This window comes from Triticum urartu, chromosome 6 (genome assembly GCF_003073215.2).
Source record: "Triticum urartu cultivar G1812 chromosome 6, Tu2.1, whole genome shotgun sequence".
NCBI classification, from domain to species: domain Eukaryota; kingdom Viridiplantae; phylum Streptophyta; class Magnoliopsida; order Poales; family Poaceae; genus Triticum; species Triticum urartu.
Genome location: NC_053027.1, coordinates 161,352,770 through 161,424,858, shown reverse-complemented (window position 1 = coordinate 161,424,858; position 72,089 = coordinate 161,352,770). Strand labels below are relative to the sequence as shown.

The window sequence follows — 72,089 nt, the reverse complement described above, 5'->3', positions numbered from 1 at the left end:
TACCCTACTCCAGTGTGTGGTGTGGTGGATTGCCTCTTGGGCTGATGATGATGATGGACAATACAAGGAAGAACAGCCTCGCGAGGGTCTGCTCTTGGCTAGGGCGATGAACTGCTGGGAGGAGTTCAATCACCCTTCTCTCTTTCTCTCTCTCTGCCCTTGTTCTCTTTTCTCGATCCACTATATCCTCTATCCCTTTGGGGGTGGCTAGTCCTATTTATAGAGGCCCTGGTCCTCTTCCCAAATATCGAGCGGGAAGGGAGCCAACAATGGCGGGCTAATTTGAAGGGGGACAGCTAGTACCAGCTATCCTGACAAAAGTAGTCTTCATCTGCACAAAGCTCTGGTGGTGACGCCGTCTTGGGCTCCACGATGACCTCCGTCTTACAGTCCTCCTGGTCTTGGTCTTGTTGCACTGAAATGGCAACCTTTGCCTGATGCCTCGGTACTCCGCGGCTGCGCTTGCTCCCTTTGCACCAAAGAGGAAAGGAGGACGCTGCGCGGGCTGGCACCCGCCTGGCGCCTTTGGTCGTCATGGCTTGCGTCACGGGCACCTCGTGAGGTACCCCGCCTTGATCTCTCCGCCTCCTCACGAGCCAGCCTGATGAGGCCGTGCCTGAGGAAGCTCCGTGTCGTCCGCCCCGCGAGGCTTGGCCCCTCGCGAGGGTCTTAGGTCTGTGTTGGTGAAGATGGGCCGTGCTGGGCCCCCCTTTGAGCCACGCCGCAGGCCACAGGTAGGCAAGTCTGGGGACCCCAGTTCCCAGAACGCCGACAACCACCACCGCTCGAACCACAGTTGCACACCAGTTTCTCGTGGCACCAAGCAAAATGTTTTTGCCACCGCGAAAATATCTATCTCCCTGCCCCCTCCCTCCTACCAAAAGCCACATTTCCACTGTTCCTCTTTGCTTTCCAAGTTTAAACCTTCACTGCTGCTTACTGGCAGCTCAGCCTCCTCGCCGGCGACCCTTCTTCTTGCAGCGCCGCCTCCTCATCGGCGACCCTTCTTCTTGCAGCGCCACCTCCTCGCCGCCGACCCTTCTTCTTGCTGCGCGGCCTCCTCGCCGCCAACCATTCTTCTTGCTACGCGGCCTCGTCGATATGGTCAGGTGATCCACACCCCACCCACACCATCCTCCTCCTTTCCCGTCCCACATGCCCCGACTGACGGAGCGACACCTTCCACCAAAATAGTGCCTTCTAGTGATTTGTCCTCTGTAATGTTAATATGCAATCTGATGTTCAGTTAACAGTTTGGTCCTCTGAAATGTAATGTTCAGTTAACACTTTGGTCCAACAATTGCTACATTTCGTAGTACTGTTCTCAAGCATTCTTTGTTTTGTTAACTGTCTTATCTTCTAGTACATGTTTCTATTCTGCAATGTCATGCTCAGTTAACTATTTTGGTTCATTTCGTCTGCTGTCCATTTAACTGTTTGGTTCAGTTTTGCAATTTGATTTTCATTTGCTATGGGTACAATTTTGTATTGTTATGCATGTGACACCAATCAAATTTGGTTGTACTCAATACATATTCTACTGATAGTATGGCAACTCTCAGTTAACCTGATCAAGATCTTCCTTATGTGTGTTCAAGGTAAACAATGGGAGACACTGCGGTTTACCATCGAAGTTTGTTCAAGCAGGGTCCTTTGGCTAATAGCACATTATTGTACAGTTGCAGGAATCATTCTAATATTTAGGTTTCTTACAATTTGGTCTTGCACATGTAGGTCCTGCTGTCAGAGGCTTAGACCCATTGTTCGACCCATTTTGCATATGGGGAAATGAGATGTCCATGAATATCAGTCAACTCAAGAAACTCGGAAAGATTGTTAGGATGAAGAAACTTGTGATGAATAACAGCAAGATCTTTGTTTGCACAAGAAGACATCAGTCAACTATAGGATGGTACCAACTCTTTTACCTTCTTTTTACCCCTTGCGCCATTTCAAAATTTACAACAGCGTTTTATGCATAGCTTTGTTTACAGTACTTTTCAAAGCAGTTCACCGATGATTACCTCTCAAACCACCTGCATGGTCAAGAGGCGAGGAAGGTATTCATTCAACACCCACGGTACAATATTGAAGTCTTGCTGAAGAGGACGAAGGTTGGGCGGGCAATTATCCATAGCCACCGGCCTAAAGTTGCAAGGACATTCAGCATCACTGAAGGCTCAATATTTGCCTTCCGCTTCTGCAGTTTCCCAGATGAGACTCATCTGTCTATTTACCGTGTATGGTGCTACTTTCCAAAGGTTTTTTATGCTGCATGTGAAACTTGGTGATGTTGTGTAATGGCGTAACTGAGTGCCGAAGCTATATGATGTAATTCAATTATGAAATCCTGGTTGCTTTTATACGGATATGAAATATCTGGCGTGTTTTATAAGAAATATCAGTTTGATTAGTACATGGATTATCAATAATAGGCTAATTACCCTGCTTATTGGGGTTTTCTATTGCAAATGGTTACTCAGACATCACCGTGGGCGATGAACTCAAACAACCCACACTGTTTCTAGAAAGTAGGCGTGTTCGATGAACTAACAATCACACACGGCTTCCGGCAGCGAACTGTTTGCGTTAGGCCACCTTGCACAAATGTTTCCACACAAAGAACTGTGTGGGATGTACATACCTACGGAAATGATTTTCTGGGATTCACCGTGTGGGATGTACATACCTATGGAAATGATTTCTAGGATTCACCATGTGGGATGTACATACCTACGGAAATGATTTTTGGGATTCACCGTGTGGGATGTACATACCTACAAAAATGAATTCTGGGATTCACCGTGTGGGATGTACATACCTACGGAAATGATTTTTGGGATTCACCGTGTGGGATGTACATACCTACAGAAATGATTGGGTTTCGCTGCCTCGCCCAATTGCACACGGCCCCAGCCTGGGTCCCAGGAGGGCCTATCCCCGACGATTTCTGCGTCATGTGGGAAGGACACCCTATCGCACACACTCATTTGGCGACGGTTCCAAATGTCGTCGCAGAAAGGGGTTTTAAACCATTTTTTAGGACGTCATTGTACCAGTGCATGTGTTTATGTTTTTATAACATTTCTCCGTCCAGCTCAACATGATATTTTCACCTAGCCCAGCAAGTCTGCGAATTTCGAGAAAAATGCAAATGGGCTTTAGGTTCTACCATAATATATAAACGGGCTACATAGATGCTACATCATTGTTTCACCCAGCCCACCAAATGGACTAAAAAACAAATGGCCTGGCTGACATGTGGGCCAGTAGGTCGAAGCCTAAGCACTTCCAAAAAATAAAAATACAAAGGTCGAAGCCTAAGCAAGGCATTGGATTTACATCCAACAGCCGGCATTCTTCTTCAATCTCTCGTCTTCTTCCCCCAGCGCTGTCGGGACCGCCTGCTCCAGCCTCCGGCGTCCAGCGGTGCTATTTTGCACCCCTCGCAGTGAAACGCTACCCCGCCGACGGCCAGGCCATCCCTCCACTCCTCCGCACCTCCTGTTGTTCTCTGTCGAGTGTAGGCCCACCCTGCACCCGAACCAGTCAAGTTTCCCACTCCTCTCCGTCTGTGACTCCACTGCCACGTCTTCCCCATCTCCGAGGCATTCCAGTCTGGGGCCTCGCCATCGTCCACCGGCCTGGTGTGGCGTGTGGTCAACGTGGTCAACAAAAGAGAGTCATCGGAAGATGATTGTACATGGAGAGGCTGACAGTGAGGACGCACCACGCCCATGGACGCATGCATGCAACTACATCATTTTTACACTAAAAATAATGTTTTCTCCCCTGCTAGCTGGGACTGACCAGCTACATCTTCACATGCAAGGAAGTGCGTCTTTATTACGGGCAAAAAAATGATTCTTCCCCCTGACAGCTGGGAACCACCAGCTATATCTTCGCACGCAAGGAAGTGCCTCCTTATTACGCACAAAAAATGAATACTCCCGCTGCTAGCTGGGACCCACCATAGTGGGAGGCTGACTTGTGGGCCTACTAAGTTGACGCGGACGGAGGGCTTTGTCAACTTAGTCAATATGAACGATTCTAGCTCCAGGGACCATACGATGTCCATCCAACGGCTGTAGTGCTTCTTCAACCTCTGGTCTTCTTGCTCCAGCTGCCCAAACCAGCGTCGGTCGTGTCGCTTGCTCCTGCCTCCCGTGGCCGGCTGTGCTGCCACAGAGGTCTCACCGCCCCTACTACTCCCACCACTGGCCAGGCCATCCCTCTACTCACCCACACCCCCTGTTATTCTGCGGCGATGGCAGCCTCACACCGAAGCCGAACCAGTGAACCCTCATACTCCTCTCCACATGGGCATCCATTGTCGTGTCTTCCCTGGCTCCGCGTCGTCCCCTTCCTAGGCCTCGCCGTCGTCCACCACCTTGGTGCTCTCGGCGTGGCGTGGTCAATGTGGTCAATGAATGACTTCCATCGGAAGAGTACTATACGTGGAGAGGCTAACAGTTGGCTCCACGGCCGCAGCAAGGAAGTGCCTCCTTATTATGGGGAAAATAATGATTCCTCCACCTGATAGCAGGGACCCACCGGACGGGCCACCATATTTTGCGAAAATAGTGCTTCCCCCTGACTGTTGGGACCCACCAGCTACATCTTCGCACGCAAGGAAGTGCGTCCATATTACGAGCAAAAAAATGATTCACCCCCTGACTACTAGGACCCACCAGCTACATCTTCGCATGCAAGGAAGTGCCTCCTTATCCTCCCTGATAGTCGGGACCCACCTGGTCGAAGCGTATGTAGCATTGTCATTCTGGTCGCCAACGTGTATGTACATACTGGTCGATCGGTCTGTCTGTAGGCTGCAGCGATGAACCGTGGCCAAGTAAGTAGCGGCACATGTCATAGTAGAGCCCCCCTCCCACGTAGCAGTTCAGGCTGTCCCGTTTATATCATGTACACGTACATACAGCCACACGCCAAAAAATATGGCCATGTACGTACATACGGGCGGGGTCTCGAACGCCTACTCGCGCATACGTACGGCTAGGGCTCGTGTACATGGCTGGGTTGGAACGCAGAAACTACGTCGTCATGTTCATCGAGAGCCAACCGGCTTGGACGGAACAGACGATCAAAACGAGGCCTGGCGTACCGCAGAACGGAGGAAACGGCCTTGTGTTCAACTGGCCATGGTCGAAATGGGATCTTGTTCATCGGGAGGGGTATGGCGTACTGCAAAACAGGGGAAACAGACTTCTGTTGGACGTCCTACAGTAGAAACGGGGTCCTATTGATCGGGAGGGGTGTCGCGTCCGCAAAACGGAGGAAACAGACTTATGTTGGAGCGCTATGGTCGAAACGGGGGTCCTGCTCATCGGGAGCGGTGTGGCTTACCGCAAAACGGGACTCCATGGGATATGTTCATATCCACCATCGACTGCCTCCATGGGCTACTGTTCATCCATCGTCGACCTCCTTCAGCCTCCACCTGCACTATTCATCCATGGGCTCCTGTTCATCCAACCTCCACCGCTCCTCCACCGGCTACTGTTCAACCACCCCTCTCCATGGGCTACTGTTCATCCAGCCCTCCACCGGTTACTGTTCAACCATCCCTCCACGGGGTCCTGTTCATCCAGCCCTCCATGGGGTAATGTTCATCCACCCCCAACCGGCTCGATCAGGGTCTTGTTCATCCAGCGGCAACGACCTCCACTACCACGGGGTCCTGTTCATCCAACCCCCCAACAACGTTCACTGTTCATCAAGAGGCAGCATGTTTGATCGGCTTCAATTAGCAGCAGTAGCAAAGGAATCGCTCGATCAGGTTCAGTTAGCAGCCAGGTCGATCGATCGCTCGGGTTCAGTAACGCATAGCCTGCAGTGCAATCGCTCGGGTTCAGTAGGCGAACGCCTTGCTCGGGTTCAGTTAGAGCCCAACGCCTCGCACCCACGCGCATACGTGTATGAGAGAAACGCGCATCGCTTGGCCCTCATCCACCCACCATAACCGGTAACTCCCCGATATTTTCCTCGCCCTCGCTTCTACCGCGGTTTTTACTATCACGGACGGCCCAAAGAATGTCATGCAGCTGCGTCTCCGGCCCGCCTAGGACGAAAAGCCCATTTTCTGTCATGATTTTTTTATCATAGAAGTAGGAGCCCACCACATCTATGATGATACCGGGTTTTGTCTAAGGATGGTAATTTTATCCATGGACATGGATACCCGTGGATACCCGACCCGAATGGGCAGGGTTTGGATACATTTTTGTGTCCATGGGCAGTGCCCGAATCCGACCTGATTAGTCATGGATAGGGCATGGACATATTTTTGTACCCGCAGGCATACCTGAACCCGGCCCGATATTCTTGCTTATGGGGCAATATTGTGCCTACCCCGACTTACCCTTCACTATCGTAGTTTCTTTAATTGATGAATATAAAAAAGCAAAGAAAAACCATAATTTACTCGACAATCAGTGTGCACCCCTTCTCATTCTCCTCATTAAAAGATTAGTTGACTCATCCGCCCCTTCACATTCTCCTCATTAAAAGTTTCACCATCTCGTCTCCTTGGATTGCTCGCGTCCTGCAGAACATGGGTGCGGTGCCGGGGCGGTACAAGGCTGTGTCCTGGGAGGCGGAGCAGTTCGACGTTCAGCTCCGGGGCACGCAAGAGCGTTGCAGACGAGGATGCGGACCAAGGCGAGGAGCGGGACCGCACTGACGAGACGACGGCCATGTCAAACATGCGGCGTTCGGGTAATCTTCTTCTTCCTGCTTCTCATGTATGTCTAGTACTATAGTGTTCTTGTACATGGAAATTCTTTTGTTCAAAGTATTCCTGGGATTTGCGGAGCACATGTTTGCAGCAGCAGGTCAGCAGTGCAGCTCTTTGTTGTTTCTCTCTCTTTGTTGTTCCTCTATGAGCCTGTGCAAATCCCCAGTTGACTATGTCTATTTGTGCAAGAGTTGATGCATTATACATGTTCGATGTTATGATAATAAAAACTAAAATATATGATTGTTTGTGGCTTTGTGCAAAATATTTCATGGAATCCATTATTGGTATATTTGAATTTCATAAATTATTTGATATATCTAATTTTTCCAGTTAGCATTATACTATTGCATGTTTGGCCAAACTGTGGTCAATTAGTTGCTAGTTCCTGTACATTGGTTCAAATGAACCGAAATTGAAGAATTTTTTTGGTCAGTGCAGTGGTAACATATCTCACTCCTTGTAGTCAATGTACATATTGCAATGTCTCGTCCTTTTATTTCCATGAATTTAATTATTGTGCTTTTGATCTGTTCACTTCAAGGATGAGTCTGAATCTATCATGACTGGAGCATAGTCTACCAAGAGCTGAAGAATGAAAGATGATGCCTAGAAGTCTACCTTATATTTAAATAAATTTGAATGTGATGGACTTATCTCCCACAGATGTACTTGGCTTATTTGATGTTGTGCTATCTCGTTTTGTAAGAAAGTAAGACCGGAATATGATGTTGTGCTACCGTTTTGTCATTGGGATTGAAAGTTATGTACTTGTGATTATGTGATTTTGTGGTATGCTATTATGAGAATTTTGGGGGTTTTTGATGTAGCTATGCCATTTTGTGAGAACTTAGATAGATAATAAATGTATTATGCACTTGTTCTTATCTGAAGTGCTAATCTTATAATTAGTATGCTTTTTTATTTTCTTTTATAAGATATTATATACATTGTTGAGAGTACCCAACGGATATCCATCGGTTTTGGACATGGATACAATTTTCTACCCATGGATTTTTTCGTGGATGGGCAAAGAACACCTTCATGGATCTAGATATGGATTTGGTATTATTCAACCCGAGCTGAACCCGATCCATTGCCATCCTTAGTTTTGTCACAATTATCGTCATAGAAATGTCATAAGCAAGACAAAAAGAAAATTCGTTCGTCCCAAAATGTCATGGATGTGTCTTTTTTTGTAGTGTACCCGGGTAAATCATGACGCGGTGACGTTTTTCCCCGCTATAATGCGGCTATCGTAGTTGGTGCCTAGCTAGCGAGCTCGGGCAAGTGCCCAGGCTCGCCGGGCGCTGGCTCCACCCTTGACTACGAATACCTTTAATATCTTTAGGACATGGCATTTTCTCAATTGCATCAACTTTAGCTTTATCCACCTCAATACCTCGTTCAGAAATTTTATGTTCCAAGACAATACCTTCATTAACCATAAAGTGGCACTTCTCCCAATTCAAGACAAGATTAGTTTGCTCACATCTCTACAGAACTCGATCAAGGTTGCTTAAGCAATCATCAAAAGAAGTTCTGTAAACAAAAAAAGTCATCCATGAAAACCTCAATAATATTTTCACAAAAATCACAGAATATAGCAGTAATACATCTTTGAAAGGTAGCAGGTGCATTGCATAAACCAAAAGGCATATGTCTATAAGCATAAGTTCCAAAAAGACAAGTAAAGGTGGTTTTCTCTTGATCAGGTTGTGAAACAAGTATTTGAGAAAAACCAAAATATCCATCAAGAAAACAAAAGTGTGTGTGCTTAGATAGTCTTTCTAGCATTTGATCAATAAGAGGCAGAGGGTAATGATATTTTCTAGTAGCTTTACTTAACTTTCTGAAATCAATTACCATTCTATAGCTAGTAATAATTCTTTGTGGGATAAGTTCATTTTTATCATTAGGAACAACAGTAATACCTCCCTTCTTAGGGACACAATGAACAGGACTTACCCATGTACTATCAGCTATGAGATAGATTATACATGCTTCCAGAAACTTTAATGTTTCAGTTCTTACCACCTCTTTCATTTTAGGATTCAAACGTCATTGGTGATCAACAATGGGTTTAGCATCAGGTCCCATATTAATCTTGTGGTGACAGAGAGTGGGACTAATGCCCTTAAGATCATCAACAATATATCCAATAGCAGCTCAGTGCTTCTTCAGAATTTTCAATAATCTTTCTTCTTCATGTTCTGAAAGGTTAACACTAATAATAAGAGGATATATATTTTTCTCGTCGAGATAAGCATATTTCAGAGTGTTAGGCAATTGTTTGAATTCAAACACAAGATCACCTTTAGGTGGAGGGGGACCTCCTAGAGTTTTAATAGGCAAATTGTGTTTAAGCAGAGGCTGTTGTTCAAAGAATATTTTATCTATTTCAATTCTTTCATGTAAGTGCATATCATTTTCATGGTTGAGCAAATATTGTTCTAAAAGATCAGTAGGAGGCATAGAAATATAAACAAGACCACTTTTCATCCTTGCTAGGTAATTATTTATCATGAGGTTGTCTACTAAACTTACAGAAATTAAATTCATGAGACTCATCACCAAACCTAACAATGACAGTTTGTTTATGCCAATCTATAGTAGCATTGACAGTGTTCAAGAAAGGTCTACCAAAGATAATGGGACAAAAGTCATCTTGTGGGGAACCAAGAAGTAGAAAATCAATAGGATATTTTATTTTCCCACACAAGACTTCAACATCTCTAACAATCCCAAGTGGTGTGATGGTGTCTCTATTAACAGGTTTAATAGTAACATCTATGTCTTCTATTTCAACGGGTGCTATATCATTCATAACTTGGTACAATGTAAAAGGAATAGCACTCACACTAGCACCTAAGTCACATAAACCATGATAACAATGATCTCCTATTTTAATTGAGACAACAGGTGAGGGAGTCCTGGATTAGGGGGTCTCCGGATAGCCGGACTATATCCTTTGGCCGGACTATTGGACTATGAAGATACAAGATTGAAGACTTCGTCTCGTGTCCGGATAGGACTCTACTTGGTGTGGAAGGCAAGCTAGGCAATACGGATATGTATATCTCCACCTTTGTAACCGACCTTGTGTAACCCTAGCCCCCTCCGGTGTCTATATAAACCGGAGGGTTTTAGTCCGTAGGACAACATACAATCATACCATAGGCTAGCTTCTAGGGTTTAGCCTCTCCGATCTCGTGGTAGATCAACTCTTGTAATACTCATATCATCAAGAATAAATCAAGCAGGACGTAGGGTTTTGCCTCCATCAAGAGGGCCCGGACCTGGGTAAAACATCATGTTCCCTGCCTCCTGTTACCATCCGCCTTAGACGCACAGTTCGGGACCCCCTACCCGAGATCCGCCGGTTTTGACACCGACATTGGTGCTTTCATTGAGAGTTCCTCTGTGACGTCGCCGTTAGGCTTGATGGCTCATACGATCATCGATAGCGATGTAGTCCAGGGTGAGACTTTTCTCCCCGGACAGATCTTTGTGTTCGGCGGCTTCACACTGCGGGCCAACTCGCTTGGCCATCTAGAGTAGATCGAAAGTTACGCCCCTGGTCACCAGGTCAGGTTTGGAAGTTTAAACTACATGGCCGATATCCGCGGAGACTTAATCTTCGACGGATTCGAGCCCCTGCCTTGTGCGCCACGCGGTCATGATGAATACGATTTAGCTCTACCATCGAACCATATTCAGGAGATCGCACCGGTAGCCGCTCCGAGCCTCAATTCGGAGCCAGTTGCGCCATCCATGGACGGATGGATAGACCCCATCACGTAGGTCGTATCCTCAGCGGCGATCGAGCCGAATATCGACCTTACCCTTCACGAGAGCCGCGTTGCCAAACTGTCGGATCCTTCTCTAGCCACGGGCTCCGAACCGCCTACGCCCATCGAATCCGATTGGGCGCCGATCATGGAGTTTACCTCCGTGAATATTTTTCAGCACTCGCCCTTTGGCGACATACTGAACTCATTAAGGTCTCTCTCCTTGTCAGGAGAGTCCTGGCAGAACTACGTCCGGAAGGATTGGGATGCGGATGACAAAGAAATTCGCCGCCCACCCACCACCCACTTAGTAGCCACTATCGATGACTTAACCGACATGCTCGACTTCGACTCCGAAGACATCGACGGTATGGACGACGATGCGGGAGGCGAAGAGGAACCACTGCCCACAGGGCACTGGACGCCCACTTCATCACATGACGTATACATGGTGGACACACCCAAAGAAAATAACGACGAGGAACGAAAGGATGTAGCGAAGGGTGGTTCCCTCGAGCAGTAGTCAAAGCGGCGGCGTAAAAGCCACTCCAAATCCCGCCTCGGCAGAAATAACAATCACATAGACCCAGTGTTAGAGCAGGGTGAACCATTGCCCGACCACGGCAACACGGAAAATCAAGTCGAACAACCCAACCCCGTCGAAGATAACGGTCCAGACGACATCACACCGGACAGGCGCCAGGAGCAACATAATGCCCACCAAAGGCTTGTTGCCATGGCGAGGAGTCTGAAAAAACAGAAGCAAAGGCTCAAGGCTGCACAAGACACACTCAAAATCAAATGGAGTGAAGTACTCAACATGGCAGCAAAATACGGCAGTAATCACCACACCAAGAGCTATCCGAAGAGAAAGTTGCTACCTGAATTTGATGAGGAGGCCTTAGATCCCCCACAAATAAAAAATAAAACGGCCATCCGATCGGATAGACGACCTCATAGCCAACATAAAGCGGCAATCGACGCCGCACATAAACCAGTATGCGATCCGCGTAAGGGCTCGCATCAAAAGGACGGCGCAACCAGATCCATCTATGGACCACGCAGGCGCGCTGCAACATACAATGCAACACAACAAACATCCGAATACTATGGTACACCCAAATACAGGGGTGCCGCACACCCTCAATGTTTCACCGACGAGGTGCTGGATCATGAATTTCCAGAGGGATTCAAACCCGTAAACATAGAGGCGTACGACGGAACAACAGACCCTGGGGTCTGGATTGAGGACTACATCCTCCATATCCATATGGCTCGAGGAGATGATCTCCACGCCATCAAGTACTTACCCCTCAAGCTCAAAGGGCCAGCTCGGCACTGGCTTAAAAGCCTCCCCGAAAGCTTCATTGGAAGCTGGGAAGAGCTCGAAGACGCTTTTCGGGAAAATTTTCAAGGGACTTATGTCCGACCTCCGGATGCGGACGATTTGAGTCATATAACTCAACAGCCTGGAGAGTCAGCCCGAAAGCTTTGGAACAGGTTTCTTACTAAAAAGAACCAAATAGTCGACTGTCCGGACGCCGAAGCCTTGGCAGCTTTTAAGCACAGCGTCCGAGACGAATGGCTTGCTAGACACCTCGACCAAGAAAAGCCGAGAACAATGGCAGCATTAACAAGCCTCATGACCCGCTTTTGCGTGGGCGAGGACAGCTGGCTAGTCCGATGCAGCACCAGCGACCCAAGTACATCCGAAGTTAGAGATGGAAACGGGAAATCATGACGTAGCAAAAATAGTAAGCGCCGGAATAAAGAAGACAGCCCGAAGAGCACGGCGGTAAACGCCGGATTTACAAGCTCTCGGCCAGGGCAGCAGAAGCCTCCCTCCAAAGGCAACAGAGACGAGTTGTCCAGCCTAAACAAAATTTCGGACCAAATATGTCAGATCCATAGCACCCACGATAAACCTGCAAATCATACCCACAAAGAATGTTGGGTCTTCAAATAGTCCGGCAAGCTCAACACCGAACACAAGGGGCAAGATACACCAAGTGAAGACGAGGACGAACCTCGCAAGCAAAGCATAGGGGAGCAGAAGAAATTCCCACCAGAAGTCAAAACAGTCAACGTGTTACACGTCATAAAAGGGAGAAACAAAGCGGCACCTTTAGAGGAACATGCCCCAGGGCCTATCACCACGGAGCTCCGCCACTGGTCGTCCCAACCGATCACCTTCGACCATCGGGATTACTCGGCAAGTATCCGGCGTGCAGGATGGGCTGCCTTGGTATTAGATCCAATAATTGAAGGATATCACTTCACCCGAGTCCTGATGGACGGCGGCAGCAGTTTAAATCTGATATATCAGGACACAGTCCGCAGAATGAGGATAGACCCAACAAAAATTTGCCGCAGCAATGCTACCTTTAAAGGAGTAACGCCAGGCCCGGAGGCTCACTGCAGGGGCTCCCTGCTACTAGAGGTTATATTCGGCTTCCCCGATAACTTCCGCAGCGAAAATTTAACTTTCCACGTCGCTCCGTTCCAAAGTGGCTATCAAGCACTACTCGGACGCGAAGCTTTCGCTCGCTTTAACGCGATACCACATTACACTTCCCTCAAGATCAAGATGCCCGGTCGACGCAGCATCATTGCAGTAAATGGAAATATTGAGCGCTCTTTGCGCGCCGAAGACGGTGCGGCCGCCTTGGCCGCAGCACACTAAACGGCCTCACCAACTCAAGCATTTGACAGGTCGTTCAGACCACAGACATGGCTAGACGAGTCCGGCTCAGCTATATGTAGTTAATACAGGTTTGATGGCTATACCCCTACTACAATACAAGGGGCTCAACGCACGCGCAAAAGTGGCAATAAGGCTCACCTTTACTCATTTTCAACTATATATTGTTTATTTAGTATAACTTAACTTTTGCACGGCAACTTTTCAATTAAGTTCCTCTCTTTTTCAGATGACCATCGTGCTACACCCGTCCAGGATACGGCACAACGGAGACACAGGCGCAGACGTGCAGCAGGGATCCGTTCCAAGGATTCTTTGTAGATTAAGACCCTGCATAAACCTTTTTTATTGTCTCTTGTTGATTTACATCCCTCGGATTCTCAGTACAACCGAGAAGGATACTGGCGTCTTGGCATGTGGCCACGCCAGAATAGTGCACGTACCTGGACACCAGGGGCTTATTACAAAGGGTACTGTTTACACCCGGTTTACACCATAAAGACCGAATACATCAGGGAGTGTTCGGCGTCGCGAGTTTGGCCTTATATGCATCAGCTCTGAATCATGTCTTTGGTCAAATGTTGGGTTTGCCCGGCTCCTGTGTTTTGCTGCCTTACGTTCCACTCTATCGGCTAAGGCGGCACCAGGAGAACTACTGTGATTGTGCCCTGGTTCATCCGGACGAGCACCTCAGTAGAGAAAGCCGAAAACTGACTGTCATGATATAGCGTGAGACTGGTCAACCACTCGATGACCTATTGGAATCTTCGGGATTCCTCCGCATTAACGAAGGGCCATTTCCCAGCCAGGCATGTACGCACCCCGAATCCGGATGAGTGCGGAGCCACCAGGGGCTATATAGTAGCCCCACTGTCAAACTCCTATGGCTAAGTGAAAGTGTTAAAGCAATAGTCCGGTTGCCTAGTTCGCTGCGCTATCACCTCCTTATTAGGACCAAGAGATTGGATTAAGTATGAATACGCGTCTTCTGCGAACACCCCCGCATTATATGCGTGGGGGCTGAAGCCGACGACTGCAATCTTTCAGGTTATATACATATATACATAAACGGCCGCACAGGAGGCATCACAATACTTTCGGGCAAAAATATAAATACAGCCTTGATAAAATCAATACAACGTTGTTTTTACAATGGGAATACATGTCACTCAAACATAACATTCTTCGAGCACTGGGCCTCTATCGTACGAGCGCCCTCAAGAACTTCTTCAAAATAGTGCTCGGCAGCCACTCGGCCTATGGTCGAACCCTGCGCCGCGACAGTGGTGGCATCCATCTCCGCCCAGTATGTTTTGACACGGGCAAGGGCCATCCGCGAGCCTTCTATGCACGCCGACCTCTTCATCGTATTAATGCGTGGCACCGCACCAAGGAACTGCTGCACCAAGCTAAAATAGTTGTTCGGCTTCAGCCTTTCCGGCCACAGATGATCCACGACAGACCTCATGGCAAGTCCGGACAATCTATTGAGTTCGGCCCATTCGGCAAGCTGATCAGTCAATGGAAGCGGATGCTCTGGAACGTTAAATTGCGACCAGAACATCTTGTCCACTTCACGGTCTGTTTGATCTCGGAAGTATTCGGCTGCATCGACAGCGCTCGTCGCTAAGTCCAGATATGCGTCGGCCGAACTCCACAGCTGATCCAGAGGGGCATACCACGGATCGCCAAACTTCCTCCGCAGCATAAAGGGCTTCCCAGCCACAATGTCCCCGGCTTCACGCAATTCCTCCTTCTTCGCTCTCATTGCAGAGCGGGTGTCCTTGATCGCCATTGTGGCCTTTTCAAGGTCCGTAGCCTTCGCCCGGTTTTCTTCTTCAAGAAACTGGCAGTGGTCGGCAGTGTCTTTTAACTTCTCAGCCAGTTTGGCCATTTTCTCTTTGCTCTCGCTATGAGCGGCCTTCTCGGCTTTCAACTCTTCGGCCGCCTTCAAAGCAGCCGCATTACTACTCCTTGCTTGCTCCTTGGCTCGGGCAAGCTCCGCCCACAGGGCCTCCATGGTGGCAGCTCCATCTGCAGTCACAACATATTAAAGATACTGGCATTACACTGCTCTTACTACGTGACATTCACTATAAATATCACCTACCCTGTGCCTCGTCAAGCCGCTTGTTAACAAGCTCAATGTCGGCATCCGCCGCATCCCGTCGCCGTTCTAGTTCGGCAACCCCATCAGTCCGGCTAGCCACCGGAGCTTCAGACACCTGCACATAACGACTATCTGGTTATTACCTGGGACTACGATCCTCTGTTCGCCGCCGTTCTCTACGACAACCAGAGTCTCAGGGGCTACTATCTACACAGGGCGCACCTAAAAATGTGCGGATGCATATCATTTCACGTACCTCAAAGCCCGTCAGTAGACTCATAAAGGCTTCATGCAACCCGCTTTCGGTGGACGAAATCCTTTCCATCACCGTACCCATCAATGTATGGTGCTCTTCTGAGATAGTGGCTCGCCCTGGCAGATCCCTCAGTGCGTCCGACCAAATACCAGACGGTGCCGGATTCTTTTGGTTGCTCTCTTCAAGAGCCGGATACTGAGGGCTTCGGATGACCATGGGATTACCTTTTGGCCTTGCCGGATCCAGAGAAACTCTCCGTGATGACACTTCAAGGTCGCCCGCTTCTTGAGCCGGGGAGTCCGGGGGAGGCGTTTCGCTCTCCATCATCTCCGGAAGAAGATCCCCCGAAGACGAGCTCTGCTGAGAAGGGCTCAGATCTGAACTGCAACATAGAGGCTTCGGTTATTTTCCTCAGAAGTAAGGTAAAATATCTTCACTATTAAGTACTTTTTGATTACTTACAGCTCATTAGAGGGCTGATCCCCGCACGGACTTTGTGCGGCAAGAGCACCCTCCGAGGCGGGACCCTCTGGTGGAGTTTTCTTCTCCCATTTGGAAATCTTGGTTTCCAGATCATCAGAGGTAGTCCTCTTCCTCCCCCGGGGCGAGGGAATGTCAGATTCCTTCCCCTGGCTATCCTCCCTCATGGAGGCGCTCGTTCCCTTGGTTGGAACAGGTAGCGGTGGAGGCCTGCTTTGGCCCTCTCTATTCCCCCTTCATCTTCCTTTGAGGGCACCGGGCAAGGTGCTGTCTCGAGCATCTTTTCAAGCACCGGATTGTCCAAGCCTTCGGGAAGGGGAGTCGAACACTGGATCATCTTCGCCTTTGTTATCCAGTCCTGGTCAAAGAGCGATCCTTCAGAATGATGTCATGATAAAAGAAAGACAGTGTGTTCGGCTAGAGGATTACTTACTTGGGCCGCGGTGCGGTTGCTGCTCAGGCCCACGTCCTCGGAGGTGTCCGGACACTCTATTTGGGGTCCGAAAAACAACTTGTACATCTCCTCGTGCGTCAGGCCGAGGAAATTCTGAATAGTGTGCGGCCCTTCTGGGTTGAATTCCCATAAACGGAGGGGCCGGTGTTTGCAAGGCTGGACTTGACGAACCAGCATGACTTGCACTACCATAACCAAACTAAAATCTCCCTCGAAGAGATCCCGGATGCGGCTCTGCAGTATGGGCACATCCTTGGCTGGACTCCAGCTCAGCCCCTTACTGATCCATGACATCAGTTGTGGTAGAGGGCCCGAGCGAAAGGCGGGGGAAGCTACCCACTTGGCACTTCTGGGAGCGGTGATGTAGAACCACTCCCGTTGCCATAATCCGAACACCTCTGGAAAGGAACCTTTTGGCCACGGAGCTCCAGCAATCTTGCTTATTAATGCACCCCCGCACGCTGCATACTGCCCTTCGACCATCTTCGCCTTCACATCAAAGATCTTGAGCCACATGCCGAAGTGAGGGGTAATGCATAGGAAGGCCTCACATACGACAATAAATGCTGAGATGTGGAGAAAGGAATCCGGGGCTAGGTCGTGGAAATCAAGCCCGTAATAGAACATCAAACCCCTAACGAAGGGATCCAGAGTGAGGCCTAGTCCTCGGAGGAAGTGGGAGACGAACATGATGTCTTCGTTGGGTTCTGGAGTAGGGACGACCTTCCCTCGGGCGGGCAGCCGATGCGAGACTTCGGCGGTCAAGTATCTTGCCTCCTCAACTTCTTGATATCCTCTTCCATGACGGAGGAGGGAGGAGGGCATCCACCGGCCCTGGAGGCTGGATCCGGACATGATTGAAGGTCCGAAGCACCTGACCTGGGCTTTGGGTGTTATAACTCGAGGCGGGGGAGGGATTCGATTGAGCATGGGAGGAAAAAAGTAAAAGCCTTGACCCTTTATAAAGAGGGTGAATATCAAGCGTCCTCCTCATGGCCGTTTGGGACTTGCCTAAAAACTAGGAGTCCTGGGCGTGGTTGGGTTACCCACGACCGTATTGATGAGAATCCCGTAATAAGGGGGACACGATCTCTGCTTTGACAAGACGTGTCAAGAAACTGCCTCGCGTTATGCGCGGGGCTAGTTAAAGGAAACGGTTTGAATAATCACCGGGCCATGGCATAATGTCATGTTGCCAAAATGTGTCAGTAGATTAGATTTGTGGCAATATTATTCTCTCTACGGTGGTATGTGGAACTTATTTTGCAGGGTCGGACACTATCCTTGTATTCAAATTCTTCCGTGGTGTATTTGGAGCAGGAACCCGCCTTGCAATTCCGAATACAACACTGCGCGCCGGACTCATCGTCATTGAAGCCTGGTTCAGGGGCTACTGAGGGAGTCCTAGATTAGGGGGTCTCCGGATAGCCGGACTATATCCTTTGGCCGGACTGTTGGACTATGAAGATACAAGATTGAAGACTTCGTCTCATGTCCGGATAGGACTCTACTTGGCGTGGAAGGCAAGCTAGGCAATACGGATATGTATATCTCCTCCTTTGTAACCGACCTTGTTAACCCTAGCCCCCTCCAGTGTCTATATAAACCGAAGGGTTTTAGTCTGTAGGACAACATACAATCATACCATAGGCTAGCTTCTATGGTTTAGCCTCTCCGATCTCGTGGTAGATCAACTCTTGTAATACTCATATCATCAAGAATAAATCAAGCAGGACGTAAGGTTTTACCTCCATCAAGAGGCCCCGAACCTGGGTAAAACATCATGTTCCCTGCCTCCTGTTACCATCCGCCTTAGACGCACAGTTCGGGACCCCCTACCCAAGATCCGCCGGTTTTGACACCGACAACGGGCATGCCAACAACATGTCTATGTTTATCTTTTTCATTGGATTTGGCAATTCTAGCAGCTTCAACACAGAAGTAAATAACATGCCCATCAATATTTTCCACTAGGAGATCTTTAACCAGGGCAACACTAGGTCCTACATTGATTTGTTCTGTGGGTTTAGGTGCTTTAATATTACTTTTGTGAACCACAGTTGAAACCTTAGCATGTTCCTTTATCCTAACATGGAAAGGTGGTTTTTCAATATAAGCAGTAGGCACAACTGGATCAACATTGTAAATGATAGTTTCATCTTTAGATATTACTGGTTATTTAATTTCTTCTTTAATAGGGGGATGATATTTAAACCACTTCTCCTTAGGGAGATCAACATGATTCGCAAATGATTCGCAAAAAGAGGCTACTATCTCAGAGTCAAGTCCATATTTAGTGCTAAACTTGTGAAAAGCATCGGTAGTCATAAAAGATTTAACACAATCAAACTCAATCTTAATACCTGACTCTTTACCTTTGTCGAGTTCCCAATCTTCAGAGTTGTGTTTAATTCTTTCTAAAATATCCCACATGAATTCAATAGTCTTCTTAATAAAAGAACCAGTACAAGAAGTATCGAGCATGGATTGATCATCACGAGAAAGTTGAGCATAAAAATTTGGAATAATAATTTCTCTCGAGAGCTCATGATTAGGGCATGAATATAACAATGACTTAAGCCTCCCCCAAGCTAGAGTGATGCTTTCTCCTTCATGAGGAAAAAAATTATATATGTAATTCCAATCACGATGAACTAGATGCATAGGACAATTTTTTTGGTGAAATTCCAATTTCAATCGATTCGAGTTCCAAGATCCAATATCATCACATAGCCTATACCATGTCAATGCCTTTCCCTTCAAAGATAAATGGAAAACCTTCTTGTTAGTTTCATCTTCGGATAAACCTGCAAGCTTAAATAATCCACAAATTTCATCCACATAGATCAAGTGCATATCAGGATGTAATTCGGTTCCATCCTGCATAAGGATTAGCTAGCAGTTGTTCTATCATACCCAAAGGAATTTCATAACCAATATTTTCAGTAGGTGCAGTAGGTTGAGGGGCAACTAATTGTGGTTTTTGTCGAGGTGAAGATACCCCGAACAAACCCCTCAAAGGATGGTTCTCCATAGTAACAAGTGACAATAAATTTCAGCACATAGTCATAATTTTTCCTTACCAAGAGCGCTTCACTCCCTGGCAATGGCGCCAGAAAAGAGTCTTGATGACCCACAAGTATAGGGGATCAATCGTAGTCCTTTAAATAAGTAAGAGTGTCGAACCCAATGAGGAGCAAAAGGAAATGACACGTGGTTTTCAGCAAGGTAATCTCTGCAAGCACTGAAATTGTCGGTAACGAGTAGTTTGATAACAAGGTAATTTGTAACGAGCAAGTAAAGGTAATGGTAAATAAAGTGCAGCAAGGTAGCCCAATCCTTTTGTGGCAAAGGACAGGTCAAAATGGTCTCTTATAATAAGCAAAGCATTCTTGAGGGTACACGGGAATTTCATCTAGTCACTTTCATCATGTTGGTTTGATTTGTGTTCGCTACTTTGATAATTTGATATGTGGGTGGACCGGTGCTTCGGTGTTGTTCTTACTTGAAGAAACCTCCCACTTATGATTAACCCCCTCGCAAGCATCCGCAACTATGAGAAAAGTATTATGATAAAATCTAACCATAGCATTAAACATTTGGATCCAAATCGGTCCCCTACAACGTAGCACATAAACTAGGGTTTAAGCTTCTGTCACTCTAGCAACCCATCATCTAATAACTACTCCACAATGCATTCCCTTAGGCCCAAATATGGTGAAGTGCCATGTAGTTGACGTTCATATGACACCACTAAGGGAATTACAACATACATATCATCAAAATATCGAACAAATATCAAGTTCACATGATTACTTGCAACATGACTTCTCCCGTCACCTCAAGAACAAAAGTAACTACTCACAAATGATGATCATGCTCAAGATCAGAGTGGTATTAAATAACACAATGGATCTGAATATATAATCTTCCACCAAATAAACCATATAGTAATCAACTACAAGATGTAATCAACACTACTAGTCACCCACAGGTACCAATTTGAGGTTCCGGTACAAAGATTGAACACAAGAGATGAACTAGGGTGTGAGAAGAGACGGTGTTGTTGAATATGTTGATGGGGATTGGCCTCCCAAAGATGAGAGGGTTGTTAGTGATGACGATGGCTTCAATTTCCCCCTCTGGGAGGGAAGTTCCCCCAGCAGAATCGCTCCGCCAGAGGGCAAAAGTGCCCCTGCCCAAGTTCTGCCTCAAGATGGTGGTGCTCCATCCCGAAAGTCCTCTCCTAATTTTTTCTAGGTCAAAATGACCTATATACCAGAAGATGGGCACCGGAGGTGGGCTGGGCTGAGCACAACCCACCAGGGCGTGCTTGGGGGGCCTGGCGCACCCTGGTGTCTTGTGCTCACCAGGTGGCCCCCCTCCAGTAGTTATTTGCTCCAGTGTTTTTTATATATTCCAAAACAATTCTCCGTAAATTTTCAGTTCATTTGGAAATGTGCATAATAGGTAACTCTAACGTAGCTTTTTCAGGTCCAGAATTCCAGTTGTCGGCATTCTCCCTCTTTGTGTAAACCTTGCATATTATGAGAGAAAGGGCATTAGAATTACTCTATAAAGCATTATTATGCATAAAAACATTGTAAATAATAGTAGGAAAACATGATGCAAAATGGACGTATCAGCCGCTGCCACGGGAGGGTAGGACAAAAGATGTCATGCAAGTTCTTTTCCATAAGCACGTATGACTATATACAGAATACATGCCTACATTATATTGATGAATTGGAGCTAGTTTTGTGTCACCCTAGGTTATAACCTCTACATGATGAATATCATCCAACACAATTATCATTGTCGATCCAATGCCTACGAGCTTTTCACATATTGATCTTTGCTTAGTTACTTTCGTTGCTACTGTTGTTACAATCACTACAAATTGCTACCATTACTTTTGCCACTGTTACGTTACTTCCATACTACTTTGCTACTAAATACTTTGCTGCAGATATTAAGTCTTCCAGGTGTGGTTGAATTGACAACTCAACTGCTAATACTCGTGAATATTCTTTGGCTCCTCTTGTGTCTAATCAATAAATTTGGGTTGAATACTCTACCCTCGAAAACTGTTGTGATCCCCTATACTTGTGGGTTATCACACATCACAGAAAGCAGTTCCCGTGATGCCTACACCAACCAGAGAGGAAGCTAATGATGATGATCATGAAACTTCAGATAAAGTTACTACCGAACTTCGTAGGTCGACCAGGACACGTTCTGCACCAGAGTGGTACGGTAATCACATCCTGGAAGTCATGTTGTTAGACAACGACGAACCTACAAACTACGAAGAAGCATTGATGAGCCTGGATTCCGACAAATGGCTTGAAGCCATGAAATCTAAGATATGGTCCATGTATGAGAACAAAGTATGGACTTTGGTAGACTTGCCCGATATCGGTAGGCCATTGAGAATAAATGGGTCTTTAAGAAGACAGACGTCGGTGGTAATGTCATCGTCTATAAAGCTCGACTTGTCGCAAAATGTTTTCGAAAAATTCATGGAGTTGACTATGATGAGACTTCCTCACCCGTAGCGATGCCTAAGGCTGTTAGAATTATATTAGCAATTGCCGCATATTATGACTATGAAATCTGGCAGATGGACGTCAAAACAGCGTTCCTTAATGAGTTCCTTAAGGAAGAGTTGTATATGATGCAACCAGAAGGTTTTGTCGATCCTAAGGATGCTAACAAGGTAGCAAGCTCCAGCGATCCATCTATGGACTGGTGCAAGCATCTTAGAGTTGGAATCTACGCTTTGATAAGGTGATCAAGGCTTTTGATTTTATACAAACTTACAGAGAAGCTTGTATTTACAAGAAAATGAGTGGGAGCTCTGTAGAATTTCTAATACTATATGTGGATGACATATTATTGATTGGAAATGATATAGAAATTTTGGAAAGCATAAAGGGTTATTTGAACAAGAGTTTTTCAATGAAAGACCTAGGTGAAGCTGCTTACATATTGGGCATCAAGATCTATAGAGATAGATCGAGACGCTTGATAGGACTTCCATAAAGCACATACCTTGACAAGATTTTGAAGAAGTTCAAAATGAGCCAGTCAAGGAAGGGGTTCTTGCCTGTGTTGCAAGGTGTGCAGTTGAGTCAGACTCAAAGCCCGACCATGACAGAAGAAAGAGAAATGAGGAAGGTCATCCCCTATGCCTGAGCCATAGGCTCTATAATGTATGCCATGCTATCTACCAGACCTGATGTGTGCCTTGCCATAAGTCTGGCAGGGAGGTACCAAAGTAATCCATGAGTGGATCACTAGACAGCGGTCAAAAATATCCTTAAGTACCTAAAGAGGACTAAGGACATGTTTCTCGTTTATGGAGGTGACGAAGAGCTCGTCGTAAAGGGTTACGTCGATGCTAGCTTTGACACTGATCCAGATGACTCAAAGCCACAAACCGGATACATATTTATTTTGAATGGTGGAGCAGCCAGTTGGTGCAGTTCCAAGCAAAGTGTTGTAGCGGGATCTACATGTGACGCGGAGTACATAGTTGCTTCGGAAGCGGCGAATGAAGGAGTTCATATCCGATCTAGGAGTTGTGCCTAGTGCATCGTATCCAATGACTATCTTTTGTGACAACACTGGTGCAATTGCCATTGCCAAGGAGCCAGGTTTCACAAGAAGACCAAGCACATCAAACGCCGCTTCAACTCCATCCGCGATTACACCGAGGAGGGAGAAATAGAACTTTCAAAGTACATATGGATCTGAATGTGGCAGACCTGTCGACTAATTCTCTTCCACGAGCAAAACATGATCAACACCAAGACTCCATGGGTGTTAGATTCATTATAATGTAATCTAGATTATTGACTCTAGTGCAAGTGGGAGACGGTTGGAAATATGCCCTAGAGGCAATAATAAAATGGTTACTATCATATTTCCCATTCATGATAAATTTTTAGTATTCATGCTAGAATTGTATTGACCAGAAACTTAAATACATGTGTGAATACATAAACTACACCGTGTCCCTAGTAAGCCTCTACCAGACTAGCTCGTTGATCAAAGATGGTTATGGTTTCCTAACCATGGACATGAGTTGTCATTTGATAACGGGATCACATCATTAGGAGAATGATGTGATGGACAGACCCAACCGTAAGCTTAGCATCATATTGTTTAGTTATTTGCTATAGCTTTCTTCATGCCAAGTATCAGTTCCTTAGACCATGAGATCATGCACTCCCCGACACCGGAGGAATGCCTTGCATGCTATCAAACGTCACTTCATAAGTGGGTGATTATAAAGGTGCTCTACATGTATCTCCGAAGGTCTTTGTCGGGTTGCATGAATCGAGACTAGGATTTGTCGCTCCATGTGATGGAGAGATATCTTTGGGCCCTCTCGGTAATACAACATCATAAGAGGTTTCATGTGACTAATGAGTTTAGTCACGGGATCTTGTATTATGGAAAGAGTAAAGATACTTGTGGGTAACGAGATTGAACTAGGTATGGAGATACCGACGATCGAATCTTGGGCAAGTAACATATTGTCGAACAAAGGGAATTGCATACGGGATTGACTAATTCCTTGACATCGTGGTTCAACCGATAAACATCTTTGTGGAATATGTAGGAACCAATATGGGCATCTAGGTCCCGCTATTGGTTATTGACCGGAGAGGTGTCTTAGTCATGTCTACATGATTCTCGAACCTATAGGGTCCGCATGCTTAACGTTCCATGACGCTAGAGTAGTATTGGGATATGTGCATTGGTAACCGAATGTTGTTTGGAGTCCCGGATGAGATCCCGGACATCACGAGGAGCCCCAGAATGGTCTGGAGGTAAATATTCATATATAGGAAGTCCTGTTTTGGTCGTGGGAAAGTTTCGGGCATTGCCGGTATTGTACAAGGAGTGCTGAAAGGGGTCTGGTGGTCCATCGGGGGGTACACCTACCCCGGGGGCCCACATGGGCTGTAGGGAGTGCGCCCTGGCCTACATGGGCCAGGGGCACTAGTCTGAAGAGGCCCATGCGCCTAGAACATGAAGAGGTGGAAGAGTCCTAAGGGGGGAAGGCACCCCCTAGGAGCCTTGGGAGGGAGGACTCCTCCCTAGGCCGGCGCCCCCTCCCTTTGTAACGCCCTCGATGCGGCTATATCTCCCACGTGTCGAAGCACGACTTAGAGGCATAACCGCATTCAAAGCAATGTCGCAAGTGAGGTAATCTTCGCAAACAACCCATGTAATACAATAGGGGAAAAGATACATAGTTGGCTTACAATCGCCACTTCACACAATTACATGAATAAAGCATTACATCATCCAAATACACTCAAGGTCCGACTACGGAACCAAAATAAAAGAAGAACCCCAAATGCGACAAAGGTCCCCGATCGACCCCAACTGGGCTCCACTACTGATCAACTAGAACGAAGCAACACAAAGGACAAGATCTTCAACGAGCTCCTCCTTGAGCTTGGTTGCGTCACCTGCTCTGTTCAACGGCACCTGCAAGCTGGTTTTGGAAGTATCTGTGAGCCACAGGGACTCAGCAATCTCGCACCCTCGCGATCAAGACTATTTAAGCTTATGGGTAAGGTAAAGGTATGAGGTGGAGCTGCAGCAAGCGACTAGCATATATGGTGGCTAACATACGCAAAAGGGAGCGAGAAGAGAAGGCAAAGCACGATCGATAAAAGTATGATCAAGAAGTGATCCTAGAACAACCTACGTCGAGCATAACTCCAACACCGTGTTCACTTCCCGGACTCCGCCGAAAAGAGACCATCACGGTTACACACGCTGTTGATATATTTTAAATTAAGGTTAACTTCAGGTTTTCTACAACCAGACGTTAACAAATTCCCATCTGCCCATAACCGTAGGCACGGCTTTCGAAAGTTCAAATCCCTGCAGGGGTGTCCCAACTTAGCCCATGACAAGCTCTCACGGTCAACGAAGGAATAGACCTCCTCCCGAGACATTCCGATCAGACTCGGTATCCCGGTACAACAAGACATCCTCGACAATGGTAAAACAAGACCAGCAAGACCGCCCGATGCGCCGACATCCTGATAGGAGCTGCACATATCTCGTTCTCAGGGCAACACCGGATGAACACTACATACAGCTAAAACCAGCCCTCAAGTTTCCCCGAGGTGGCGCCGCAAGTGGCTCTAGTTTGGACCAACACTTAGACAAGCACTGGCTCGGGGGGGTTAAAATAAAGATGACCCTCGGGATGCATGACTCCCAAGGGAAAAAGGCTAGGTGGCGAATGGTAAAACCAAGGTTGGGCCTTGCTGGAGGAGTTTTATTCAAAGCGAACTGTCAAGGGGTTCCCATTATAACCCAACCGCGTGAGGAACGCAAAATCCGGGAACATAACACCGATATGACGGAAACTAGGGCGGCAAGAGTGGAACAAAACACCAGGCATAAGGCCGAGCCTTCCACCCTTTACCAAGTATATAGATGCATTAATTAAATAAGATATATAGTGATATCCCAACAAGTAAACATGTTCCAACAAGGAACAACATCTCCATGTTCCAACAAGGAACAAACTTCAATCTTCACCTGCAACTAACAACGCTATAAGAGGGGCTGAGCAAAGCGGTAACATAGCCAAACAACGGTTTGCTAGGACAAGGTGGGTTAGAGGCTTGGTTCAACAATATAGGAGGCATGATAAGCAAGTGGTAGGTATCGCAGCATAGGCATAGCAAAAGAGCGAGCAACTAGCAAGCAAAGATAGAAGTGATTTCGAGGGTATGGTCATCTTGCCTGAAATACCGCAAGGAAGAGGAACGAGTCCATGAAGAAGACAAACGGACGTAGTCGAACGGGTCCTCACAAACACGATGTTATCGGAACCAACCCGAAGAAGCAACACCGGAAAGAAGCAAACAACATAGTAAACAACCACCACATAAGCATGGCATGATGCACAACCAAGTATGATGCATGTCCGGTTTAAATATGCATGGCATGGCAAAGTGCACAAGCAACCCTACAAATTAAGTGGAGCTCAATATGCAACGAGTTGCATGTTGACGGAACACCACATCAATTGTTTAGTTCTCTCTCGTTAGGTACTCAACAATATTAAATGTTGTGTAAACATGGCAAGAGGTGAAGCATAACAAAACTATATCATCTAAACAATTTAAATGGGGCCGGACATAACAAACAACAAATCCGGTAAATCCCCATATGCATTAGTAAATTAATGCAAACAACAATTTAAACCATATTAATGTTGTTAACATGATGCGGATGGCATGTTCAAGTTTATGCAATTTTATTAAAAGTTGACAAGAGCATTAAGAAGCATTTGTCATCATGGCGGAAACAAAAGAGGTGCCATGGCAACGATAACGGAAAACGGTGGCACGGCAACGATAACGGAAAACGGTGCCACGACAACATTCCGGTTCCCGGTAACTCGATTGAGATACCGATGCAAAGGAGAAGTGTGCGGATGCGTGCAAAAGATGGTGGGGCACTCCCGGATTCCGGGTGTCCCATGAGTTGGAGACAAGGAAACGAGTGACAATTTGAATAGGGTGCAAAACACGAGCATCTCAAGCATCGCAAACATACGTTCACGGACGTCGCCTCGAGGTTATACCTTTGAAGCGTGCGGTATTGCGGCGGTTCGAGTTCGTAGTGGAAGTAGTGGTACTCGCGGATCGTAGTGGAAGTAGAGGTTCACGAGTCGAAGAGGAAGTAGACGTTCATGAGGTCGTCATGGAAAGTAGCGGTTCACGCGACGGTAGTTGAACTTGACGTTTGCCTGGGTGGGCCGGCTTGGTGGGAGGCCCAAATGGCCAGCAGTGCATGCTCTCTCTCTCCCTCATGTTTCCTTTTGCAGAAAAGAAAAGAGAGAAAAAAAAAGAGGTTAGGAAACGATTTATGCATGGGGTAATTTCTCCCGGTCTCATAAAAATGAGCTTAAACCCAGAAAAATGGAGTGGGCAAGAATGCAAGATCTAAACTCAAAATCATTTGAATTTAATCCAAAAGGTTTGAACAAGGGCTAGGAAATGAAGGTGTCCAAAAATGTTCGGATTTTTGGGAGAGCTCCGAAAATGACGAAAGAATTTATGGACTAAGATCGAGGCCAAGGGTTGTGATAACAAAGCCATTAGGATTTGCAAGTGTGTTATAGTGAATTTAAAATTAAAGAAATATTGAATATATCTCCCTACTATCGGGAGGATATGTTATAAAGAGAATCACCATGTGAATTCCCTCGATTTAAATGGATCAAAGATCCATGCAATTTTATTTAAGTGAGTTTTAAAACGGGTTGCATGATGACATGATGCAATGCACATGATGCAAAGATGAATGCAAAGAACCAAAAAAACACACGACGAAACCCTGGAAACCCTGGAAGGCAACTGAAGCTCCGGTCTTGGGGCGTCACAACACTCCACCACTACGAGAGGATCTCGTCCCGAGATCTAGAATGGCACCGGAGGGAAAATGGAAGAGAACGAGAAGAGGTAAAACTAAGTTGCTTCTTTGACAAACGAGTGAGACCAAAGAACCTTGAAAAGGTTAAGCCATTTCGAGAAAAGAATACAACGGAGATGAACGAAGTTGAAAACACTCCGTTAGAAAAGAGGAACAAGGAAGAACAACTTCGGGCAGCACTTCGACTGAAAAGAAAAGGAATTGAATAAGAACTTGGTAAGATGAGAAGATACTAGATGAAATCACAACACACTGCCTCTGGAACTATTGAATGAATGGAACAAAGGCTAAGAAAAATCTCAGACAGCACTCCGGTTGAAAAGAGATGCAAGGCTTGATAAGACAAAAAGAACTTGAGCAGAATGGCACCACACTCCGGTTAAATGGGTAGGCATGAAAAGAACATGATCTTGACACACCAGATGATGGATTGAAGAGAGCAACATCACCATGCCTCCGGAACAAAAGAATAGACGATAAATAATTGAAATAAAAGAATGGAGAAGCAAATGCCAACTTCTGTCACAAAAAGAGTTTGAGAAGGCATCCTTAGGAGAAGGGTCGAACGGAGTTATTGGAAAAACCAACAACGAAAAGAACAAGGTTGTAGTGGGCTTATGGAGAACATCTCAAACTATGAGGTGAAATTGTGCCACTAACGGAAACGATATATTAGATTGATAACAACAAGGAGATGAGAAGCTTATTTCACCGGGGGGGTAGATGAAGAACTTGGGTCAATTATAAGCACCATAAAACAACAATCCTTAGGGAAGGCTTTTGGTGAAGTATAACCCAAGATAACTCCAAGGAAGAAGGTGATGGGTTTAAAATATCTCATACTTGATAACTTGTGAATCATGAAAACAAGAACTCAAATTATCGATAATGACATAATACCACCTCTATTGATACGAACGGAAGAATTACACTCCGGATTGCAAGATGAAGAATGCTTGAACTCATCTGAAAAGAATCTCGATGAACACTTCGAAAAGGAAATAAATCCTCTATGAACCAACAAGTAGAACCTCCATGAAGAACTCCGGTAACCAAAGGATAACGAGAAGAAAGGGAAGTTGAAAACACAAGGTAAAACCTTGTAATGATTTAGATGGATCTCCGTGAAGATATAATTGAGAGAACTTGGAACTCCGGGAAAAAGATAAAATGAAACAAATGAAACCGAGAATTTGAAGGGCCTCTAGAATAAAGAATTAATCATTAGGATGAAACAAGAATAAGAATTATGTTATGCGTATCCTTCAACAATTTAATTGCTGACAAGCAACGGATTTGGCATACTACTTATCCTCGTAGAAAGATTAAGATAGATGTAGCGCAAACTTGAGAAAGTCTTCAACGATCCACCGGTAGAATTTGAAAAGCACGAATGCATAGATATGATACACGAAGGAAGAAAACTCTTGAACGAACCACCGTAAGAATTGAAAAGAACGATTAAAACATGAAGACACACCGGGAAGAATTATCAATTAAACGAAGATGCTTGAGAGAATTTAGATACAAGAGGACGAATAGGTCACGAGCTTAATAAAGAATATTTGGATGATGTACAGGTAAGATTTGGGGAACGAGAGCTGAAAGCTGAGAATGAATAATCCCGAAATGATGGCCTTCGGAGAATCAAACTTAGCAGAATCTCGAATTGTTCCGGATAGGTGAGAAGAATTGCCACATTCAAAACAATTATGAGGGGATGACATGTAGCTAGAACCATGAATCTCTGAGAGAGTGGATAGAATATGGAGGAAAAATTCTTCTTCGGTCTTCAAATGTTGAGAATGATGACGAGAAGCACCACCAAGAATTATTTAGACACTCCGGAAGAATCAAAACGAAGAGGTTGAGCCAACAATGAAAAAAAAATTGACAGATCTTGGAGAAATACATATGACTGATGATAACTCATTCTTACGTCAAACTTCAAAAGAATTTAGGATAGCTCCGGGAAAATAAGAAGAGTCAGGTAAGATCCTGGAAAAGACCTGTGGGTTAGGGCCCACTGAAAAGAAACACCGTTGAACGATTCAAAAGAGAGAAAGCACCGGTTGAATTAAATGACTTGAATGAGGGAACATCCTCAAAAGAGTTTGAACGAAAACAGAATGTAAGCACGAATCTTCGAGATATCTTGAGCACTCCGGAATAAATGAATAGCAAGAAATGAATGGTTATGAGGTGCACCGGCAAGAGAAGGCATTTGAAACGAGGAAAACGAATATGATCAACACCAAAAGCTTGATTTGAAACCATCAGAGAAGACAAGAATGAAGAAAGATGAACTTGAAGCTCCCTTAGCATCTTCGTGAGAATCACCGGATAAGAACATTGACGGAAAAGAATGGAAAGACTTCACATCAATAAGATGGATACTTGATTAAGAAAACTGAGTCCTCGAAGAAAAAGGGTGGGTGGGTGGGAAAACAAAGACAACTTGGAGACGGATGAAACAAACACAGTTGAGAAGAACTGATACTTGATCAAGCGGATGTTGAAACGAACGGATTCACTTGAAGAGAAACACATCGGTTGAAAAGGATTGACAAGACAATCTCGATGATCAAGAAGGATTGGTATTCACATCGGAGTATGAGAACACCATTTGGGGAAAGGTATGGAATCAACACTTGACTTTGAAGCAACTCGAATACCACAACTCAAAACAAAAACAAAGGGTTGGCTTGCAGAATAAGCCGGAACAAACATATGATAGAGATTTCGTCCGAAGTTTTCGTGGTGGGGCCTACACGGGCTCGATCGTACAGCACCATCATGTACAAGGCAGTGCACATGACATACGAAGCGTCCCGGAGTCGGCATAGCCAAGGACTCTTTAAGACACAACGAGACCACTGTAAAATCGACCGTGAATAGGTGGACCACTAGACGTCGAACCCCAATTTCATATCATACATCTGTCGGAAAGATATCCTAAGAGCTACTTGAATTCCCACCTATGAAACTCCCGAACCTTTCCGGTTATGCAATCAGGTGTTGGGGATACAGGGGAAGCATAATATCTCACCCAAACTAGCAAATCCTACATCCAGCTGTATCCATCCTTCAACACATAACCAAGAAACCTTCGGAAATCATCTACCTCCACCTTCGAAAAGCATCCGTTATACAAGTTATGGCGATACTCCCGAACTCCCGCCCCAGTACTGGGTGGCGTCGAGGTTATCTCACCAACGAACTGCATAAAAGAGATTTTCGATGTCGGCGTACTAAACTCAGGTATTCCAGAACTGCTTCGATAAAATTATGACGACAACACCTCGGACCTCAACTCCCCGGGACACTTCCACAAAACCCCTGATAGGAGGCACCAAGACAATGTTATCGTCACAAAACCATCAGAACGATTCCAAGATACCCGCGTGATCCTAAATTTTTTTTAGTGAAATTTGAGAAGAGAAGAGTCAAAACTCTACGTCAGGATGCCTTACCAGAGCGATGAGGAGACTGGGAAGTAAAAAGAATTCCTAAACTCTCCGATATATAATTCCTAAATGACTCAAAACATTTTTCTAGACACAACTCGGCCGCTAAAACGATCAAGCAATGGGGCTCCTAAGGTCGGGGAAGGCTCTGATTACCAACTTGTAACGCCCTCGATGCGGCTATATCTCCCACGTGTCGAAGCACGACTTAGAGGCATAACCGCATTGAAAGCAAAGTCACAAGTGAGGTAATCTTCACACAAACCATGTAATACATAAGGGAAAGATACATAGTTGGCTTACAATCACCACTTCACACAATTACATGAATAAAGCATTACATCATCCAAATACAATCAAGGTCCGACTACGGAACCAAAATAAAAGAACAACCCCAAAAGCGACAAAGGTCCCCGATCGACCCCCAACTTGGCTCCACTACTGATCAACTAGAACGGAAGAACACAAAGGACAAGATCTTCATCGAGCTCCTCCTGAGCTTGGTTGCGTCATCTGCACGGACTCATCGGCACCTGCAAGCTGGTTTTGGAAGTATCTGTGAGCCACAGGGACTCAGCAATCTCGCACCCTCGCGATCAAGACTATTTAAGCTTATGGGTAAGGTAAAGGTATGAGGTGGAGCTGCAGCAAGCGACTAGCATATATGGTGGCTAACATACGCAAATGAGAGCGAGAAGAGAAGGCAAAGCACGGTCGATAAAAGTATGATCAAGAAGTGATCCTAGAACAACCTACGTCAAGCATAACTCCAACACCGTGTTCACTTCCCGGACTCCGCCGGAAAGAGACCATCACGGTTACACACGCTGTTGATATATTTTAAATTAAGGTTAACTTCAGGTTTTCTACAACCGGACGTTAACAAATTCCCATCTGCCCATAACCGCGGGCACGGCTTTCGAAAGTTCAAATCCCTGCAGGGGTGTCCCAACTTAGCCCATGACAAGCTCTCACGGTCAACGAAGGAATAGACCTCCTCCCGAGACATTCCGATCAGACTCAGTATCCAGGTACAACAAGACATCCTCGACAATGGTAAAACAAGACCAGCAAGACCGCCCGATGCGCCGACATCCCTGATAGGAGCTGCACATATCTCGTTCTTCAGGGCAACACCGGATGAACACTACGTACAGCTAAAACCAGCCCTCAAGTTTCCCAAGGTGGCGCCGCAAGTGGCTCTAGTTTGGACCAACACTTAGAAAAGCACTGGCCCGAGGGGGGGGGTTAAAATAAAGATGACCCTCGGGATGCGCGACTCCCAAGGGAAAAAGGCTAGGTGGCGAATGGTAAAACCAAGGTTGGGCCTTGCTGGAGGAGTTTTATTCAAAGCGAACTGTCAAGGGGTTCCCATTATAACCCAACCGCGTAGGAACGCAAAATCCGGGAACATAACACCGATATGACGGAAACTAGGGCGGCAAGAGTGGAACAAAACACCAGGCATAAGGCCGAGCCTTCCACCCTTTACCAAGTATATAGATGCATTAATTAAATAAGATATATAGTGATATCCCAACAAGTAAACATGTTCCAACAAGGAACAACATCTCCATGTTCCAACAAGGAACAAACTTCAATCTTCACCTGCAACTAACAACGCTATAAGAGGGGCTGAGCAAAGCGGTAACATAGCCAAACAACGGTTTGCTAGGACAAGGTGGGTTAGAGGCTTGGTTCAACAATATAGGAGGCATGATAAGCAAGTGGTAGGTATCGCAGCATAGGCATAGCAAAAGAGCGAGCAACTAGCAAGCAAAGATAGAAGTGATTTCGAGGGTATGGTCATCTTGCCTGAAATCCCGCAAGGAAAAGAACGAGTCCATGAAGAAGACAAACGGACGTTAGTCGAACGGGTCCTCACAAACACGATGTTATCGGAACCAACCCGAAGAAGCAACACCGGAAAGAAGCAAACAACATAGTAAACAACCACCACATAAGCATGGCATGATGCACAACCAAGTATGATGCATGTCCGGTTTAAATATGCATGGCATGGCAAAGTGCACAAGCAACCCTACAAATTAAGTGGAGCTCAATATGCAACGAGTTGCATGTTGACGGAACACCACATCAATTGTTTAGTTCTCTCTCGTTAGGTACTCAACAATATTAAATGTTGTGTAAACATGGAAAGAGGTGAAGCATAACAAAACTATATCATCTAAACAATTTAAATGGGGCCGGACATAACAAACAACAAATCCGGTAAATCCCCATATGCATTAGTAAATTAATGCAAACAACAATTTAAACCATATTAATGTTGTTAACATGATGCGGATGGCATGTTCAAGTTTATGCAATTTTATTAAAAGTTGACAAGAGCATTAAGAAGCATTTGTCATCGTGGCGGAAACAAAAGAGGTGCCACGGCAACGATAACGGAAAACGGTGCCACGACAACATTCCGGTTCCCGGTAACTCGATTGAGATACCGATGCAAAGGAGAAGTGTGCGGATGCGTGCAAAAGATGGTGGGGCGCTCCCGGATTCCGGGTGTCCCATGAGTTGGAGACAAGGAAACGAGTGACAATTTGAATAGGGTGCAAAACACGAGCATCTCAAGCATCGCAAACATACGTTCACGGACGTCGCCTCGAGGTTATACCTTTGAAGCGTGCGGTATTGCGGCGGTTCGAGTTCGTAGTGGAAGTAGTGGTACTCGCGGATCGTAGTGGAAGTAGAGGTTCACGAGTCGAAGAGGAAGTAGACGTTCATGAGGTCGTCGTGGAAAGTAGCGGTTCACGCGACGGTAGTTGAACTTGACGTTTGCGTTACACGGGTCTTCGGCGACGGTCGTCGTACATGGTTCAGAGTGGTACTTGCATCTTCGGACTTGTCGGTCTCGTCATCTCGAAGGGGTGCTAGACGGTCTTCGCGATTCCGAAGGCGACGGTAGAGGTACAAACATTCTCACGGTACTTGGGTCGTCGTGGAACTTGGCGCTTGCGGTATTGATAGCTCGAAGGGGTACTTGGCGGGTCCGAGGTCTCCGGCCGTAGTGGTTCTTGATGATACAGGTAGTCGAACTTGACGAAAAACGGGTCTCCTCGGGGACTTGATGCATCCGAATTCTTCGAGTTTGTAGTGGTACTTGGCGTTCTGGTTCGGTGGTGAAGCATGTACTTGGCAGCAAAACAGAGACGAGCAAGAGAAGGAGGGACGACGCGGTGGAGGCAAGATCGCTGGACGAGGTCGAGGTACGGAGCAGGGCGCCGAGTGGCACGACACGGTGCAGCTCGAGCACGAGAAGAAGCAGAGGAGGCCCGATGAGGAAGGGGCTTTCTGGCTTGGAGGCTCTGGTGGCCGGCGCCATGACGACTGGGGCCAGCGGCCTACGCCGAGAGCAGCAAGGAGAAGGCCGGGATGGGCAGTGCTTGACATCGGCGGGCGGCGGCCTCACCGGAGTGGGGAAGGCGGCGACACTGGTGGGAGAAGGAGGCGGGGGTGCGGGCTCGCGCATGCTGATGGCCCCGTGGGCGCAACGGCGGCGAGGAGGCCGACGTGGCTCCGACCTGGTTCCCTGGATCGAAGGAGGAGGGAGGATGAGGGGAGCCGGAGGGAGATCGAGAGGGGGTTCGAGCAGCCGGGGATGGGGATCGGACTGCGAGGGAAAGATGGGGTCAGGCACGAGAGAGAGAGATCGAGGGAAGGAGGAGGTCGAGCGAGGGAGATGGCTTCTGGCGGCGGTGAGGGAACGAGGGAACGAGCAATCGAGGGGAGTGGGGTTCAGTCGGGCCTAGGGTTGCAGGCACTAGTGGGAGGCGGCTGGGCCTAGCAGGCCATGAAGCAGGAGGGGCCGGCCTGGCTAATGGGCTTGTGGGGAACGATGGCCTGGGTGGGCCAGCTTGGTGGGAGGCCCAAATGGCCAGCAGTGCATGCTCTCTCTCTCCCTCATGTTTCCTTTTGCAGAAAAGAAAAGAGAGAAAAAAAAGAGGTTAGGAAAAGATTTATGCATGGGGTAATTTCTCCCGGTCTCATAAAAATGAGCTTAAACCCAGAAAAATGGAGTGGGCAAGAATGCAAGATCTAAATTCAAAATCATTTGAATTTAATCCAAAAGGTTTGAACAAGGGCTAGGAAATGAAGATGTCCAAAAATGTTCAGATTTTTGGGAAAGCTCCGAAAATGACAAAAGAATTTACGGACTAAGTTCGAGGCCAAGGGTTGTGATAACAAAGCCATTAGGATTTGCAAGTGTGTTATAGTGAATTTAAAATTAAAGAAATATTGAATATATCTCCCTACTATCGGGAGGATATGTTATAAAGAGAATCACCATGTGAATTCCCTTGATTTAAATGGATCAAATATCCATGCAATTTTATTTAAGTGAGTTTTAAAACGGGTTGCATGATGACATGATGCAATGCACATGATGCAAAGATGAATGCAAAGAACCAAACAAAACACACGACGAAACCCTGGAAACCCTGGAAGGCAACTGAAGCTCCGGTCTTGGGGCGTCACACCCTTGGAGGAGGGGCCAAGTCTACGCCCCAGCCCTCCCCTTGCCTCCTATAAATAGTGGGGGGAGGGAGGGAGGTGCTGGACACACAAAATCCCACGGGCCGGCGTCATCCCTACCTCTCCCAAAACTCTGTTTTCTCCTTAGATTGGTTCCAGCAGCGTTTGGTGAAGCCCTGTTGGGCTTGCACTACCACCATCTCCACCATGCCATCATGCTGGTTGAGATCCCATCTACTTCTCCTCTCTTGCTTGCTGGATCAATAAGGAGGAGACGTCATCGAGCCACACGTGTGCTGAACGCGGGGGTGTTATCCGTTCGACGCTATATTGGATTGGATTGTGATTGGATCTCGAAGATTATGACTACATCAACCGCGTTATATATGCTTCCACTCTCGGTCTATAAGGGTATGTAGACACACTCCCCTCTCGTTGTTATGCATCTTCTAGATTAGATCTTGGGTGTTTCGTAGGAATTTTTTGATTTTCATGCAACACTCCCCATCAAATACGTGTATTCGTCAATATTTTTTGTCATGGAAGGCCACTTCCATGACATCAAATATTTTTTATCGGGACAAAATGTCACATAAGTGTCTTTTCTTGTAGTGTATGTTCGGTATATGTGGACATGACCTGAAACACCTTTCAGACAATAATTAATAGCGGGATATAGCCACCCATGTTAGTTCCCACATAGAGACAAAAATCTTTGTCAAGAAAGCCTATTGTTTCCGTGTACAGTTCCTGATGCTTCATGATACATTTACAAAGCCCGATGCGGAATAGTATTTTCGTGATCAACACATTGGTCACTGTACCTGTTATCCTTGCCATCGATTTTGTTTCTTTTTTCTCCTTTTCATATTCTTGTATCACTGTGATCATTATCACTGTGTCCGGCCATATCTTAATGGATAATACCGAGTGGTCCTAGAGAGTATCTCTCCATCGTTGGAGGAGCAAATCCTAGTTTTGAATCATCGTGAACCTTGACATATTTCTTCTCGCATACCCGTAATTTAACTTTCTGATCTCTGCCCGCTCAACGGCCATCACTTCAACTGTACCCCATTGATTTGTGAAAGATTTGAGGCTACGTTGCATTCTCTGCCCAATATTTAATATGAAATGTTCCTCGATGCACGTCCAATACTTTCTGCCGTTAATCCTTCCCGATGATCACATCAAGAGAGATATCTTGCCATGCCCAGACAACCGCAACGTCCTCATCGAGCTTAAAGCTGCTTCCTTGAATTGTCTTCTTCTTTGACGAGTTGGTGGCGTCGAGTTGACCAAATTTCGTATTGTGGGCCGACTCATGATCCAAAAGTGGCAATGATGCACCCTCAAGATCGTTTGCCACGGAATCACCAATCATATTATTCATAAATGATTCCTCTTATAGGGTCAATCCCCCCAAATTCAGAAAATCATCGCTAAATCACAAACATTACACATTTGCCAACAATTTTGCATAATCACCTCACACTCAATCGAACGAAAACCTAAAAATACAAGGTAAATGATTGCTCTTTTGACCTCATAGTCGTTGCTGATCCGGTGCGCGACTGGGAATCCACCCTTGTTTCGCCAGCTGCAGGGAGGAAGCAAGGAGGGGCAAAGGCACCATTGTTTCCCTTCCCTTTCTTCTTCCGTGGGCCCCTTCGCTGAGACCATTGTGGCCCTGACGAAGGGAGGCTGCTGCCTCCAGGTGGCCACATAGGCACCTCCGGTCCGTACTATTCGTCTACAGGGTCGAGGTCGATCGTGGAAAATGCAGGAGGTGTAGGAGACACGACCGTTGAAGTCTCCGGATCCGACTTCAAAACGATGGGATTAGACACTCAGGTCGAGGAGGCGGCCATGGTGTCATTGGCGGGGACCGGGGACGGCGTGAAGCGTTCAACGATGACGCTACGACGAAGAAGAGGAAGCGGCAATGTGGGTTGGAAAAGCAACATGAAGGGGAAATGTCTTTCGTGCCAATCTGTTTTTCAGATGGAGTGCACTCCAAATACACCCCCACAATTGTCAGATATAGAGTTTCAAGGATGAAATGGCGACTCTACTATGACCTTTTTAATCAATTTTATCGTATTATTGGTTATATGACAATTCTGTTTTTTCTATTTTGAAAAACATATGACGACATTGCTAAAGTTGCTATTATACTGCTTAGGTGAATGCGGAAAGATAGCCACGGTCTTGTGTAGACCGGGACTAGTCCTGGCCATGGGAAGCCCAGCCCGAAAATGCCCGACCCGGCCCGACGTTGCTCCCGGGCTGGGCTCGGGCCTAGATTTTGAGCTCGACGGCCGGGCCCGCGCCTATCGTTTTTGCATTTTTTGAAGGGGCCGGCCCAAGGCCTGGCAGGCTTTTACGTGTTTGGGCCGGACTTGGTCCCAAAAAACAGGTCCGATGGCCGGGTCGGACCCGGGCCTTGGTTTTTTGCCTCGGGCCTGGCTAGGCCCGGCCCGAGGTTTGGCCAGGTATATCTGGGACCCATCATGCTGTTTTCATTTCTCCACCCTTCTCCTTCCCGCCCAATTCCACCGCCTCAAACCCCTCCACGCATCCCACCCCGTAACGGCCTACCACTCACGCGCCCGTCACGTGACCTGACCGCCTCTGTTCTCTTCCTCCTCTCTCTCTCTCTCTCTCTCTCTCTCTCTCTCTCTCTCTCTCTCTTCCTTCCTCTTCCCTCCCGAAGCACAGAAGCCTCCGGTCCATTTCAAAACCCTAAACCCTCGCCACCGAAGCGAGCGAATCCCCGCAGTTTCGCGGGCCTCTGCGGGCGATTCTTACCCGCTCCGGTCGCCCGGATTCTCCGATTCGCGCCCGCATTGCTCGGTCCGGCCGCGATCCCGCGGGAATCGTCGCGGATTTGGGCGAGGAGTTCGATTGAGCGGCGTCGCGCCCGGATCCCCTGAAGCTTCTAGAACATCCTATGCCGTGTGGCTACGGTGCGGTAGGATCCTCTAGCTCCGGCTTCGCTGGAACCTGCGCGGATGCGGGGCGCGCGTGGCGTCGGAGTGGCCGCGGCGCGTCATCTCCTCGCCGCGGTGGTGCTGTGGGCCGTGTTTTCCTCCGCCGCGTCGTTCACTGATCCCTCCGACGGTACGATTTCTCACCCATCACCCGTGGCGATCGACCTCTTACCCCGCGACGCCTCTACTCTGCGCGCGCGTGTGATTGCGGTCGCTGGTTCTCTGTGCCGTGCGCACACCTGTGGTCTGGTTTGTATAGCAGCGCGGGAGCCTTGCGCGCTGGTGGATTGATGCGCGTGTGTGCGTGCAAACTCTGGCTTGCGCGAGCTTCTGCTCGTGCCTGTACGCGCTCGCACAAACATTCAGATCTGGGGTCATTGGATATGGTTGCGTGATGGGCACATGTGTGTGTTAGTGCTTGGAAATAGCTTGTCTTACCGCATCGATGATGTACTTATGCAGTACAAAAAACGAGTGGGCATGTTTTTGTGCTTGTAAGCACTTCCCTTTGTGCAATGGCTGTGTGTGATGCTATCCTGCTGTCTGTCTGTATGTTGCTGCTTTCTAACAGGTTTACTGCTTTGTTACCGTTCTTTGGTTACCGTGCAGCAATCGGGATCTGGGCACTATATCGCGCACTGGAGTCACCATGGCAGCTTTCTGGGTGGACATCCATGGGTGGTGACCCCTGCGGTGGGGACGGGGAACGTGGATCGTGGCATGGGGTCTTTTGCAAGGACTCGTGTGTCGTGGCTATGTAATCCCCGTTCAATTCTTAATTTATCAATCAGTTTTGCCTGTAAATTTATAGGACTGTTTGTTTTATTTTTGCTTTTTTTTATGTTACTTCCATGCAGAAATATTAGTGGGCTTGGGGTTGGTGGCTGGCTTGGCCCAGAGCTGCTCAAACTCCACTCTTTAAAAGAGCTGTAAGCTTCCTTATACAAAATTTGTGCTATCTGTTAACCGATCATGATTCTGCAATTTCTGACACAATTTTTTTGGTTCCTGGTGCTTTGATGCCTCATGTTGGTAGGGATGTGAGCTTCAACAACATCGCTGGTGAAATCCCACCCACTTTGCCTCCAAATGTGGAATACTTGTATATTCTTCTTGTCCTTTTTGCCTACCCTCTTTAAGCTGGGTCGAATACATTTAAATATGGAATGTATATGATCTGACTATGGTATGGTGTTCTATTGCAGAAATTTGGCAGCTAACAAGTTTGAGGGAAATATACCACCATCACTACCATATTTGCACTCCCTGAAATATCTGTGAGTTGATTGTTTGGCAATTGGAGCACTTCCTTCTCAAAATTTGGTTGCAGAATCAACTGATTGATCTGTAATTTCGATTGCAGGAATCTCAGCTATAATAAGCTCTCTGGAATAGTTGGTGATGTTTTTGTTAACATGGAAAGCTTAGTTACAATGTATGGTTCCCATATCTTAATTGATGATTACTTCATCACTTCTGAAACATACATCTCTTGTGAAATAAATGAGCTATTCCGTTGCACTTTGACCTGCAACATGCTGGTTGCAGCCTATTGTGCATAGATTTGTAACCTGGAACATCTCCATTCAGTATACCACTAAATGAATCATCAGATATACTCCCTCCGTCCGAAAATACTTGTCATCAAAATGAATAAAAGGGGATGTATCTAGATGTATTTTAGTTCTAGATACATCTCTTTTTGTCCATTTTGATGACAAGTGTTTTCGGACGGAGGGAGTAGTATGCAACTGTCAGGTGAAATGCTTCGTGCGCATCAAGTTGTTATAAACTTCTTGCAGTTCTTTTTGTCCAAATATCTGTTCTAGAACAATCTTTCAGCTCATTTTTTATGCTAATAAAACCACATATTTTTAATCGCAATGGAACAAACACATGCACACACACATTTTGAAGCTAAAGTACTTTTTTTGCATCTTTCTTGCTCTGATCCACTATTTCTCAAAATTATTTTAGTCACAGATCTTTTAGTATTTTGACCTTTCTGTCACTTAGACTCATATTTGTTCCCTCAACTCTTTCAGGGACTTGTCATTCAACTCTTTCGATGGTGACCTGCCACGATCATTTAGTTCATTGAACAACCTTCACTATCTGTAATAATGATGTCCCTTCTGTGCTATTTCATGCACACACAGCTGTAGGAATTGTCTAATCAAAAGTTTCCTTGCATGGTTTTGCAGTTATTTACAGCATAATGAGTTTACCGGATCTGTGATTTTGTTAGCAGACCTTCCATTGGTAGCACTGTAAGAAATTTGATTGGGCTGCACTTATACTTTATTTGCCATCTTATCAATTAATGCTGATGATCATCAACTTCTTGCAGCAACATTGAGAATAATCACTTCAGCGGTTATGTGCCTGGAACTTTTGAGTTCATTTCTGAGTTGAGGTACTGAACTCTGTTATATATTGCCCACCTTGTCACCCTTGAGGATCTTGTGCGTATCTGTATGTCTGACTTCATATCTAGTACAATATGTGATTAACCTTCTGGTTAATATTCCAGGATTGATGGGAACCATTTTCAACCAGGTTTCAAACCTTCATCGTCCTCATTTTCTAGGACCATTCATTCACCTCCACCCCCACATCATCCTCGACCTCCATCTCCACCTCCACCTCCACCTTCACCAGCAGTCAAGCAGAACTCAAAACGCGGGCCAAAACCTCTGCAACCTTTTGTGAGCTATGCTTCTCTGCACAGTCCTAGCCACCATAGGAAGTCACACTCTCGAGTGACAGCTGCTGCAATAGCTAGCGTTGTTTGCACAATGTTTGCACTCTTCATTGTTGGATTGGTTCTGAAAAGCCGGAAAGGTGGTACATGTGGCCCAAAGAGCACTGCTGACAATATCAAGTCTTTACCAGCCAATTTGGAAGGAGGTAACACTGGCACTTTATTAGTTTCTTCAAACCAATTTATGCAGTGGTAGTTGATTGTCAATTGATCATACAAATATTTTTGTTTGTTTTGGTTATTCTTATCATTAATCTACTGTAAAATATGACAGTAATCATTGATCCTAAACCCTTGTACTTTTGAATGCTTATTCATGAAATGGCATATCAAATTCATCCACATACATATCGTTTTCAACTTCGCATACTGCATTGTAATGTTTTATTAAGCCAGACTTGCATTCTTCCATTTAATTAGAATTCATTTGTCAATTGCAGTCCCTAAAGCAAATGAGGTCCTGAACTCTTGGAGTTCTCTTATGAATGGCCATGATACTTCCTCTAGCAATAATGATAGCATTATACCTGGAAGAGTTCCCAAAAGGAAAAGTTGTGCTAAGACATCTAAAAATCTTGCACCTGCAAAACAGTTTCTGGCAGTTGACATTATGGCGGCTACCCGGAACTTCAATGAAGAATGCCTTATCGGTGAAGGTTTCACTGGCCGAGTTTACAGAGGTGATTTTCCTGATGGCCAGGTATCGTCTCTTATCATAAGAAACGTATCATTATCAACTTTCTACTCCCTCTGTCCCAAAATAAGTATTTCAGCCTTAGTACAACTTTGTACTGAAGTTAGTACAAAGTTGAGACACTTATTTTGGGACAGAGGGAGCATATTATTAATGTGTTATTCTAGAATAAGCTCTCAAGTCTAATTTCTGTAGCTTGTATTTTAGATTCCTAATAGTTGACTTCTTTATCTGGTTTTATTGACTAAACTAAATTGAACCGTTTCCTTTCCTCATCGACAAGACATCTCATCATGCAGTATTGAGGACCGTAGCTATGCTTATGCTTGTTGTCTTGATAAGGTCAATGTACAAGGAGCACACCATTCTTAGTCTCACATGTCACTTTTAAAACTGTGATTTTCTTTCAGCGGTTTATTAGATAGTCATTTCCTAAGTAGCGAAGGTATCAAATTTGTACGAGTCATTTGTTATGTATATTTTACGTCATGCATTTGTCATTGTACGCACAGCTGCTGGCTATCAAGAAGATCAACATGATAGATTTATCATTGTCAGAACAAGATGAGCTCATGGACATTCTCGGGAATATGTCCAGATTAAAGCACCCTAATATATCTTCGCTTGTGGGCTACTGTGTGGAGTTTGGGCATTGTGTGCTTTTATATGAGTATGCAGAAAATGGTTCTCTTGAAGATCTTCTGTTTTCAGCAGCCACAAGGTCGAGGGCTTTGTCATGGAAAGCTCGGATGAAGATTGCTCTTGGGGTTACCTATGCTCTAGAGTAAGTACATTCTGTCTCATTGGGTTCCCACCAAATCGTCTAATCAGTTTTATTTTATGCTGCAGAGTAATTAATTACACCTACCTCGTACTCCCTCTGTCCGAAAAAGCTTGTCCCAAGCTTGTCCCTCAAATGGATGTATCTAGCACTAACTTGATGCTAGATACATCCATTTGAGGGACAAGTTTTTTCGAACGGAGGGAGTATTATTTTTCGTAGTTTAGTTGCACACATGCAAAATTATTAGACTTTTATACTGGAACTGGAATTTCTGGATTTTTATATCTATGTTAGCTCTCTGCAGATACATACATTTGATGTGCTCCCCTCCATTTGCCCATGGAAATATTAAAGCTACAAATATTTTACTTGACGCTCAGCTCATGCCCTACCTCAGTCACTGTGGGTTAGCGAAGTTCAGCCATTTTGTCAGCGCCACAAGAATGGTCAGTGCTCAGTAACCAAAGATAGTATTGCTACTTTATGATCTTTTCAAGAAAGCATGTTGATGCCGTTAATTTACCTGATCATTTTGACGACACTTAAATGATCTGGATGCATTTTAGAACCTAAAACATAGAACTGCTCTATCTCTCTTTCTCTCAGATTAGAATTTTCTCATTCAGTGTCAAGCTAGACTACCGAACACTCGTACATGTAACATGTGGTAATCCTGAAGTTTTGGGGTGATATTTGCATAGGAGAGATTCCCCTCTAACCAATTGAAACCCGTTAATCTACCCATGTCCTTCCCATCCAAATATACACAATAGGCCGCAGCATCTGATTTATCCAGTTTGAATGATATACTGCACAGTCTGCACTATATAAAATAAAATTGATTTGTTGGCCATTTAACATGTCCTCATTCCGGAAGCAGGATTCAGAAGCCCTCAGTGGTGCTAAAGGCTATGCTGCTCCTGAGGCTAATGGTTCAGGAACAGATATAATCAAAGCTGATATTTACAGTTTTGGCGTGATATTGCTTGTGCTTTTGACTGGGCAAAAGGCTTTTGATAGGTATGTTATCACTTGCACTTGTGCTACTAGCAGTCTGGTTTGCTGAAAGTTTATTGTCTTCTTCAGTTCAAGAGGGCCGAATGATCAGTTTCTAGTTGATTGGGCATCTCCTCATCTCCATGACCTTAATTCTCTGGGAAGAATAACGGATCCAAGAATACGTGGCTCTATGCCACCTAAAGCTATTTCTGCATTAGGCAACATCATCTTGCTTTGCATCAAGGTAGTTTTCCATTCTCTTTTCTGGTACACTCTGTTCTGTAGTTTCTTATCCTTGCTGGCAGCTATCAAGGTGAAAACTCAAATACTGCCCATGCTGCTATGGCAAATTCTTAGAACATGTTAATAGAAAAGAAAGGCATTATAGCTGAAATGTCTAGAGCCACTACAATGTCTAATGCTCACTGCATTCACCAACTGTATTTCAGGACAATTTTCTACGAGCAGTACTCCCTCCTTTAGTTAAAGGAAGAGCTTTATTGTCTCCTGGACTCTTCATAAAAAATTGATGCACAGAGCCTTAAATATTTACAAAGTCACTAAGCATGTGCCAAATGGCACCCCAAAAGAAAAAAAGAAATAGAAACAAAAGATATTACATAGTAGACTGGACAACTGACAGCTCGAGTATTACATGATCTATTAATTGACCGCACCCGCACATCCATGTTTCGATCAGTACTTATGTTATTTCTTCCTTCAATGCAGCAGTCACCGGATTCCCGCCCGCCGATGAAAGTCATAACAGACAAATTAGTAAAGCTTGTCCAGAGCAACACGGTAAATAAGTTGGAGGCTGATGCTCAGGACCCCTCTTTCATAACAACCCGACCATATTTTGAGCCATCCTCCACCGGTAACTCACTTGATAGTGCAGCTTCTTTTTTATACTCTTCACATCGTAGTCTTAATTTGATTGCTGTGATCAGTCAGCCAGGGTGCAACTGAGAGCTGCATCTCCCAGTGACGAAGACATGCTCTTCTCAAATTTTGCCAGATGTTGTTATACTTTGTGTTGTCGAGGTAGCTCCGAGTATATGAAGCGTCACATCTCTTTACAATTTTCTGTCGATGCCAATTGACGACAGCCAAAACTGCTGCACTGAGACGTGCTGACTGCAGAAGACACTATGTGATGCTCGACTACGGGGGGAAGTAAGCAAAGTAAACTCTGCTCCCCTGCTTCACTCTGGTTGAAAAGTCATGCAAGCATGGCAATCAGTATTATTAGCGTTTTGTCTCATGTATTGCTTGGTTGGACTCAGTTTGGCTCACATGGGATGCTGCTAGGAGTGCTCTCGTAAGTAGTGATTCCAAGGGGCAGATCCACGTATACCCATTCTCCACTTATGTAGTTCTGTCCATATAACCCTTAAGTCTTGTAAATGTGTGGACAAGAATCTCGTTAGCCAGTCGACACTGGCCCCAAACACAGGATCTGATGTGGGCTGGTCCTGATCTTACAATGCTGCTGGGTTCACATGTCTTGATGTGATTGTTTTGTTTTGTATGGCATGCTCCAAATGATACGGTACAGTATGATCTGTCCAGGAATGCAATTAGATGCCCACTCTTTCTTACCTTAATTAGGATTTTTTTGGTTGAGAATTACCTAATTAGGATTCGACGAGGTCACAATTCAAATAACCTTATTAGTACTGCTAGTAGATGCCTCTCCCGCCCCCCGTCATGCACGGGACGGGAGCAATCGCTGCTGGGTGCGTACATGGTGTACATCTTATTCCTAAATAATCCTACATGCAATGATCTCTTATCCTGGGGACCCTATCAGATGGAGATGCTGATGGGGATGCCCCTCCCAGTGACCCCTGGTTCTGAGAACGGCTTGAGCAGCTCGTACGGCACGATGCCGGCGCCGCACCTGTTCTTGTTCTCCGGGTTGTTGTTTCGCTGGTCGATGGTGCCCTCCGCCTCCTTGAGCCTGCCGCTGAACTTCTCGAACGCCGCCTTCACCATGGGCTCTGCCAGCCACGCCGGCTCGGCGTACTCTCCCATGTATTCCTCGTCGGGGGAGTGTGAGGAGAGGATGTCCAGCGTCGCCATCACCTTGATGGCTTGCATCTGCGAGGGGAGGCTCTGCAGCAGCACCTCCTCTGGCCTTGCCATGAACTTCTTCATCTCGTCGTCCCGGCTCTCCTCCACCGGGATGTTCCTCCGCACCACCGTCGGACGGTTGGGGAAGTACCCGGCGTAATGGTACTGCCCGAAGTTGACGGCGGCGTGGTGGCCGGACGTGACCCACATGATGATGGTGAGGATCTGGACGAGGTTCTCCTTGGAGTCGCACACGGGCCACCACGGCTCGTCCTTCTTGTCCGCGTGCCCCTTGGTGCGCACCTCCTCCCACCACGCCCGCAGCTCCTCGTCGCCGGCCACGTCCTCGTCCGACTTGTAGTAGAAGTCCACGTAGTCGGACGCCCACTCCTTGATGGAGCCCCAGATGAGCAGCCCGTCGTCGGCGTACGGGTAGTCCTTGATGGCGAGCTCGAGCTCGCCGTCGTCCCTGCGCTCGGCGAGCCCCCGGCTGACGAGGTCCTCCGGCAGCGCCTCCGTGTCGAACTGCCAGGCCGCGCCGTAGGCGACGGAGCTGAGCTCGATGGAGTACCTCCCCGGCCAGAAGGCCTCCTCGATGATGCCGTCGGCGTTGATGAGCGCCTCCCGGGCCAGCGCGTTGATCTCCATGGTGTAGCGGAAGTGCGGGTGCAGCAGGCGGTGCACCGGGTGCATCCGGCTGAGCTGCCGGTTGGTGGCGATGATGTAGGGCTCGACGCAGGCGTGCGTGCGCAGCCAGTGGCTGACCAGCTGGTGGTAGCCGGTGTCGTGGGTCAGCACGTGCGCCTTGGCCAGCTTCCACAGCCACGACTCGGTGGCGTCGGGGCCGTGCGTGAAGGCGCGCTTCCACTGCGGCCTGGTCGGCGACTGCGGCCGCGTCAGCTCGATGGCCAGCGGCATCAGCGTGCCCTCCTCGCTCAGGAAGAAGACGGTGCGGGAGCCGTACAGCGTCGTGTCCGGCAGCTCGCGCACCCTGTGCACGTACGGCAGGAACACGTCGTGGTAGTCCAGCAGGAACAGCCGCTTCTTCTCCACCGCCTCCTCCACCGTCATGCGGCCGTTCATCATCTTCTCCAGGACCTCCTTGGTCAGCGCCGACTCCGCCGGCCCGTACACCGCCGGGTCCAGCTTGCTCACGATGGGGAATTCCTGCACCATGGATGCATGCATGCATGCACTCTCGTTAATTAACTAAGTGAACTTATTAAAAGCAACTTGATCAAAGGCTGTGAAAAATAAAAAATGGTTGATTAATTACCGTGAGGCGGCGGATGCAGATAGGGTTGAGCCCGGCGAGCGTCTGCCTCGCGAACTCCTCGTCTCTGAACCACGAAAATCGGTCCCCTGCAGAAGCGCAAAGTCACGTCACGTATGTGGTCTCAGTAATTAGTTGCTCGATCGTGCTCTGGCGGATCAGGCATGGACGGCGGCGCTCACTCTCAAGCATCTCGGGGACCTCGAAGCGGAGGACGTGCTCGGTGGTGTCCTCGATCATCTGGACGACACGGGGAATGACGTCGTTGATGACGTTGAAGGAGGCGCCGCCGTGCCCGTCGACGGGGAGCGGAATGCCGTCGCTGTAGAGGGCGTCGATGGCCGGGAAGTGCGAGAAACACTGCGAGTTGTTGAGCAGCGGCGCCAGCGCCGGCAGGATGGCGTGCAGCCCCGACCGCAGCGTCGTCGCGCTGAACGTCCGCCCCTTGACGTCCGAGAACTGCTCGTCGCGCGGCACGTACACCGGCGAGCTCCTCTTCTCCGTCTCCGGGTCTATAGCACAACCACCGGCAACCGTTAGAATTTTGAACAAGATTATTTTGCTAACCGCCAGGTAGCAAGGTCGGTGTGCGTACGTACCGTAGAGGGTCTTGGGCCGGCCGGTGCGGCACCGGCGAGGGTAGGGGTGCTCCTTGGTGCCCAGCACGGGGCGTTGGTGGTCGATGTTCTTGTCCGGGTCGCCGAGGTCGTTGTACGTGTCGTAGTCGTAGACGCGCTCGTGGAACTTGCGCTCGCTGTGCCCGTCGCCGCGCAGCTTCTCCAGCTCCTTCTTCCTCAGCGCCTCGATTCCCGGCGGCGTCTGCGACGGCAGGTATGACTGCAACAACATACGCACGCACGCCATGGTTAGTTAGTCCCACAGTTCCATGCGAGCACGGAGAGAGCGTGGGCTCATGGCTAGCTGCTGTTGGCTAATTGCCTACCTTGACGGTGAAGAAGGCGCGCGGCTCGGGGTCGTCGAACTTGGAGTGCACCCAGGAGGCGACGTCGAAGGTGATGGCGGTGCTCTCGTCGCCGCCGGTGATGAGCTTGATGTCCTTGATGAACATCTCCCTATGGTGCTCGTTCTCCACCAGCACCGCGCCCACCGGCCCGAACGACGCCGGCACCGACATCTTGGCCTCGTACGTCCCCTCCTTGAGCGTCATGTGCGCGAACCCCTTCACTCCCTCCCTCTCCCTTCCCGTCTCTACGCAGCAGAACAACTTTTCTCAGCCATGTGAAAAATTCAAATCAAACGCTGTAGCATGCATGCTCTCTCCTGTCCTGCATGGTGCATGCCATCGTTGTAGCGAGAAAAGATAGAGAGGCTCACTGGGGTCAAGCTCGGAGCTGACGAGCTCGAGCAGCAGCGTCTTGCCGAAGAGGTCCTGGATGTCGTCGAGGCCCCGGGCGACGTACACGGAGGTCGGCGCCTGCGCGGTCACGACGGCCGTCACCGTCAGCGACCTCTCCTTGGTCGTCACGGACGTCGAGACGCCGACGGCCTCCTCGGTCGACGCGCAGCTTATCCTGCGCGCCGTGAGCCGGCGCGCGGAGCCGCTCCTCCCGGCGCCGGACGCCCGCCTCTGCTGGCCGCTCGCGGCCGCCGCCGTGGCGAAGAGCGGCGGCGAGGCAACATTGCTGCTCTGCGCGGAGAGCACCAGCGGCTGCTTCAGATGGATCATGGCTGGCGCGGGCAGGGCTAGCTAGCTGCTGCCGATGGATCGAGCTGGTTCGACCTCTACCTTCTGTTCTTTTGCTGATTAGCCAGTCAGCTAGCTAGGAGGGCAGGCCCCTCTCTCGGCTCTCGCAAGTGCTCTGCGTCCGTGGTAGTATGTGTGCCAGTTTATATTGTTGGATGCGGTGCTCCACGGCGATGTGTTTCTCGTGCGTATGTGTGTCAGTCGTGATGGGCCGTGCAACATGATGATTGGCTGCATACCCGGCTATCTAACCAAATTATTTTTCTTGGAAATAAAAAGTCCATTTGAACTTTGAAGAGGGTGTGTACATAACGCCCTATGGTATATGGCGTGCACCGGACCTTGGTGCACTTGTCTAGAAGTTTACAAAAAAGTGCTGGAAAGAATTGAACCACTGTAAAAGTTCAGAACTTCAAATATAGCTTGTGAAAAAAGAAGAGACGAATCGCGTGTTGAATAGTAAGCTAATCTAGATTTGGTTGTAAATTCCATCGATATCATTTTTGTTTCACAATTGTGCTTTCAGTTAGACTTTGAATACTTTCCATTGTCGTTACTCATTGTTTGCATGCTCTTTGTTTCTTTTTAGAATTTATTGAATTCCTGAATATGATGATTGAGACTGGTGCATCAGATATTTTCTCCTACGAAAAGTTTGAGGGTACGCCACATTTGATCTTTGTGTAGGCAGCTCCAGCAGCCTAAAGAATATATACTCCCTCCATCTCAAAATAAGCGTCGCTGGAAAGTTTTTCTTACGTGGTAGAAAGTTGGCTAGTCGACCGACAAGGGCTCGAGAAAACCACATAAAATTTGTTGAACGGGCAGGAGGGCATCATTGAAAGCTTGAAGCACGTTCCACCACACCCGGCAGCGACACGATGTATACATCAGTAGGATGTAGGGTAGTGGGGTCACGCGCGAGGTATACATCACTAGGGTAGGAGACCAAGAGGGAGAAGGTGACCCAGGGCTTGTCACTTCCCGGTGCATGTGACTGCACATTTGGCATGTTCCCCCTCCCGGACGTGTACGTGGTCGATCCGGGCAAGAAGTTTGCACAAACACACATCCCCTCATGCCTCGCGGCCTTTCTTAGGGTCTCATGCTTCGCCGTTATTCGTTCTTCTTTTATGTGCGCCACGCATCTCAGATAGGTACCCCAGGTCCAGCGCGCACGCAATCGCACACCGATTCCCCTTCTTTGAGGCAGTGAACGCAGTCGCACATTTTTGTTGATGGGATGTGCCAGTGCACGTGACAGTGACTTGACGACCATGGGACGCCGGCTCAACGTCACTTTTTTTTCTTTCAGAAATGGGCCCAACGTCACCTGGCTCTCACTCTGCCACCAGCCTGGCCCATCGTCAACCGGGGGAACGGGCAGATTACACCGGCCACCAGCCTAGGCCCGGCCGGCCACTAAAAAAAAGCCTAGGCTCGGCCCATTACAGAACTTATATGCAGGTGTTTATATGAGCGTTTTTTTAGTAAATAAACTATTTTCCGCTCAAAAATATAGTAAATAAACTATTTTAAAGAGAGCACACATGACGACAGCCACACGTACGGGGCATGCCAATTTTTGTGGGAAACATGACATGCTATTTAGGGACTTCTATCCAGGCACAGCACAGCTGGTCGGTAGATACCTATGCTAGAGCCTAGAGCCTAGAGCAATGCCCGTCTGCTTCTGCTGACTTCTCTCGCCTGGTGCTGGTGGTGAACTGATGATCGCTACTGGCCATGCGTGATCCCTAACCTGTGTCCTGCCAGGTGCCCGAAAAATCACGTACGTACGTGCTACTCTCGCGTAGGACCTGTACCGCGCATGCCGTTCCCTCGCTATTGCGCAACAGCAGAGTTTTTGGTCGCACATGTCACTGATATAAAAGTTGCCTCGCTATTACGCAACAGCAGAGTTTTTGGTCGCACATGTCACTGATATAAAAGTTGTTTGTTCCGTTGCCAGTGTTGAGGGCCTCTTTGATTCGCAGAATTGTAAAAATATGGGAATAAGAAAAACATAGGATTGATTTTTTTTATTTTTTTGAGAGTACGTCAAAAACGTATCATAATTTTATAGAAGAGGGAATATGATTTACAAGAGATGCCTTACGAATGGATGCACCCATCCATACTCAGGCAACACCCGAAACAACCCACACCTAAAATCCTAAGCCTACTCTAAGCGAGACAACCTATCACCTCCAACTCCGGCCTCAATCCACTCATGCAGCTCGCGGAGAATCGTGTCTACCAATTCAATCGGGGATCTCTGTTGGCTTCTTCTATTGAAGACCCGAGCATTCCTTTACTTCCATAGGGCCCAAGCCACCACAATCACAACTGTGTCAAAAGCCCGTCTGTTACCCTTTACACTTCCTTTTTTTGCTACCAACCACCAATCCAGCAGATTGTCGTTCTCAGTCGGCCTTGTGATCGGCAGGTTAAGGGCTTGGAGACCCTCATGCCAAACCTCCCTAGCGTACACACACTGGATCAAAATGTGCTCAGCGTTGTCCTTATCCTGCAGGCACGTGTAGCAAGCTGAGGGACTATCCTGAAGCCCATGCTTAGCACGACGGTCCGAGGTCCAAATGTGGTGCTGAACGGCCAGCCAAGCAAAGATCTTGCACTTAAGAAGTGCCCAGCTCTTCCAGATGTAAGAAGCGAAAGGCACCCTCTGGATTCCGAGGCAAAGGCGATGATATGTGGATCTTGCCGAGTAACTTCCCGAGGGGTCTGCCGGCCAAGAGAAACGGTCCGGACTGTTCGGATCACGCTCGATCGTGCTAATAGCCAAGTTGAGATGGAGAAGCTGCATATGTCCCACGAATGTGAGATCACCAGTGACATCCTGCAACCATTTGCCACTGTCCAAGCCCTCGCTGACAGTGCGCCTGTTCCTTGTGCGAGTGGCCACCATGGCATGGATAAGAGGAGCAATGTCCGCGGCCGCAAAACCGTGAATCCATCTGTCTCTCCAAAACAACACCTTGGTGCCCTCTCCAACCTCGATCTTGACTAGGTTGTCAAACACATCACGGGCTTCTCTGTCCTCAGTCATGGCTAAACCTTGCCATGGTCTTTGCGGATCCGTCCGTTTCAGCCACTTCCATCTGACTCTAAGAGCGATCCCCTGCAGCTCCAGGTTTCTGACTCCCAAACCCCCAAGGAACGTGGGTCTACAGATCGTGTTCCGGGCCACCAAGCAGTGCCCACCGTTCACCTTGTCTTTCCCAGCCCAAGAAAACGCCCGCATCCATTTGTCGATATCCTCCAACACCCAGGCTGGTGCATCAGCAATCATGAAATGGTGAATGGGTTTAGCTGCCACTACTGACTTCACGAGTACAAGACAGCCCGATCTCTGGAGCAGCCCACGTTGCCAGGCCGGGGCGCATCGCTTCGCTTGATCGACCATAGGTTGCCAGTCCGCACGGCTGAGCTGGTGAATTGCAAGCTGCAACCCTAGATACTTGCAAGGAAAAGTTCCCAGATTGCATTGGAGCAAAGCCGCCACCCTATCCCTGTCAGCAGCATCCCCATGGATCATTACCGCAGAAGACTTAAGATAGTTCACTCGAAGGCCCGACGCGTCACCGAACATCTTGAGAGCATCTTTAACAAATCTCAGATCCACCTTAGAGGGCTTGACAAACATCGCCACATCATCCGCATAAATCGAGATCAACTGGGTAGCAGAGACCCTAGCTAACCTGCTAGACACACCCAGCTCAGCAGCTTTTGTCATGATCTTAGAAAGGACGTCCATGGCAATGACAAAGAGTAGGGGGAGACCGGGTCTCCTTGCCGTAGCCCTTTCAAATGCTGAAAGCTTTTACCCGGGATCCCGTTGACAATCACTTTAGTAGATGCCGTCCTTAGCAAGATGGAGATCCAGGCCAGCCATTTCGATCCAAATCCTTTCATCCTCATCACCTCAAAGAGGAAAGGCCAAGCGATCGAGTCGAAAGCTTTAGAAATGTCAAGTTTCAGAAAACTATAGCTTCCTTGCGCGCATGTAGTTTCCTCGCAACTTGCCGGACCAGGAGGAAATTGTCATGCAGGTGTCGGCCCCTTATGAAGGCAGATTAGTTAACAGCCACGGTCTTAGACATCCTGCGCCTAACTCGGTTTGCCAGCATCTTCGCAAATAATTTTCCCACACTGTGGGTCAAGCTGATAGGGCGAAAGTCTCCCACGACCTCTGCATCAGGTTTTTCGGGATGAGGACAATATGAGCACGATTCAACTTGCCAAAACCCCTTCCATCCTCCACGTAAAGCTTCATGAACACTGCCATCAGGTCATTCTTGATAATGGGCCACGCCCTCTAATAAAAGGCCGCAATAAACCCATCAGGCCCGGGCGCACGGTCAGGTGGCAGCTCCTTTATAGTCTCCCACACTTCCTCCTCCGTAAAGATTTCGTCCAGTTCGGACAGGTCATGTCTGTCAAGCTCTAGGAAATCCAGATTTAGGTCGGCCTCTCTAGTGGAAGCGCAGCCCAGTAGTTGTTGGAAAGCTTCCGTAAACACCTCCTCCTTCCTTTGTTGGTCTGTAATCAGCTCGTTGTTATGCCTAATGTGAGGGATAAAGTTCTTAGATCTTCGACCATTGGCCACCGCTTGAAAGAGCTTGGTGTTGGCGTCTCCTTCTCGGATCCAGCGTAGCCTCGATCGCTGCCGATCAATGGTGCGTTGCAAGGAGGACAGTCCTAACAACACATGCTTGAGAGTTCTCCTAAGCCATCGTTCCTCGGTCGTGAGCACCCTCTCTTCCATAGCACGATCCATCCTCAAAATAATATAATTGGCCACCGCCATCTGGGTCTTGATGTGCCTTGTCTTACTTTGCCCCCAAGCTTGTAAAGCTGCCGCGGTGTTACGAAGGAGGGAGTCCAGCCTCTTATAGGGGTCAACGATACTATCTTCGCACACCCAAGCCTCCCTAACTGCTTCCTCGAAGCCTTCTAGTCTCGTCCAGTACATCTCGAAGCGGAATCTTTTCTTGGAACAGAACGGAGCCGATGTGGTGAGATGTAGGGGGGCATGATCAGAAATATTGGAGGAGAGGGTGTAACACCCTGGATGTAACTTACCCAATTTGTACTCCAACTCTTGCCGTTTCCGGCGTTAAGTTATTTTATTTTCTCGGGTTCGGGTTTTTGTCTCCGTGTGTTGTTGTCGTTGTCATGCATCTCATATCATGTCATCATGTGCATTGCATTTGCATACGTGTTCATCTCATGCATTCGAGCATTTTCCCCGTTGTCCGTTTTGCATTCCGGCGCTTCGTTCTCCTCCGGTGGTCATTTCTACCTTTCTTTCGTGTGTGGGGATTAAACATTTCCGGATTATACCGAGACTTGCCAAGCGGCCTTGGTTCACTACCGGTAGACCGCCTGTCAAGTTTCGTACCATTTGGACTTTGTTTGATGCTCCAACGGTTAACCGAGGTACCGTGTCGCATGTTGGGTTATCTTTTATTTTGGCGCCGTAGTCGGGCCATGAGTGTTTGAATGATGTAATGTTGTTTATGTACTTGATTGACGTGGCGAGTGTAAGCCAACTATGTTATCTCCCCTTTTATGATCTATATTACATGGGATGTTGTGAAGATTGCCTAACTTGCGACATATGCCTTCAATGCGATTATGCCTCTAAGTCGTGCCTCGACACGTGGGAGATATAGTCGCATCGAGGGTGTTACAAGTTGGTATCAGAGCCTTCCCCGACCTTAGGAGCCCCATTGCTTGTTCGTTTTTAGCAGCCGAGTTGTGTCTAGAAAAAATGTTTTAAGTCATTTAGGAATTATATATCGGAGAGTTTAGGAATTCTTTTTACTTCCCAGTCTCCTCATCGCTCTGGTAAGGCATCCTGATGTAGAGTTTTGACTTTTCTCTTCTCAAATTTCACTAATTTTTTTTAGGATCACGCGGGTATCTTGGAATCGTTCCGATGGTTTTATGACGAGAACATTGTCTTGGTGCCTCCTGTCAGGGGTTTTGTGGAAGTGTCCCGGGGAGTTGAGCTCTGAGGTGTTGTCGTCATAATTTTATTGTTGCAGTTCTGGAATACCTGAGTTTAGTACGCCGACATCGAAAATCTCTTTTATGCAGTTCGTTGGTGAGATAACCTCGACGCCACCCAGTACTGGGGCGGGAGTTCGGGAGTATCGCCATAACTTGTATAACGGATGCTTTTCGAAGGTTGAGGTAGATGGTTTCCGAAGTTTTTCTTGGTTATGTGTTGAAGGATGGATACAGCTGGATGTAGGATTTGCTAGATTTGGGTGAGATATTATGCTTCCCCTGTATCCCCAACACCTGATTGCATAACCAGAAAGGTTCGGGAGTTTCATAGGTGGGAATTCTAGTAGCTCTAGTTCTTCTTCCACGGATAGTTGGTTTGAGATTGGGATTTCTTACCGAGTATTCGTTCTTGATCCGTACCTTGTTGATTTATTTCTCTACCTTAATTCTAAGTGACTTCTCAATTTATGGATATGTGACCATTTCAAGAGGAATGCATTCGTTCATTTTGTTCGAATGTGAAAACTATATGTTGCAATTTTCATTCCGTTGGATTCAGCTTCAATATTTGTCTATCAATGTGCTAATGGATGTCAACCTCTTCAGGATGGCTCCTCCAACGCGCACGACTCCGAATCCTGATCCGCCACCACCTCCACCTCCTCCGGAGGCATGGCAAGCTGTGATGGCCGCAACCAATGCAAACACACAGTTGATCATGCAAATTCTCCAAGAGCGCAATCAAGGCAACCAAGGGAACCAAGGCAACAATCAGAATCACTTTGCTACACTCAACCAGTTCCTTGCTAACGGGCCAAAGACTTTCAGCAATTGTGTTGAGGCAACCGATGCTGACGATTGGCTTGTGGATCTGTGCAAGCATTTCGAGTGCAGTAACGTCAGGTCTGAGGACTTCGTCAAGTTCGCTTCCTTCCAACTCAAAGATCAAGCTGCAGAATGGTTCCAGCAGTACAAGGATTCCAGAGGTGGACGTGTAATTACCTGGGATGAATTCCGTCAAGATTTCAGAGCTCACCATATCCCTCAAAGCGTGGTTGAAAGCAAGCGTGAGGAATTCCGCAACCTGAAGCAAGGCTCTTTGTCTGTCTATGACTACAACAAGTTGTTTCAGAAGCTCGTCCGCTTTGCTAAGCAGGACGTCCCTGATGAGAAGAGCATGATATACCAGTTCAGGGGTGGTCTCAGAGAAGAAATCCAGCTAGCTCTTGTTCTCTTTGAGCCCTTGAGGTACGATGAGTTCTACAACATGGCACTGAAGCAAGAGGCCGCTCAACTGAGGTGTGATGCTTTCAAGAAGCGAGTCAGGGATGCTACTCCTTCTTCCTCTACTCAAGTGGCCAAGCAACAGAAGTATTGGCTTCCTCCTCCTCCGTTCCGTCAGCCGTATCAGCAGAAGAGCAAAGGTGGCAGTGGATCTTCCCACCCACCCAACCCTGGCTTTCAGAACAAGACTTCGTCTCAAGCTCCAAGATCGAGTGCTCCGTACCACCGTCCGCTTTCAGAGGTCACGTGCAACAAGTGCCAACAGAAGTGTCTCAACCAGAGGCGTCTTCCTCCTCCTCCTGTCAGATCGGCAAGTACAGCTGTGGTCAAGCATAACCCCAAGCACGCCAAGGTCAACTTGATGAACGCAGCTCAGGTAGAGGATTCGTCAGATGTCATTATGGGTAACCTTCCTGTTAACGATATTCCCGCAAGAGTTCTTTTGACATTGGTGCATCGCATTGTTTCATGTCAAAGCCATTTTTTTACCAAGCATGAGTTCGTTTCGTCTCATTTGGGTAAACAAATGGATATCGTTTCTCCTGGCAAACGTTTGAGTGCAAGTCTGGAGGTGCCAGATGTTACTATCACCTTGGGCGACTACAAGTTTCTTTCTTCCCCAATGGTTCTTGGAAACTCGGATATTGATCTTATTCTCGGAATGGATTGGCTTTCTAAGCACAAGGCTCAGCTTGATTGTGCAGCCAGGCAGATTCAATTGACTCATTCGTCTGAGGATGTAATTGTCTTTGCCGCTCGTTGAAAGATCATGGATGTCGCCTAGAGGGGGGGGGGTGAATAGGCGCTTTAAAATAATTACGATTTAGGCTTGAACAAATGCGGAATAAACCTAGCGGTTAATTTGTCAAGCACAAAACCTAAAACAACTAGGCTCACCTATGTGCACCAACAACTTATGCTAAGCAAGATAAGCAACTATGCGATAGCAAGATATATGACAAGAAACAATACGGCTATCACAAAGTAAAGTGCATAAGTAAAGAGCTCGGGTAAGAGATAACCGAGGCATGCGGAGACGACGATGTATCCCGAAGTTCACACCCTTGCGGATGCTAATCTCCGTTTGGAGCGGTGTGGAGGCACAATGCTCCCCAAGAAGCCACTAGGGCCACCGTAATCTCCTCACGCCCTCGCACAATGCAAGATGCCGTGATTCCACTAAGGGACCCTTGAGGGCGGTCACCGAACCCGTACAAATGGCAACCCTTGGGGGCGGTCACCGAACCCGTACACTTTGGCAACCCTTGGGGGCGGTCACCGGTACCCGTCAAATTGCTCGGGGCGATCTCCACAACCTAATTGGAGACCCCGACGCTTGCCCGGAGCTTTACACCACAATGATTGAGCTCCGAACAACACCAACCATCTAGGGCGCCAAGGCACCCAAGAGGAACAAGCTCTAGGGTGCCCAAACACCCAAGAGTAATAAGCTTATCAAACTTCACTTCCACGTATCACCGTGGAGAACTCAAACCGATGCACCAAATGCAATGGCAAGGGCACACGGAGTGCCCAAGTCCTTCTCTCTCAAATCCCACCGGAGCAACTAATGCTAGGGAGGAAAATGAGAGGAAGAACAAGAAGGAGAACACCAAGAACTCCAAGATCTAGATCCAAGGGGTTCCCCTCACATAGAGGAGAAAGTGATTGGTGGAAATGTGGATCTAGATCTCCTCTCTCTCTTCCCTCAAAAACTAGCAAGAATCCATCGAGGGATTGATAGTTAGCAAGCTCAAAGAAGGTCAACAAAGGGGGAAGAACACGAGCTCAAAGGGTTAGGGTCAATGGGGAAGAAGACCCCCTTTTATAGGAGGGGGAAAATCCAACCGTTATGTGCTCAGCCCGCACACGAGCGGTACTACCGCTCCTGGTCCCGGTACAACCGGGACTCACAGTATACGTGCAGAACCCTACCAGGCGGTACAACCGGGCGACCAGGCGGTAGCACCGGTTGAGAAGAACAACCGGACCAACCGCCCAGCCACCGCTCAACCACCGCATAGGAACAGAAGGGAGTCACCCCTGAGTGCGGTAGTCGAGCGGTACCGGGCCGGTGCAACCGCATGGCCTTGAGCGCTCGGGCGGCTAAGTCCTGAGAGGTAGAACCGCTCCGGACACCGGTGGTACCGGTACGACCGGACCAACCGGGCCACCACCGCCCGAGTACCGCATCAAAACAGAGGCCTGACCGGTACTTGGGCGGTGCCTGGCCGGAACAACCGCCCAAGACTTTGCTGAGCAAGTTGGCGGTACCACCGCCCGGAAGCAGCGGTACAATGGCTGAGAGCTCCAAGCGATACTACCGCTGGGGCACGCGGTACTACCGCTGGGACCAGACAAAAACCACTCTCAAGAAAACCAGAACTGCCATAACTTCTGCATATGAGCTCCGAATTGAGCAAACTCAAGCTTGTTGGAAATAAGACGACGAGTAGCATCAAAACTGCGACTGGATATAGTAAGAAGAGTCAGGGGAGGTATGCCAACAAATAGAGAAGTGAAACCTCCAACCGAGAAGAACCGGCAAAATCTCCAACATCGAAAACATCATAGAAGATGCATGTGAACTCCGTTTTCGATGAACTCGAGCTTGTCATCAAGATGACCATAAGCTCTAAGACTCTCAAAGAGAACCAAACAAGAACCAAGAAAGATGATGCAAGGATGCAATGGTTTGAGCTCTCTACGAACGATACGATCAAGCTACTCATCGAGAGCCCCCCTTGATAGTACGGCAATCGATCCTATAACCCGGTCTCCCAACTACCATCATGAGACCGGTAAAATAGAAAACCTATCAAGGACAAACCTTTGCCTTGCACATGGTCCACTTGAGCTAGATGATGACAATCTTGACTCCCTCAAGTTGGACCACCTTTCTTGATTGTGTTGACTCGATGAAGACTAGTTGATTGCTCCCCCATACTCCACTATGGGTGAGCCACTCTTCCGCACATCTTCACAAGTCCATTATCACCACAAAGGACGGCAAGCTTCAAGCATTTGATCTCTTCGTGATGCTCCACTTGAACTTGCGCACCGCAACCTAACCCCACAAAGAACTCTCACGAAGACCATGGGTTAGTACACAAAGCATAATTGACAATTCTTACCATACCATGGGATCACTTGATCCCTCTCGGTACATCTTCTGTGCTTTGTGAGTTGATCAACTTGATTCACTCTTGACTTAGTCTTGATCAACCTTGAACCTTTCCAATTCTCTTCATTTGAATGATGTCTTGAAGGTAGACATGAATGATCACACAATCTTCTTCTTCAAGACATGCTTGCAATAAGCTCAACTCTCACATGACCAATCTTTGGATAATTCCTTGAATAACACCTTGGTCGACACAAACTCTCCTTGAAATCAACACATGCACTCCAAGAAAAGCCTATGGACAAAACCTTGAAATATAACTCAAGGAAACCATTAGTCCATAGAGATTGTCATCAATTACCAAAACCAAACATGGGGGCACCGCATGTTCTTTCAATCTCCCCCATTTTGGTAATTGATGACAATCACTTTCAAGAGAGTTTAATACAAGGAATTATGCATCACCATGCAATGCAACAACCAATAATGCATGCGTATGAGATGCAAATGCTTAGGAACAAAACCAAAGCAAGGAGAAAACTCTAAAGACTTCTCCACAAAACTCTCCGAAACCTCCACAAAACTCTCTGAAACTTCTCCCCCATTGGCATCGATTGCTAAAATGGGCGAAAAGCTTAGAAGGCCAATATAGATTGAGTTCCTCCAGAAGTTTTGTATTTCTCAACAAGAGAGAGGAATGCAATACACATATCCAACGATAAATACTTGGAGGAAGACCAATTATATTGAGGCACCAAGATTGCTAAAGGAATGATATGCCACAAGGACATAACAAAGAGAGACACAAGCAATCAAGCAATCAAAAGGTACCAATTGAAGCAAGCAATCAACGGATATCAATTGAACCAACTAGACCAAAGATCCTACGAGCCACATGAATAAAGGATATTATGAAATGAGCAAAGGAGTGTTCTAAAGAAACTAGAGAAGCTCCCCATGATTTGTGCACACATAAGAATATTTGTATTTGGATACAAAGTGCACAAAATAGGATCATAGCTCCCCCAAAATCAATAGAAACTTACAACAAGTGCAAGTGAGCATATAGGAATCTAAGCCTAGTACTTGCAACAAACACATGGTTGAGCAACAAGTAAAAGAGGCAACTTAAGAAAGGGCTCAACCAAAATGATGTGTGTGAGTCAAGGCAATGCACTTGAGAAGACTAATGTATGGATGAGCATTAGGCATCAATAAAGTCTTGAAAGAACGAGGCACACGGTGCAAGGCCTATCATTCCCACACACAACTAGCAAATGGGTTCACAAGCTTACTAATAAGCATATTAAGAACCTATGCTTGTGACAACCCATGGTTAAGATAGAAGATGAAAGCCTCATCAAGACGAGGGATACCAAAGCCTCGTAAAGATAAGCATGAGGAAAATAATCTTCACCACACACAAGAGTGCATCAAGATGCAACGATAGAAGACACGCACTCAAGGCAAAAGCTTTCACGGAGCCACCAAAGAAATAACATAAGAAAGACAAGGTGGCCGTGAAAGAAAGGATATCAACTAGATATGCAACTTCTCTCAAGTGTATAAGATTCTAGGTAGACGAAATCATGATGATATATATCTACAAAGAAGGATGTACACCCGAAATAGTTACAACACGAGGAACAAGATATCCAAAGGGAGGTCATACATATACCAATAAGATATTTGCTTGGAAGCATAGCTCATGGCTAGAAAAGGTCTTATTGTATATAAATGAATTCCTACTACACAACCATCAAAGACATCGCAACTAGCAACATGAGATCATCGTTGAGATGCTTTGAGAAAGGAAACAAGTATCACAAGATGGAATGAAAATCATGCTAAGATGCAACCTACACAAGGTTGATGCAAGAAATGTGTGCATGAAGTATATGAAGATACTTGTTACCGAGATAACATTGGAAGGATGTACTAGATACCAATTGAAGGTAGAAAGTACTTCATTGATCATCCTAGCTTGACTCCAATAAGCACATGGTGACAACTCCTTCCTTGTGAGTGAGCCGAGCATCCAATGCATCTCCACTTGTTCCTAGAACAACAACACAAACAAAATGGTACCCAAACTCATTGGGACCAAAGAGTTGGAGAACCAACAACACATAAGACAAACTCCACATAAATATGTGCAAATAGATATGAAAATGAATTTCATGCACATCTCGTCCAATTTGAGACTTGGTGGAGTTCCCCCTATATATTGGGTCAAAGAAAGAAAGCATGCCAAAGATACTACACGAAGTTAATATGCATGCTCAAGACTTTCAAGAACCGAGACCAAAAGACAAAGAAATACCAAGCGAAGAAAAGGATACCAAATGAATAAATCATCACTTGGAGGATATCATTAAACGATACATCAAGGAATGAGATATCCATTGATACACAAAAAGAAAGATGTCAAACTCCCAAAAGAGAGAATGGTTCCAAACAAACCAAGTGCTCTAAAAAGTTTCATGATGGCACAAGTACCAAAAGAAACGATTTGCATTCCACCAACACACACTTGAAAAGGATCACAAGGTGAGTGTTCTAAGAAAAATAGGATAGCTCCCCCAAGCATTGTGCAATATGGAGAATTTGCATTTGAAAACAAAAAGCACAAGATGGGATCACCACTTTCACTATATCTATACAAACACTAGACAAGCTCAAGGAAATAACAAGATCCACAAATGGTATGGAATACAATGGGAGTTGACACAATCCTAGGCAAGAGATAAAGCAAAGGCCAATGTAAAGATGATCAATAATATCTACCACACAAGTGAGTACCAATTGTCAAAATACAAGAAGTATTTGGAAATAATTCCCGGTGGTAGATAGCAAGGATATCCGACATCATCTTCACACCAAACAAAAAGCAAATTGCAACTTGTAGAGCTAACATGCCACCTAGGAACAAGATAATTAACAATATCAACTCTAGGTGACAATATCTCAAATGTACACATTTTCTAGGCTAGTAATATACACATAGCATATTACTCCCCCATAATGTGATACCAATTAAAGATAGACAAGAGGCAATTAAAGGATCCAACAAGAGATCATTAATGGACTATTTAGAATTTGAATTTCTCATGAGAAGACATACCACATAGTGAATAGATAATCTTGAAATATCAATACTAGATGGTATTACTCATGTACACACATTTATAGGATTGTGAGGTGCACAAAGCACATCACTCCCCCATAATGGGATATTCCATTAATCTCTCACAATAGCCTACTAAGAAATAAACAAGATGCAAAAGGCTCAACACACAACACACACGTACATGATGTGCAAACCAACATACACATACTTGATTTCTCAAGATAAGCAAATTGGAAGCACAACATATACAAGCACATGCAAGGTACAAAACCACAACATGCAAGGGGGCAAGTAACTTTCAATGTAAGCAATTTAAGTACAAGTTACCGCAAGGAGGCACATTGGATATAAGATATAAACTTGATAATTCAATTGACTTGTCTTGAGACAATAAGAATGATGAAGTCCCCTTAATTCTTCATAATGTAGCCAAGTCTCCAATGACCTCCAATATCACCTATTGATCAATTTTGAGCTTGTTGGTCCCCAACCAAGTTGGGTCCTAAGAGGTTAGTCACAATAGGCTTGGCTACCCAAATGGTTCTTTTCTTGACACCACTTTGAGCACCAACAAATTTGGCAAACACATTGCCAACTTTATCCTTCCCAAGAGAATAGATATCATCAATTAGAATAGGGTTGGATAAGGTACCATTTGTGCATGAAGAAGCGACGTGACCTTTTTCACGACATAGGTAGCAACGTCTACTCTTTACTTTCTTCTCACTTGATTTCTCAACTTGAGAAGCATTTGCTTGAGTTTTCTTGGGAAGAGGCCTTTCTTCAACTTGAGGTTGAGAATGAGAGTGAACTTGTGGCCGCTTCCCTTGTTGCTTGTCACTAATGGGCTTCTTCTTCAATGGGCAAGATCTAACATGATGCCCTTCTACTTTGCACTTGAAGCAAGCAATCTTGGCCGAATTCTTGACTTGTTCTTGGCCCTTCTTTTTGTTCACCTTGGACTTCTTCTTCTTGTTGGAGTTGAATCCAAGTCCACCTTTGTCATTGGGAGATTTTTGCACGCTCAAGATGTTGTTGAGAGTAAATTTCCCTTCATGACTCTTTTCCAAGTCTTTCTTCAAATAAGTGACTTGGTCCTTGAGCTCTTTGATTTCCTCTACATGGTTAGTATCAACACAAGTACTAAAGGAAGTATAAGCTTCATCATTAGAGCAACAAGGCAAGGAAAGCAATTCATCACAAGATGTACCAATGTTATGCGAATGAATTGTGAGGACTAGCACAAGACAATATAGCATTTTGACCGAAAGTAGTGCTAGTATCCACATGAGGCTCACTAGATGTTACCTTAGCAAGCATGGCCTCATGAGCTATCTTTAGCACATTATGGGATACTAGAAGATCATCATGAGAGCTTGTGAGCTTTACATAATTTTCTTCCAACATCCCATAGTTGCTAGATAGCAACTCAAGTTGAGCCCTTAGCTCAACATTCTCCTTTAATATGGATGCTTCACAAGAGATAGAGTTAGTAGCACAAGCAACAAGAGGAGAAGACAACTTGGCAAGCTCTTTTGAATATGAAGCTTTAAGTTGAGCATGAGACTCGGTGAGTTTGATGAGCTCACTCTTAATGACCCTTTCCAAAAAGGGCAGCAATGACCTTAATGTGCTGCTCCTTTAACGGCGAGTCGAAGATCTCAGCCAGCTCCGCGATGTTATCCTCATTTCCCACCAAATCCTCCGGCACAATACCAAGTGCTCTCATAAGCACATTCTCCGCCTGGGTTGCGTTGGACGGTTTGCTCGCCGGAGCGCGCTTGGAGCCCCTCGTCGTACGCCGCGGGGTGAAAGGCTCAGCCTCTGGCCTCAACGTGAATTGAACCTCCAATAGGAGTGGGGGTGCTAGCTTACGCACAAGCGCGTTGCAAAACCACCGAAGCTTCCCGAACGCTGCTGCCTCCTGGGGTTTCATACCGCTCGTGCATGCCTGAAACTCCCTTTGCATGGCCAACTGAACGTGCGAAACATCCCGAACTCCAGTGCCCTCCTCCATGCTCGCCACTTGTCCGCAATCCCAGGGATCTCCAGCTGGGCGCACAATCTCAGCAATCATTGGTGGCCCTAGTTCCGGCACGGTCTGCCTTACTGACCCATCCAGGGGCCCCACGGCAGAACCCACCACTCCCACCGAAATGCCACCACCCGCAGGATCCGATGCAGTAGAGACCGGTGTGGGGACCCTGTGGCTAGGCCCCCCACACAGCAACAGCGGTGGATCCTCAGCCGAAACAGCACAAGTGATCCCGTCTCCATCACTGCCCGCGGCCCCACGAAGCACATCAGTAGCCTGCGAGTCCCCACTGCCAGCGCAACCTTCTATAGGCAGTCGGCCCTGCGGTTCAATCCGAGCTTCCTCATTGGTGTGACCATCTGCTCCATTGGGCGTGGTGCCACAATTGTTGGGTTTTGTAGTAATTTCAAAAAATTTCCTACGCACACGCAAGATCATGTGATGCATAGCAACGAGAGGGAGAGTGCTGTCTATGTACCCAATGCAGACCGACTGCGGAAGCGATGACACGACGTAGAGGAAGTAGTCGTACGTCTTCACGATCCAACCGATCAAGCACCGAAACTACGGCACCTCCGAGTTCGAGCACACGTTCAGCTCGATGACGATCCCCGGACTCCGATCCAGCAAAGTGTCGGGGAAGAGTTCCGTCAGCACGACGGCGTGGTGACGATCTTGATGAACTACAGCAGCAGGGCTTCGCCTAAACTCCGCTACAGTATTATCGAGGTATATGGTGGCAGGGGGCACCGCACACGGCTAAGGAATAGATCACGTGGATCAACTTGTGTCTAGAGGTGTCCCCTGCCTCCGTATATAAAGGAGTAGAGGGGGGAAGGCTGGCCGGCCATAGAGGGAGGCGCAGGAGAGTCCTACTCCCTCTGGGAGTAGGATTCCCCCTCCAATCCTAGTCCAACTAGGATTCCTCGGAGGGGAAAAGAGGAGGAGGGGGCCGGCCACCTCTCCTAGTCCTAATAGGACTAGGGGAGGGGGGGAGGCGCGCAGCCCATCTAGGGCAGCCCCTTCTCTTTTCCACTAAGGCCCACTATGGCCCATTTAGCTCCCGGGGGGTTCCGGTAACCCTCCCGGTATTCCGGTAAAATCCTGATTTCACCCGGAACACTTTCGATATCCAAATATAGGCTTCCAATATATCAATCTTTACATCTCGACCATTTCGAGACTCCTCGTCATGTCCGTGATCACATCCGGGACTCCGAACAACCTTCGGTACATCAAAATGCATAAACTCATAATGTAACTATCATCGTAACCTTAAGCGTGCGGACCCTACGGGTTCGAGAACAATGTAGACATGACCGAGACACGTCTCCGGTCAATAACCAATAGCTGGATGCCCATATTGGCTCCTACATATTCTACGAAGATCTTTATCGGTCAGACCGCATAACAACATACGTTGTTCCCTTTGTCATCGGTATGTTACTTGCCCGAGATTTGATCGTCGGTATCCAATACCTAGTTCAATCTCGTTACCGGCAAGTCTCTTTACTCGTTCCGTAATACATCATCTCACAACTACCATATTAGTTGAAATGCTTGCAAGGCTTATGTGATGTGTATTACCGAGAGGGCCCAGAGATACCTCTCCGACAATCAGAGTGACAAATCCTAATCTCGAAATACGCCAACCCAACATCTACCTTTGGAGACACCTGTAATGCTCCTTTATAATCACTCAGTTACGTTGTGACGTTTGGTAGCACCCAAAGTGTTCCTCCGGCAAATGGGAGTTGCATAATCTCATAGTCATAGGAACATGTATAAGTCATGAAGAAAGCAGTAGCAACATACTAAACGATCTGGTGCTAAGCTAATGGAATGGGTCATGTCAATCAGATCATTCAACTAATGATGTGACCTCGTTAATCAAATAACAACTCATTGTTCATGGTTAGGAAACATAACCATCTTTAATTGACGAGCTAGTCAAGTAGAGGCATACTAGTGACAATTTGTTTGTCTATGTATTCACACATGTATTATGTTTCCGGTTAATACAATTCTAGCATGAATAATAAACATTTATCATGATTATAAGGAAATAAATAATAACTTTATTATTGCCTCTAGGGCATATTTCCTTCAGTCTCCCACTTGCACTAGAGTCAATAATCTAGATTACACTGTAATGATACTAACACCCATGGAGCCTTGGTGCTGATCATGTTTTGCTCGTGGAAGAGGCTTAGTCAACGGGTCTGCAACATTCAGATCCGTATGTATCTTGCAAATCTCTATGTCTCCCACCTGGACTAGATCCCGGATGGAATTGAAGCGTCTCTTGATGTGTTTGGTCCTTTTGTGAAATCTGGATTCCTTTGCCAAGGCAATTGCACCAGTATTATCACAAAAGATTTTCATTGGACCCGATGCACTAGGTATGACACCTAGATCGGATATGAACTCCTTCATCCAGACTCCTTCGTTCGCCGCTTCCGAAGCAGCTATGTACTCCGCTTCACACGTAGATCCCTCTACGACGCTTTGTTTAGAACTGCACCAACTGAGTCTTACTCAACTTCACACCTTGTAACACAGGCAAGAACCCTTTCTTTGCTTGATCCATTTTGAACTTCTTCAAAAGTTTGTCAAGGTATGTGCTTTGTGAAAGTCCAATTAAGCGTCTTGATCTATCTCTATAGATCTTAATGCCTAATATGTAAACAGCTTCACCGAGGTCTTTCATTGAAAAACTTTTATTCAAGTATCCCTTTATGCTATCCAGAAATTCTATATCATTTCCAATCAGCAATATGTCATCCACATATAATATCAGAAATGCTACAGAGCTCCCACTCACTTTCTTGTAAATACAGGCTTCTCCGAAAGTCTGTATAAAACCAAATGCTTTGATCACACTATCAAAGCGTTTATTCCAACTCCGAGAGGCTTGCACCAGTCCATAAATGGATCGCTGGAGCTTGCACACTTTGTTAGCTCCCTTTGGATCGACAAAACCTTCCGGTTGCATCATATACAACTCTTCTTCCAGAAATCCATTCAGGAATGCAGTTTTGACATCCATTTGCCAAATTTCATAATCATAAAATGCGGCAATCGCTAACATGATTCGGACGGACTTAAGCATCGCTACGGGTGAGAAGGTCTCATCGTAGTCAATCCCTTGAACTTGCCGAAAACCTTTTGCGACAAGTCGAGCTTTGTAGATAGTAACATTACCATCATCGTCAGTCTTCTTCTTAAAGATCCATTTATTCTCAATTGCTTGCCGATCAACGGGCAAGTCAACCAAAGTCCATACTTTGTTCTCATACATGGATCCCATCTCAGATTTCATGGCTTCAAGCCACTTTGCGGAATCTGGGCTCACCATCGCTTCTTCATAGTTCGTAGGTTCATCATGATCTAGTAGCATGACTTCCAGAACAGGATTACCGTACCACTCTGGCGCGGATCTTACTCTGGTTGATCTACGAGGTTCAGTAGTATCTTGATCTGAAGTTTCATGATCATTATCATTGGCTTCCTCACTAGCTAGTGTAGGTGTCACTGAAACAGTTTTCTGTGATGAACTACTTTCCAGTAAGGGAGCAGGTACAGTTACCTCGTCAATTTCTACTTTTCTCCCACTCACTTCTTTCGAGAGAAACTCCTTCTCAAGAAAGTTTCCGAATTTAGCAACAAAGGTCTTGCCTTCGGATCTGTGATAGAAGGTGTATCCAATAGTTTCCTTTGGATATCCTATGAAGACACATTTCTCCGATTTGGGTTCGAGCTTATCAGGTTGAAGTTTTTTCACATAAGCATCGCAGCCCCAAACTTTCAGAAACGACAACTTTGGTTTCTTGCCAAACCACAGTTCATAAGGCGTCGTCTCAACGGATTTTGATGGTGCCCTATTTAACGTTAATGCAGCCGTCTCTAGAGCATAACCCCAAAACGATAGCGGTAAATCAGTAAGAGACATCATAGATCGCACCATATCTAGTAAAGTACGATTACGACGTTCGGACACACCATTACGCTGTGGTGTTCCGGGTGGCGTGAGTTGCGAAACTATTCCACAGTTTTTCAAATGTACACCAAACTCGTAACTCAAATATTCTCCTCCACGATCAGATCGTATAAACTTTATTTTCTTGTTACGATGATTTTCAACTTCACTCTGAAATTCTTTGAACTTTTCAAATGTTTCAGACTTATGTTTCATTAAGTAGATATATCCATATCTTCTCAAATCATCTGTGAAGGTGAGAAAATAACGATATCCGCCACGAGCCTCAATATTCATCGGACCACATACATCGGTATGTATGATTTCCAACAAATCTGTTGCTCTCTCCATAGTACCGGAGAACGGTGTTTTAGTCATCTTGCCCATGAGGCACGGTTCGCAAGTACCAAGTGATTCATAATCAAGTGGTTCCAAAAGTCCATCAGTATGGAGTTTCTTCATGCGCTTTACACCGATATGACCTAAACGACAGTGCCACAAATAAGTTGCACTTTCATTATCAACTCTGCATCTTTTGGTTTCAACATTATGAATATGTGTAATACTACTATCGAGATTCAATAAAAATAGACCACTCTTCAAGGGTGCATGACCATAAAAGATATTACTCATATAAATAGAAAAACCATTATTCTCTGATTTAAATGAATAACCGTCTCGCATTAAACAAGATCCAGATATAATGTTCATGCTCAACGCTGGCACCAAATAACAATTATTTAGGTCTAATATTAATCCCGAAGGTAGATGTAGAGGTAGCGTGCCGACCGCGATCACATCGACTTTGGAACCGTTTCCCACGCGCATCGTCACCTCGTCCTTTGCCAGTGCCCGCTTATTCCGTAGTCCCTGTTTCGAGTTGCAAATATTAGCAACAGAACCAGTATCAAATACCCAGGTGCTACTGCGAGCTCTAGTAAGGTACACATCAATAACATGTATATCACATATACCTTTGTTCACCTTGCCATCCTTCTTATCCGCCAAATACTTGGGGCAGTTCCGCTTCCAGTGACCAGTCTGCTTGCAGTAGAAGCACTCAGTTTCAGGCTTAGGTCCAGACTTGGGTTTCTTCTCTTGAGCAGCAACTTGCTTGCCGTTCTTTTTGAAGTTCCCCTTCTTCTTCCCTTTGCCCTTTTTCTTGAAACTAGTGGTCTTGTTAACCATCAACACTTGATGCTCCTTCTTGATTTCTACCTCCGCAGCTTTCAGCATTGCGAAGAGCTCGGGAATAGTCTTGTTCATCCCTTGCATATTATAGTTCATCACGAAGCTCTTGTAGCTTGGTGGTAGTGATTGGAGAATTCTGTCAATGACGCAATCATCCGGAAGATTAACTCCCAATTGAATCAAGTGATTATTATACCCAGACATTTTGAGTATATGCTCACTGACAGAACTGTTCTCCTCCATCTTGCAGCTATAGAACTTATTGGAGACTTCATATCTCTCAATCCGGGCATTTGCTTGAAATATTAACTTCAACTCCTGGAACATCTCATATGCTCCATGACGTTCAAAACGTCGTTGAAGTCCCGATTCTAAGCCGTAAAGCATGGCACACTGAACTATCGAGTAGTCATCAGCTTTGCTCTGCCAGACGTTCATAACATCTGGTGTTGCTCCAGCAGCAGGCCTGGCACCCAGCGGTGCTTCCAGGATGTAATTCTTCTGTGCAGCAATGAGGATAATCCTCAAGTTACGGACCCAGTCCGTGTAATTGCTACCATCATCTTTCAACTTTGCTTTCTCAAGGAACGCATTAAAATTCAACGGAACAACAGCACGAGCCATCTATCTACAATCAACATAAACAAGCAAGATACTATCAGGTACTAAGTTCATGATAAATTTTAAGTTCAATTTAATCATATTAAGAACTCCCACTTAGATAGACATCCCTCTAATCCTCTAAGTGATCACGTGATCCAAATCAACTAAACCATGTCCGATCATCACGTGAGATGGATTAGTTTCATCGGTGAACATCATTATGTTGATCATATCTACTATATGATTCACGCTCAACCTTTTGGTCTCCGTGTTCCGAGGCCATATCTGTATATGCTTGGCTCGTCAAGTATAACCTGAGTATTCCGCGTGTGCAACTGTTTTGCACCCGTTGTATTTGAACGTAGAGCTTATCACACCCGATCATCACGTGGTGTCTGGGCACGACGAACTTTGGCAACGGTGCATACTCAGGGAGAACACTTCTTGATAATTTAGTGAGAGATCATCTTATAATGCTACTGTCAATCAAAGCAAGATAAGATGCATAAAAGGATAAACATCACATGCAATTAATATAAGTGATATGATATGGCCATCATCATCTTGTGCTTGTGATCTCCATCTCCGAAGCACCGTCATGATCACCATTGTCACCGGCGCGACACCTTGATCTCCATCGTAGCATCGTTGTCGTCTCGCCAATCTTATGCTTCCACGACTATCACTACCGTTTAGTAATATTACATCGCGATTACATTGCATACAATAAAACGACAACCATATGGCTCCTGCCAGTTGCCGATAACTCGGTTACAAAACATGATCATCTCATACAATAAAATTCAGCATCATGCCTTGACCATATCACATCACAACATGCCCTGCAAAAACAAGTTAGACGTCCTCTACTTTGTTGTTGCATGTTTTACGTGGCTGCTACGGGCTTAAGTAAGAACCAATCTCACCTACGCATCAAAACCACAACGATAGTTTGTCAAATAGACTCCGTTTTAACCTTCGCAAGGACCGGGCGTAGCCATACTTGGTTCAACTAAAGTTGGAGAGACAGTCGCCCGCAAGCCATCTATGTGCAAAGCACGTCGAGGGAACCGGTCTCGCGTAAGCGTACGCGTAATGTTGGTTCGGGTCGTCTCGTCCAACAATACCGCCGAACCAAAGTATGACATGCTGGTAGGCAGTATGACTTGTATCGTCCACAACTCACTTGTGTTCTACTCGTGCATATAACATCAACATAAATAACCTAGGCTCGGATGCCACTGTTGGGTTTCGTAGTAATTTCAAAAAATTTCCTACGCACACGCAAGATCATGTGATGCATAGCAACGAGAGGGAGAGTGCTGTCTACGTACCCAACGCAGACCGACTGCGGAAGCGATGACACGACGTAGAGGAAGTAGTCGTACGTCTTCACGATCCAACCGATCAAGCACCGAAACTACG

At 46.6% G+C, this 72,089-nt stretch overlaps 2 protein-coding genes across 4 annotated transcripts; one reads left to right on the top strand and one right to left on the bottom strand.

Annotated features, from left to right (window-relative positions):
- The first annotated feature begins 38,657 nt into the window (after positions 1-38,657).
- LOC125517582 (protein STRUBBELIG-RECEPTOR FAMILY 8-like) lies at positions 38,658-45,782 on the top strand. 3 transcript variants are annotated; one of them, XM_048682790.1, is made up of 17 exons: positions 38,658-39,114; positions 39,594-39,741; positions 39,842-39,913; positions 40,021-40,086; positions 40,190-40,261; positions 40,348-40,419; positions 41,030-41,101; positions 41,189-41,254; positions 41,335-41,400; positions 41,518-41,894; positions 42,189-42,448; positions 42,955-43,226; positions 43,531-43,672; positions 44,107-44,246; positions 44,313-44,469; positions 44,958-45,102; positions 45,180-45,782. In XM_048682790.1, the coding sequence occupies exons 1-17, from the start codon at positions 39,006-39,008 to the stop codon at positions 45,326-45,328; spliced, it is 2,385 nt and encodes a 794-aa protein (XP_048538747.1). In that variant the 5' UTR covers positions 38,658-39,005; the 3' UTR covers positions 45,329-45,782. The 3 variants fall into 3 exon arrangements, with proteins under 3 accessions (XP_048538747.1, XP_048538746.1, XP_048538748.1); XM_048682789.1 differs by having other exon boundaries at positions 38,660-39,114; positions 44,955-45,102; XM_048682791.1 differs by having other exon boundaries at positions 38,660-39,114; positions 44,955-45,102; positions 45,176-45,346.
- A 96-nt stretch (positions 45,783-45,878) lies between these two features.
- Positions 45,879-49,411, bottom strand: LOC125517581 (lipoxygenase 2.3, chloroplastic). Its single transcript, XM_048682788.1, has 6 exons — positions 48,910-49,411; positions 48,518-48,783; positions 48,174-48,411; positions 47,757-48,086; positions 47,578-47,663; positions 45,879-47,468 (listed from the first exon to the last, which is right to left on the bottom strand). The coding sequence occupies exons 1-6, from the start codon at positions 49,259-49,261 to the stop codon at positions 46,035-46,037; spliced, it is 2,706 nt and encodes a 901-aa protein (XP_048538745.1). The 5' UTR covers positions 49,262-49,411; the 3' UTR covers positions 45,879-46,034.
- Positions 49,412-72,089: the final 22,678 nt, after the last annotated feature.

Excerpts from the sequence above, each read along its gene's own strand:
- LOC125517581 (XM_048682788.1), bottom strand. The coding sequence starts at position 49,261 with ATGATCCATCTGAAGCAGCCGCTGGTGCTCTCCGCGCAGAGCAGCAAT. Across the intron at positions 47,664-47,756 it reads GGTCCCCGAGATGCTTGAGA|GGGACCGATTTTCGTGGTTC; the intron begins GTGAGCGCCGCC and ends GCGCTTCTGCAG. Across the intron at positions 47,469-47,577 it reads TCTGCATCCGCCGCCTCACG|GAATTCCCCATCGTGAGCAA; the intron begins GTAATTAATCAA and ends TCCATGGTGCAG.
- LOC125517582 (XM_048682789.1), top strand. The coding sequence starts at position 39,006 with ATGCGGGGCGCGCGTGGCGTCGGAGTGGCCGCGGCGCGTCATCTCCTC. Across the intron at positions 43,227-43,530 it reads GGGGTTACCTATGCTCTAGA|ATACATACATTTGATGTGCT; the intron begins GTAAGTACATTC and ends AGCTCTCTGCAG. Across the intron at positions 45,103-45,179 it reads TTTTGAGCCATCCTCCACCG|CCAGGGTGCAACTGAGAGCT; the intron begins GTAACTCACTTG and ends GTGATCAGTCAG.